Source organism: Alligator mississippiensis, chromosome 14 (assembly GCF_030867095.1).
Source record: "Alligator mississippiensis isolate rAllMis1 chromosome 14, rAllMis1, whole genome shotgun sequence".
Taxonomy (NCBI): Eukaryota; Metazoa; Chordata; order Crocodylia; family Alligatoridae; genus Alligator; species Alligator mississippiensis.
In genome coordinates, this window is record NC_081837.1 from 24713559 (window position 1) to 24785436 (window position 71878).

At 47.4% G+C, this 71878-nt stretch overlaps 1 protein-coding gene and 1 long non-coding RNA gene across 2 annotated transcripts; both read right to left on the bottom strand.

Annotated features, from left to right (window-relative positions):
• Window positions 1-4101: 4101 nt before the first annotated feature.
• LOC102575294 (C-C motif chemokine 4) lies at window positions 4102-6684 on the bottom strand. Its single transcript, XM_006264137.4, has 3 exons — window positions 6520-6684; window positions 6060-6174; window positions 4102-4487 (listed from the first exon to the last, which is right to left on the bottom strand). Exons 1-3 carry the CDS (start codon window positions 6587-6589, stop codon window positions 4400-4402), a joined length of 273 nt encoding a protein of 90 aa, XP_006264199.1. The 5' UTR covers window positions 6590-6684; the 3' UTR covers window positions 4102-4399.
• An 11000-nt stretch (window positions 6685-17684) lies between these two features.
• Window positions 17685-24894, bottom strand: LOC109284487 (uncharacterized). The gene is made up of 3 exons (XR_002091965.2): window positions 24628-24894; window positions 22284-22398; window positions 17685-17957 (listed from the first exon to the last, which is right to left on the bottom strand). It is a non-coding gene; the product is annotated as an uncharacterized LOC109284487 (long non-coding RNA).
• Between the last annotated feature and the right edge of the window lie 46984 nt (window positions 24895-71878).

Below are 71878 nucleotides of genomic sequence, written 5' to 3' on the forward strand. Positions count from 1 at the left end.
AGAGAACTTTGAGCACGCTGCAGAGTGCTTCTGAAGAGATCTGATTCATGGCTGAGCTGATCGATAGACTGATCACCTATCGATCCTTCTCCCTGTCGCCGAACGCAATCCCAGACATATCCTTTTCCCTGCCGGCCTGATTTGTGGACGGACGTGCTGGCCTGAGCCCTGCCAGCTGGAAAAACTAACGTACTTGTTCAGACGACTGGACCATTTTCGTCGCAACCACAAGCAACGTAAGTAAAGTTTTACAACCATAAAGCTTTCTCGGCCTCTCTATTCACCAGCCTGCTCAATGAACGAGCAATTATTAAATCACCTCGAGTCGGCTTTGGCTGTCCGAGACAGAGATCTCCTCCAGCATCGAACTGATTAACTCCATTTGGTTGAGGATGCTTCGGAGCCTTGACACCTCCTCCTGCAGCTCTCTTTCCTGTTGCCTGGGAGACACCATCAGGAGGCATCGTTCACACTACAGGCACTCCCTGACCTAGCCATCAGTGGAAGGAACCTGCAAGCTGCAGTTCCTACAGCACTGAAACTGGACCTGGGTGGAATCCTTGATGGTGAGCAGTTCTGCTGGGACAGAAACCTCACAGGTGCAAGCAGAGGAATTGGCAGTGGCTCTGGTATTACAAAGTCCTCCAGCCATTTCCCTGGGTCTCTTAACCTGCCTCTTCTCTCTTACTGCTCTTCTTTTAAGCACATCTTTCCTAGTGAACTTGCCTGGAAGCTGGTCTATGTACTGCTCCTTGGCCCCAAAGGATTCCTTTTTCTCTGCTTCCTCCCACCAAGCTGAGAGGCTCTGCCCTCAAAGTGCAGGAGGGGCAGCAAACTGACTTGTGAACTGCTTGCAAACTGCTTACCCTGTTCATTGGCTCCCTTGTCACCTGGGGAGTCTCCTTTTATACTCTCCTGGACCTGAACTGGCTCTACCCTCTCTTTAGGGCTTCTGTCAGGAACAGGCAGCAATCATTCAGCAATCACTCAGTTAGCAACACCCCTAGCTTCTCAGAGCACATGCCCCAAACACACACAGCCCATTAGACAAACACTCAGCAAGGCAAAGTGACAGGCATCTCTGGATCATTTACCTTCCCCAGGTAGGATCTGGTGCCTGGCTTCTCTTCCCTTTCCTCCTCTTGCTCCCAGCAAACTGCCTGCAAGCTGCTTACCCTTGTTGCTGCCTCTGTTCTCTGGCTCCCAGATTGCCTGGGGAGTCTCGTTTTATACCCTGGTGGGCCTGAACTGGCTCCACCCCCTCTTTAGGGCTTCTCTCAGGCACTCACCCTGTTATCAAGAAAGCCTAGATTGTGAGTTTCCTGTGATGGAGTTTCCTGTCTATCAGGACCAGACAGCCCCCACAACAGTCAACAGAATCTGTCTGCCTACTTTATCTAATCACTGCCCCCACAGTCTATTTAATATAAAACTCTATGGGTGACATTTTATTCTTTCCTGGTCATCTAAGTGGCCATTTTTCATGATCTACAGGTAATTTTCTGTACTTAAATGTCCAGAGGAATTCTGTCCTGGGTGTGTAGTCCTGCATGTATGGAAAACTTCAAGGTCAAGCAAATTAGGTGCACACAATAGGGTATGGATCCCATATATATGTCCGTGGTGGACACACAGAGATCATAGATGCCTGAAAATGGAGTTGGCTGGAAACTGTCAAGAAGCAAAATGACCCCACCAGATTATTGTATCGAAGTGTTAAGTGACGCAACCATTGTAAATAGTGATGCGGTGGCGGAGTGTATCAGCAATTTGACCCAACATGCGAGCGATGCATGATCAGGGCGTGATCACCTGTGGTCTAGCCAATCAAAGACCACCTAATGGGCACGGCTGGCTGGCCAGCATGTCCATGGGTTCCAGAATGTACCATCAGGGGAGCTTCCTGATTGGCCAAAAAAGTTATATAGGGACACCGCACGCCTCAGTGCGTGGTCCCCAGGCTCTGACTCTCAGGACGGATTGATCACCCATCTCGCAGCCTGTTCAGACCCCTAGGTCTATAGCAGAAGCTGCTCCGGTCGCTCCGAGCATTATAGTTTACTGCATCGCCAAATCCGGAATGCATTGTACTTTGTCCCAACCAGACATCGTACTCGTATACTGCAGTCTCCACCCGTCACCCACCGCTTATCCCTTGCTGCTGTATATAGTTCATCGCCTCCAAGTTATATCACCCTTCAAGTTGTGTCGACAGTTCTGTAAGTAAATATCAAATTTTATTTCAAACCCCATTGTCTGTGGAGCTTATCTCATCTCCCTCTCGCTCTTGGCATCCCCGAGCGTGTCTGGGTTGGTGTCACCACCCGGTGCCCCACTCGACACGCAACTGCAGCCATTTCCCAAGGACCATCCGGGAATTGAGGCCCACAGAAACCATGATGTGGCCTTAGGAACAGGGTGTGACAGAGGTAGTAGGGCAAGTGGCTGCAAGCCTAGTGGTCACTTGCTGCAATGTGGGTGGGGCAAACATCAGTGGCAGCTGGTCAGGCAGCCACAGGGTGAATGGTGGCATGCCAAGCAGTGGTGGCTCCAATCAACACAGCACTTGCCCACCTGCGGGCTGCGGTGCCTGTGTGCAATGGTACCCCAGAAACACAGATTCCATGGAAAGCCCCATACCCTGATAGCTCCACCCTCAAATCCTCTGGCTGGCCAGTATCCAGGTAGGCTAGATGAAGCAACTCTGCAGGCTGGATCCAACTCACAGTCTGTATTCTGACACCCCAGCCCTAGGTATGTAAGTTCCTAAAATGCCCTGTAGATGACCAAAAAATGGCCACTTAGATGACTGAGAATGAATCAAATGTCATTTTTCCTGGTCTGCAGCTGAGCAAAGTAGGTGTGCTTTAAAAACTGATGATTGTTTAAGTCAAAACTGTCTGCAGGAATACAGAGGCAAGGTTTGAGAATAATCATAGAACCACAGAATTATTGAAAATTACGGTTGGAAGGGACCTCAGGAGGTCATCTAGTCCAATGTCCCACTCAAGGCAGTGCCATCCCAATAAGATCAGCACTGCAAGTCTTAGTCTAACTAAGTACCAAATCAATGCACAGTAACTGGTGCTACTGTGCAGTAGCGCCGGCACACAGCTTTTTAGTGATGCTAACTGCACAGTAGCCTAATACTACTGTGCAGCAGCATAGTAGAATGGGTTTTGCCCTTCATGATACTGCACAGTATAATTAGGCTACTGTGCAGTTAGCGTCTCATGTAGACACACCGTTTGAGCCCAAATCTCCATCCGGTTTTCTATCCACCTTACAGTCTATTCATCCAACCCATACTTCCTTAGCTTGCTTGAGAGTTCTGAATGGTAGTTATATTCAAAAGCAGACCAAATCCTGCTCAATAGAGAATCCAATGGTTTGGGGGCTCTCTAGGTAAGTAGAAAACAGGGTTGTGTCCCCATTCTGTTTGCTCCAGAGCAGTTTATTTGTATGCTAGTCCCACATTTCTTAATTAGTAGGGAATTCTCACTTTCCCTTTTTCAAAGGGATCTATTTCGTATCAAGGCATGTGAACTTTGACTTATCATATTCATAGTGAATATCCATGCAACTGGGCTATCAGCTAGTTTGGGCTGTGTTTATCCTAGGACAGAATAGGAAAGAACTTCCTGCCCAACTCCACCTAAAAGTGCTCTCTGCCACTGGATGTACAACCCTTTCAGGGTCAAGAATAACCACCTGGAACCTGGCTCTCAGGGCAAGGTGTGAAGGGCTTGTACATCTCAGTATACTAAGTGGAAGGTTGTAGGTTGGTTCAAGATAAGTGAGAGAAGGCCTGATACAGAAAAGGCCAAGAACCACAACACTCCCCATCTCACATTTCTGAGGAGAGCCACATCAGCTGAGGCCAAGCATGGTGTCCACAAATGACCTCCCCCATAAATAAATCAACCCTTGTTTTTGCCGAATACTTTTTTTTTTCCTTTCAAGTTGAGCCATTTCACTGCCTAGTGCAAAGAACTGTTTTAAATTGGGGTTACAATAGCCAGTGATATATTCTTGAGGAAACCACACATGCCTCTGCAAACTAGGACTCAGAATAGCACAAGCTGTAGAGAGAGTCAAAGGTGTTTATGAGCCAACATCTTTATTAGCAATACATTAGTGTACATGACCACGAAGCATCAAGCTTTGTGCTCAGATGCATTTGTATATTTTTGTTTAAAAATAAATCATCTTAATTTATCTCAAACAATTTAAATACGATAAACTGTTCTGCTTAACAAAACCATCTTTAAATATAATGTTAAAATACCTAGGAAGAATTAAATATGATTCAATGGTTTCTCTGAAAGGAAGGATGGCTGCTGTCAAAATCCCAAAGCATTAAGGATGGCTGTCATTAACTGTTGTAGTGAGGGTCTGGTCAGTTTTGCTTTAGGTCTTTCATGTAGTCCTGGACCCATTGTGCTTTGGGATCGGCACAGATTTCCCGGCCTCTCTTAGTGGTGAAGCTGCAGAGAGAACAAACTTAGTACAGGCAACCCCTGCTTAATGTGGTTTCACTTAGCGCTGTTTCGCTATAGCGCTCATTTAAAGTTCATACCTGATTCCACTTAGCACTGACCCAGTTTCGTTATAGCGCTCAGTGAAGTGGTGGTGAGAAACAGTGAGTAGCAGCGAGAGGGTGGATGGGCATGTGTGTGGGGTCCACACCGGTGCCGCAGGGTAGGGGTTGGCAGGGGCCCAGGGTGGAGTGGCAGGAGCACAGGGCCCAGGCTGGCACATGGTGCCAGAGCAACTGGTGGGCAGGGGGATGGGAAGAAGTGACGACAGTGAGAAGCAGTGAGTGGCAGGGCAGGCATGATTGCCGGGCCCCCCCACTGCCTGAGGCAGAGGCCCAGGGCAGGGTGGCAGGAGCGCAGGGCATAGGCTGGCACATGGGGCCAGAGCAACGGGTGGGGGGGGGTGTGGGGAGAGGCAGCAGTGAGAAGCTGTGGCAAGAAGTGGTGGTAACCAATTATCTCTATTTACATTCATTCCTATGAGGAAATGGGTTTCTCTTAACATGGTTCCACTTAATGCTTGGTTTTTCTGGAACCAATTAAGAGCATTAAGCGGAGGTTGCCTGTACAGATTCTACACAGTGGGCAGAAAGAAAATAGATCCCCTACCCCCACAAGCTATAGCAGTTGTTTGTGCATGACCAGACAGAATCAGTGTTGCCAACACTTCTGACAGCTCTGTGAGTGTTATTTGATGATATAGAAATCCAGTAGGAACCTAGCTTCTTTCTACTGTAGAGAAGGTGTTCTTTGCTGGGCTCAAAAACACTAGGTCTGACCCTGGTGAAATGTGTGGAAGCAGCCCTCATCATTCCTACCTCGTATACCCACTGGGAAGTCATCTCATTGCTGCAGGCTCTCCTCTTCCTCATCCTAAGTCTTCCCCATAGGAATGAGGGCTGGTTATTCTCATCTGCAGTACGATGCAATATGGATTTCTCAGGTTGCATCCCCAGCAGATGTAGCTATGCCAGGTGGCACCAGTTGTGGATCCAGGCCCAGGTGTCCCTAGCAGACTTCTCAAGATATCCTTGCTTTTCTCCCTCGGCTTTTTTGTCCTCTGGGGCCTGACTTCAAGGGAACTGTGGGATATTTCTTCCCAAGCCAGCACTATTCCTTCATGAGAGCTCTAATTGCCCAGAAGACTGAAAGCAATGTGGATGCAAGAAGAGTATCCCTCAAGTAAGAGAGAGTCCTCAAGTAAGGCTCTTCTACATGGGAATTCAAAGCATCAGCAGTCATCTGCAGCTGCCTAAGCTTTGTATTGCTGAAATAACAAGGGCCGCAGGGAAACTTGGAAAAATATTGAATAAGTCTTAAAAAAAAAAAAAAAAGTGTTCTGTTTAAGGGGCTAAAGATACAGATGTCATCTGTATTACAGGTTATTCACATGCACATCCTATGGATATTTCTCTGGCTTTCCTGTGGATATTTCTCTACATGGTTGTACAGTTTGCCTTTACATGGTTTTACCATTTCTCTGCATGGTTGTACAGTTTGCCTCTGAAAACGCATACTCACATCACTGCTGGCTGGGAGCACATGCTGCTAGGGACCTTGTAGGAAAGTAAATGGACCTGTGGGATCTTCTTGGATGCATAAGAGAAGCAGCAGAGGGTTGGAGTGTTAGGTCCATCTGGAAGGGAAGGAAACAAGAAAATCCAGTGATTCTTCCCTCCAACCAAGAATTGAAGGTGGCTAAGGGGATCAGAACACCCCTCCCAGCTTCAAACGGAACCTCTTTGTGTCCTTCCATGGTTTTTGAGAGTTCAGTTACAAAGATGGAATGTGGCTGTTTGGGGGCCATATTGCAGCTTCACCTTTCACCCTCAGCAACCACACTGAGATACTGTAACCGGAAATGACAGAAGAGAGATTTTCTTTTCATGCACCTTAATATCTCTGAGAGGAACCCTGAACTATCACACTAGAGAAAGAGAGGTCAGATGTGTGTGAACTAGAGAAGAAAAAAAGGACTTACACTGAGCCTGGATGTAGGAGCAGCAGGAAGCAAGGAGGAGCACAGTGAGGGCAGCCACAGCAGCCTTCATGTTTCTGCTGGGTAGGGAGGAGCTGCAGGAGCAAGGCAAAAGCAGGGAGCCTTTCAGGCAGACTGGTGCTGAATCCCATCCCTTCCACTGCTTTTATATAGTCGTTGTTGGGTAGGCTTTGTGTTTCAAAGGAAAAAGGAGGCTTGCATCATCCCAGGGAAGTGATGACATAGTCACCTAAATTATGCTGAACTGAGCAATCAGCAGAAGCAGCAAGGGGAAGTTGGAAAGCTGTGATCTGTGACTTTCAGATTGCACTTCTTTTCTCAGACTGGGGCAGCAGGACATAAGAACATAAGAAGTTCCATATTGTGCCAGACCAGTAATCTATCTAGCTCAGTATTGTCTCCAACAGTCATTCTCTACTGCACCATGACAACAAGGTGGGGGATACAAAATGGGTCCATTTCTGCACAGTCCATCACCACCAGCTTGATACTCTCATGCTCAGAACAGTACATCATTCTGTCCTCACATCCTGTCCGTGCCCTATTTGAAGGTGAGGGTCTGTAGTGTACAAGCCAGTATTCTACTCTGATCCCATAAGCCACTGGGAACCAGGTTGCAGCCCCTTGACTTCCACCTCAAGGATCTGTTTCTGAGGTTCTGGCTGCACTATGCCCCACACTTCATTGTTTATGCACTCACCATTCATGGCTCCACCAAGTCCTGGGACCTCCTTATTAAACTCCTGGACCTTGCAAAGTTGGCCATATACTTGACCAGGAAGGAAGCTCTATCCATTAAGACCCCAGTGACTGTGGGGCCATCTTCCTGTTCCTCATTCATTCACATCTCCAGGCAGAGTTTCACTGGGATGCATCCACTGATTCCTTGGATTTTGTCATGGGAGAGCATTGGCTAGTGTGCTTCTCTTGGTGCCCCGTCTTGGCACACTTATGATGAAAATATGTCCCCGACTCCTTTCTCTGTTTTTGTTTTTGTTTTTTGTTTGTTTTTCATTAGTTGCCCCAGTGAATCAATTGTTATGCATTTGGTTGCCTCAGTGGGCTTAGGCTCACTGTTACCCTACTGCATAACAGATATGCTGCCTCCAACAGTGGCAGAAATGGATGATCCAGAGGGAAAGCATTGTACTGGATATACCTAGAGTGATCTGTCCTCTGTTCATTCCTTTTCATTGCATCTACCCTCACTGGTTTAGAATTACCTAAGGAAACATCTCCAACCTTTATGTTCAACAGCTATTAATAGATCTGTCATCCATGATGATAGTTACTAGTAACTCCTAGCCAGTAATTCCTAGCCAGTAACTCCTACTGCAGGAGGGTTCCACAGGAAATATTGGATTTTGACAAAAGAGGGAATAGGAGGGAGCAGCAATAATTAACCTGGATCCTCTGGTCCCAGGTGAAGAATTTTCTCCAAGAAACTGCAAAAATGTTGACAGATAAGGTCCACCTCTTCCCCTTCATCCTTGTATGGGACATGGAGACTCCAGTGATATTCAGAGCCAGTACAAAGGGAGGAGGCCAGACACCATTAATGGAACATCTTCCATCTGTAATATGTCCCCAGGGTGATTGTAAAATGGGGACCAAATGGGGAGTCAGGAGCCTCTGAAGGAGAGGCAGTGCTTTCACAGTGTTCACAGTGTGGTCACAGTGTTCATTACAGTATAAACAATTCCACACACCTCTAACAGAGGCATCTTGAGACCCCAGTTAACTTATAGAAGGGACCATGCTGAGACTCAAATGAACATATAGTGCAGCAGCATCCCTGCCCCAACCCCAAGCCCTCTAATGAGACAGAGTGCAAAGGAGGTTGAGCCTCTGCTTATGCTTGGGGATCTGAGGCTGGGCGGGAGTAAGTTTCTTGCTCAAGGTCACCCATGGTGTCAGTGGCAGAGCCAAGGGTAGATCTAAGTTACCCAAATCCTTAGTCTGTGCTCTGACCCCAATACCACCCTTCTTCTCATCACAGTGCAGCACAGGACCCCAACTGGGACAGGCTCAAGCACACTCAGAGAAGGAGCTACACTGAACATTCCTTATTCCACAGTTCTTCTGAAATGAACCAAGAAGTCCTAAAGCCAAAAGAAGAAGGTAAGGGGGAACTGCATCTAGAACAGAAATTAAGTGAACATGCCACTGAGTAGCCATGTTAGCTGCTCTTTTAGCACCAGGAGCAGGCTGGGAGGGGAAAGCCATGATTGCTGAGCTTGGAAATGGTGGTTCAGGATCTCCCATGACAAGCCAGAACAGTGTGCAGTTCTGGGCTGGGGTGGAAGGTATACATTTGTCATGTGCCAGTATTAAACATGACTGGACTAGCTATGAGGAGGGGTGTCAGATAGATACGTAGTGGTCGTATCCCTGGAGGCTCACTTGTTACACATTCACCCACTTGTGTGCTTCTCTTTTCAGGGTGCTGTGAGATCCCATCTTCCCCTTTCCCTGAGGCTATGCAACACAGCCAGCTGCAGGTGGAAGGGACTGCTCTTGGGAACTCAGCCTGGCCCCATACTCTCACCCTTGATCTGGGAGCTGTCCCTGGAGATGGCTGAGAAAGGCAGCAGATTACCCTTTCCCTCCCCTACAGAGTGTGGGTTGTGCCACTGGGCTGACTCAGATGCTGACATCTATGGGCAGAAGTGCCAGAAGGGCAGACTGTGTATGCATGAGAACTGCCTGGTGAGTAAACTCCTCTGCCCTAGTTTCAGCAGCTCTTGCAAAGGACAGGGTTGATCTGTCTGCTTTAAAATGCCCTGCTGAGGGACTCCCTATCACCCTGCTGTGAGTGCACTGTCAAGTGAAATATGGCCTCAATTGGCATCAAAAGCAAAGCTCCCTGAGCACCAGGATATCACCCTTTGTCAAGTTTGATGTTCTAAGAACCCATCAATAAACCTTGGTGTTTTCAGCATTTAGATGCTCACAGACATCAAAATCCCTGTCTGAGCATCACTCAGCTTAGCTAGATAGGTCCCACCCTTTCTATCCTGTCCAAATGAATCTAGCTGTCCCCTTGAGTGATTTTGGTTGCTGTTCTCTGGTATATCCAAGTTTGTCTAATAGCTCCAGCCATTGTGGCTAGATTTCCAGACCTGAATGCTCCATACATCTTTAGCTTTAGCATGAGTTCTGCAGAGGAGTGGATATCTTATTTTCAATTTGTCCCTTTGTAGCTTTTGTATCTCCCAGCCCTGTGAACTCTGCCTTGTATATACAGACCAAAATCATCGTGGCTTTTTGTGTTGTAGACTCATGCACATCAAATCTGTTGTTCACTGCAGTCCTGGGCCGCCTCTGGCATTATCAGTTGTCATCATCAGTGGCACTGTGCATGAGCCCTTCTCACGAGTGTCTAGTTGCAGTTATGTGTTTTTGGAAATATGCAATAGTAACAAACCTGTCATACTTCATGGTTAATAGCTGTAATTTAGAGGAACCTGATCTGTTCCTGTCCCTTCTGATCTCCTGGATTTTTTACTCATTCATTCTGTTGCCCATTCCCCTTATTCTTTGCCTGCAGTAATTCAGCCAATTTTTTGCATCCAAGCCAAACTGAATGCATTTTTTTTTTTTTAGTGGTTAGGTACTAAACCAAAGGTCTTGTGGCAATCAGTTAGCCATCACATTCCATGCCTTCCCTTTCTATACCAAAAGCAGATAACCATAGTGATTCACTCTTTAGAGACAGTCTCTGCTAATTGCTTGTGATTGCACAATTATCCTTAAGATGTTTCTGTTTCATGTTTGTCCTCTTGCATAGCAAGAATGAGATTTAACACTATGTTAACTGTCAATTTCACTCTTGTTCCCCTTTTCTATGAAGATCAGAACAACATTTGTTCTTATGGGAACATCAGATAAAGCCAGCTGGGCAGAACTATTCATAATTAATGATTAAGTGGCTCCCAGTTCATCAGTGAATCCCATGGAATGCATTGTCCCCAGACCTGCCCACTTTCATAATCAGAAATTCTCCAAGGTTTCTTCTCTGGCATTATTGCATTGATAAGTATCATTATAATTTACTTATCATTGTCATAACTAATCCCTTCTTGACTCTCCAAACCACTACCCTTTGTGCTGCTTGTCAAGTACAGTGATGGGATTTTCAAGGAGTCTAACTTCATTGGGAATTAAGTGCCTAACACATTGAGTTAATTTGAGCCCCAAGAGCTCAGTTATTTTGGGATATTAATCTCTTCCTCCTTAAGGATGAAGAGGTGAGATTATGGCAGCCTTGTGAACACACTGACACTTGTATATTGTAGTATCGTGCCAATGGGATGGTCCAGAGAGGGATGGATGATGAGGGATTTTATGGATTCCTCAGATATGAGTTAGAGAGAGCTGCTCAGAAGGTGGGGCTCTGAGGTGCTGTATTGTTGTTATTAGTATATTATAACACAACCTTGTAGCAAAAAGGAACTGGATAACCACAGAGCTCTGTACTGAAATAATGTAGTAAAGGATCCCTGTAAGAGACAAGGAATGGCAGGGAGAGATGCTATACACCAAATGCATGAGCCATGCAAGGGTAGCACAACTGTTGGAGGGTTATGCTGGGAGATAAGCTAAAGAGTGGGACATGGGAAGAGTAGGAAGGAAGAGGAGGAGTGGGAAAGGTAAGCAGGATGGCTAAAGGAAGGAATCTGGAGGGGGTTGTAGCAAACAGCCAAACACCACAAGAGAAGAAGTGACAGTAGAGCTGAAAGAAAAATATCCTATACATATTTTTTTTTCCATTGGAAAATACCAGTGTGATAACACTAATATTGTGGGAATAGACCAATTATGTGACTCAATAATCACACATTTTGTGGGAATATGCTGTGTCACAACGGAGTCCTCTAGGAGGGCCATGATCTCCTCGAGGTCCCTCGTTCCGTGTCAAGGCCGGCCCAAGGCACCCTTTTATTCTCGCCCACCACGTCTTGCTGGTAAATATAAGGTTGGGAGGCTGCCTACGATTCCCTGGGCACGGCTACTCATGTGTTCCTGGACTCCTGGGGTCTCCCGGTATGACGGGTGCCCCCCCCCCAGGCACCCTAGCCTTATGGGCTGTGCGTGACTCTTACCACCCCTAATACCACCACGCCCCAAGCCTCGCTGATGGGAAAGACGTTGTCCTGTCACAATGCACCTACGCCCACTCTTGGGCCTTCTCTACAATACGCTTATCCCCTCTGGGATGTCCCCTCGAGCCACCGGTCTTTTGGGCCCACCGTACCACTACCCTCTCTGGTATGGGCTCCCCGCACTGCTATCCCCTTTTGCCAGGGACAACCGCAGCACCTTGCCCTTCTCCTGAGGCGCTATGCCACTAACTCCTTCCGTCGGGGTCCACCGCAGCACCCTGCCCCGGGTTTTCCATGGTGCTAGCCTGTTACTGGGCTCGCTACTCCTGTCCTGGGTTCCTCAATCGGGCCCCTCAATATCGCCCCGCTCTAGGGCTCCTAATATGGCACTCCCCCTCTTCGGGGCTCGCCGTGCCCATGCTAGGGCTTCTCAATAGTCCGGTATGGCGCTCCCCCTCCTTGGGGCTTGCTGTGCCCACCTTGGGCTTCTCAATTCTGCCCCGCTCTGGAGGCTGGGGTCTACATACCCCACACACAACCCGGGGTCTCTGTTCCCCGCCCACAACCTACTGGTTGTGCTCCTCATTGCCAGTTGCACCTTCACTGGCGCACAAGCCGCGCCTTCCCTGGCGCTGGAGTCCCCATACCACTGGGGTACCTATAAGAATAATGCGCCCTCTTGGTGCTAGACTGAGCCCTCACTGGCTCTAGGGCACCCCACCCCTATGGGGTTCCTATGAGGCCTCCTCCAACCCCTACAGCCTCACCCAAGCTTCCAGTTGTAATACACACACTAACCCAACAAAACACAAGCCTCCTGGCTGTAACTTAGCTTAAGGCCGCCTGGCTGCAACAACATAGCTCCTGCGCTACAGAGCCACCATCCCTCAGCCTGCTCGAGCAGAACTCGCATCTTAGCCCCATGAGTTCCTGCCTCTCTGGCTGCTGGCAGGGAACTACCAGCCTAGCCTCAGCCCTGGGCTTTATAAGGGCCAGGCCCTGCCCCCTACAGGCAGCTGGCTCCCCTTAGTTGCTCCGGCAACCCGCAGCTGCGCTTGTTACCCGGGCAACCCTCAACTGGGCTCGTTATGTCAGGCCAGGGCTGGCTCACTCTCTCCCTGGCAGTTTCTCCTCTCTAGGAGCAGGGGCACCGGGGTGCCCTATGACAGCTGAAGTTTGAAAGGGAAATGAATTAATCATTTATGTTTAACTCTGTTGTTTTAACATATGATAGGTCACAAAATGACATGGTCTGATATGATATGACATATTTACAGACTGTTTCATTTCACAAGCAATTTAATTGTCAGATTTGGATTCTTTGTCTCCATTCGAGGCAAAATGAAAAGTTGGTACCTATAGCTCCTTGTGGAAGGAAGTTTCCGTCTGGTGCCCTGTGTGATGTTCCAATTCTAACATGCTCTATGCCACAGAGGATCCTCTTACCTAGTGGAAGGTTTTGACAGTAAGACAGCGTTGTCTCAATGGCCATGGATGATGTAGGGAACATTCCCATGGCTTTCAGGGAGCTCCAAGTCAGTCCTGCAGAGCTCCCACCATGGCTTTTGGTCACCATCATTATATTGTTTGCAGAGCTGCTGTGCTTGTGGTTGCAAAGAGGCCTCTATTACCAGCAAAAGAAGGAAATTCACCCAGAACTTCCACTTCCCCTGGGTCTCAGAGAAAGGCTGCATCTAACAATTATTTGGGGAGCTTAAGTAAGTGCTTTTGTGATGCCCCTGACAAGTCTGCTATCAGAAGTTTGCCTAGCATTCCCCTGTGAAGAGCACTGAGTTCTTACATGGGAACCAGTGCAGCAGGCAGTGAGAAACACCACTGGCATGGAGGGGTCTTGTGAAAAAAAAAAATTGTGAGAGCATACCCCTCAGAGTACTGGGCCTCTTTTGTATGTTTCACGTTGGTCCCATGTGAGTTCAGAGCCCTTTTCCCAGGCTCATAAGGGCAAACGTGAGAAAGGCCCCAGCAGCACCAAGAAATGCCAACATCAGCCTTCAAAGATGGCACCCATCTCAGAGATGATAGCAGTTCCAGTGGTGAGCAGGTTGCTCATTTGTACTTTGCATAGAAGGAAGGAGCCCCCGGGTAGAAGAAGCAAGGGAGCTGTTGATTTCTGGAAGACAGAAGACTGCAGATTAGGCCTGTGCGAACAGGGAAGTATTGGATTCAGATTTGGCTGATTCAGATGACAGTGATATGATTCAGAGATTTGGATCACTGTTCTGAATTAACTCGGATGAATCAGCTTTGGAAGATTCAGTGCTGATTGAGAGAGATTCGGTGATTTGCATTGGATGGGGAGAGGCAGGCACAGCCAGGCAGCTGCAGGTTTTCCCATGGCTCCTTCAGCTGTGCCTGCCTCTCCTCGGGTTGGAGGAGCCACAGGAGAAGTCCCCATGAAAGCCAGGCCCAGCCCCAGCCCCCACCTGACCAGCCCCAGCCTAGTCCTAGTGAGTGCAGGGCTTTTTTATTTTATTTTATTTTTATTTTTTTAAGAAAAAAAGCAAAAAACAAAAGTCCTGCAGTCACCGGCTGCAGTAGCAGTCATTGGGGCCTCTGGGCACTTGTGCCAGAACCCCTTTGTGCAGTGTGGGGCAGTGAGGATTGCCCCCCTCACTTGGCACCCACGAGGCAGGTGCCCCATGACGCAGGTGTAGTGTGGTTTGGCAGGGTGCCCTGCACTGTCTGGGACCTGGGGCCAGTGGGGCTGAGCTGTGCTCCAGCTCACTGCTGGAGCCGCCCCAGCTCTCAGACAGCGCATGGCACCCTGCTGAGCTGTGCTGCACCCATGCGATATGACAGTTGCTGCACGGGTACCAGGTTGGGGGGACAATCCCCACTGCCCCCCGCTGCATGGGGGAGCTCTTCCACAAGTGTCCAGGTGCCCTAAACACTGCTCCTGCAGCCGGTGACTGCAGAGCTTTAAAAAAAAAAAAAAAGCCCCATATTCACTGGCACCAGGAGCAGCAATTGGGCCCTCTGGGTGCTTGTGGCAGAGCTCCCACCACAGAAATCAACCCATTTTTAAAACACCAGCCCAGACAACCCTATTTTAGACACTGTTTTCAATGAACAATGTCAATTTTGGGGCAAAAAACAAAAAACTCCCTTGGATTTTTTTTTTTTTTTAATGGTAATTCCATTGTGAATAGTTTTTTGGGGATTTTTTTTAATTATAAAATTTTGTCCAAATCAAAGCCATTGAGACATAAGACTTTGATTTAGATGAAACCCTAGAAGGAATGCACCTTGACAATGTTGACAATTCCCTCATCCTCATCTTCCCCTCTCTGCTGCTGCTGCTGAGGGAGCAAAAATTCCTCTGCTATGACCCAAGGTCAAATTTGTTCAACAGCCTCAGAATACATGTTTTGGGAATTCTTAGGTCAGCTTGTTGAGGCAGTTAGGTCAAGGGATGTGGTCATCATGGGTGACCTAAATTACCCAGACATCTGCTGGGAGGAGCAATCAGTCAAGTCTGACCGTTCACATAGGTTCCTACCTGAGATACAGGAGCTCCAGCTAACCCAGGAGGTGCACAGTCCCACCAGGGGAAATGCCTTGTTAGACCTGGTCCTGGCCACAGGTGATGACCTGGTGAGGAGACTGCAGGTTCTCAACCACCTGGGTGATAGCGATCATCGCCTACTGGAATTCACTATCCAGCGCAGGGTGTCAAAGGCCTGCAGAAAGGCAGCAGCCTTTGACTTCAGGAGGGCCAATTTCAATGAGTTAAGGAGATTAGTGGGGGAGGCACTCCAGAGGGTACGGGAGTTGGGAGTCCAAGCCGAGTAGTCATTCCTTAAGGAAACAATCCTCTGAGGCCAAAGGGTGACAGTCCCAATGCGAGTCAAAGGGGGCAAGAGTGCTCAAAAGCCCCTATGGCTCATAAAAGGCATTCAGGAACATCTGAAAGCTAAAAAGGAGGTGTACACCCAATGGAAGGGAGGGGCCACCACCAAGGAGGATTATACCTCCATTGCTCGAGACTGTAGGGGGCTGTTAGGAAGGCTAAGGTGGAGACGGAACTAGGACTAGTGACCAGGATCAAAGACAACAACAAGTCCTTTTTTTAAATATGTAGGGAGTAAAAAGAAAGCACTGGGTAATGTGGGGCCCCTGCAGGACACACTTGGCAATCTGGTGGTTGCACCAGATGATGAAGCTGACCTCTTTAACAAATTCTTTGCCTCCATTTTTCTGAGGAGGGACCAGGACATCCCCCCCCCACACACACACACACACACACTGGGATTCCAGACAGACTCAGGAGAGGGACCCCCAGGCCCAGGGTCAGTGAGGACCTAGTTAGGGAACTTCTGGTGGGGCTGGATGTGTTCAAGTCACCAGGTCCAGAGGATCTCCACCCTAGGGCTCTGAAGGAATTGGCAGAGGTCATTGTGGGACCCATGTCATGGCTTTATGAGCACTTGTGGTGCTCTGGCCAGGTGACAGAGGACTGGAAAAGGGCCATTGAGTTCCCCAGTTTCAAAACAGGGAGGAAGGAGGACCCAGGTAACTATAGGCCTGCTAATCTTACCTCGGTCCTGGGGAAGGTCTTTGAGAAAATTATCCAGGAGCACATCTGCGAGGGACCAGTGGGGGAGATTATGCTTAGTGGCAACCAACATGGGTTCATTAGGGACAGGTCCTGTCAGACCGATCTGGGTTCCTTCCATGACCAGGTCACAAAATACTTAGATGCAGGTGTCACGGAGGATGTAGTCTTCCTGGAATTTAGGAAGGCCTTTGACACTGTCTCTCACCCCATTCTCATTAAAAAGTTAGGTGACTGTGGCATCAATGCCTACACAGTCAGATGGGTCACAAATTAGCTGGAGGGCCACACCCAGAGAGTGGTGGTGCACAGGTGATTTTCTACCTGGAGGGACGTGGGCAGTGGGGTCCCTCAGGGCTCAGTCCTCGAGCCCTCGCTGTATAACATCTTCATCAGTGACTTGGACGAGGGGGTGAAAAGCACCTTATTCAAATTCACAGATGACACTAAGATGTGGGGACACGTGGGCACAGTAGAAGGGAGGGACAGGCTACAACTAGATCTGGACAGGTTACGTGGTGTGCAGATGAGAATAGGATGGGATTCAACACTGACAAGTGCAAGGTACTGCACATAGGGAGGAAGAACCAGCAGCATACCTATAGGCTGGGGAACTCCCTTTTCATCAGCACAGAGGCAGAAAAGGAATTTGGAGTCATTATTGATTCCAAGCTGAACATGGGCCGCCAATGTGAGGACATGGTCAGTAAGGCTAACTGCACCTTGTCATGCATCCACAGATGCATCACAAGCAGGTCCAAGGAGGTGATCCTCCCCCTCTATGCTACATTGGTCAGGCCACAGATGGAGTACTGCATCCAGTTCTGGGTGCCACACTTCAAGAGGGATGTGGACAGCATTGAGAGGGTCCAGAGGAAGGCCACTCGCATGGTCAGGGGGCAGTAGGGCAGGCCGTACAAGGAGAGGCTACAGGACCTGAACCTGTTCAACCTCCACAAGAGAAGGCTGAGAGGGGATCTGGTGGCCATCTATAAACTTACCAGGGAGGACCAGCAGGGAACAGGAGAGTCCCTGGTCCCCTGAGCACTACCAGGAGTAACTAGAAGTAATGGCCACAAGTTGATAAGTTGCAGGTTCAGGCTAAACATCAGGAAGCACTACTTCATAGTCAGGGAGGCTAGGATCTGGAACCAACTTCCAAGGGAAGTGGTGCTTGCTCCTACCCTGGGGTTCTTCAAAAGGAGGCTAAATACTTACCTAGCTTGGGTCATTTGATCCCAGCATTCTTTCCTGCCCATGGCAGGGGATCAGACTTGATGATCTGCTCAGGTCCCTTCTGACTCTACCAACTATGAAACTATGAAACTATGAGGTACATAGTGATGATACAGACAGTCTTATTCAGAAACAGGGAAGGAACTGCCTTATGAATGATAGCACTATGACTTGTTAGAATACACAATGTTTTATTATGACTTTACAAAACAAATTAGTATTGGCATAGGCTAACTTCTCTATGACATAGTGACTAGGGTCAGAGGATACATAAGTGGGGCGGGGGGAGAGAAGGTGTGTTTTATAAACTAATCTGCTCTAAAAACTAGCCATCAAGCTAAAATATAAATAACAGTCATATAAAGAACATGTAGGATTGTGTTCAGTTGCTGCTGACAGCCTATGCGCCACTAGAAGATTGTTTTTTCTTCATTTGTTCATAATTCTGAAACCATTTCTCAGAGGGATCAACACAGATTTCCTTCCCTTTCCGAAGCTCCACACTGTGAACAGAATAAGAAAGAGCATTGAGGCAGAGTTCCTTAATCACAGGGGAATAAAGAAACAGAGCAGTGGTGCACCATCTGTTTCTTGCACGGGCTAGATGAGTGGCTTGGGCCTGGTCTGCGAGCTAGACTGGGCCCCATGAGCCAGCATTGGGTTCCTTGTCACATCCTGGAGCCCTGCCCTGCTTTTCTCAGACCTGTGTTGCATCATGTAGATCTGTGGCACCTCCCAGAGTCCCATGCTGCTTCCTGCGGCCCTACCGTGCCTCCAAGGCCCCACACCAACTCCAGCAGCTCCACACCATTTCCAGGGACTGGCCTCATGTCCCCAGGTTGGGCCCAGGGCCACCTCCACACATGGATCCAGCATGTTATCTGGACTGTTGTGCTCCCCACAGGTCCAGAATTTTGACAGCAGGGAAGCATCTGTTTCTACTACCACTCCCCCACCACCAAATTTTTGGACTCCTGCGGCCCCCAGTGGTCTGGTTGATATGGCTCTGCAGGCTGAATCTGGCCTATAAACCAGGGGTCGAGCACCTCTAAAATAATTATCCACAAACTTACACCAAAGCTCTTGCAGCCCTGAGCTAAGGCAATGACTGTGATAGTGCTGGGAAATAAAGCCCTTTGCAATGAAATGTTCATCTTTTTGTAGTGAAATTGACTTCCTTGGGCTACAAAAAGGCATCATTATTTATCCCAGAATTAACCACTTTATCTTGGGACAAAGTGCAGTTGTTTATTTGTCCATGTGTGTTTTCCCAAGATAAATCCTAAAATGGTTCATGGGATAAGGAGTATTAAAAGATTATCCTGGAACATTGCAAAGTGCATTATCCTGGGATGGCATCATTGAATCTATGGTAGAAAAGAGATGTTGCATTCAGCTGCTCACGTTATAAACCCTGATTAGAAGGGTGATATGTATATGTACCAATCCCAGGATATTTCTGTTTGTGGACAAACACAAAATAGTAAAATAGTAGGACCAGAATAGTAGCATACAATAGTAGAATAGTAGGGCCAGAAGGGAGCTATAAGATCACCAAGTTCAGTCCCCTGCCATATGTGGGAGGCTCAAACAAGTTCAATGAGGTGCTTGTCCAATCTCCTCCTGAACACCTATTTAATCATTTCTTTGTCTCCATTTTTCTGAGCAGAGACTGGGTTACCCCTCTCCCCCACTGGGACCCCAGTAGGTCCCAGAGGAGGTGCACCCAGGCCTAAGGTCAGTGAGGACCTAGTCAGGGAACTTCTGGAGGGACTGGACATATTTAAATCAGCAGGTCCTGACCATCTCCACCCCAGAGTGCTGAGGGAATTAGCAGAGGTCATAGCAGGGGTTATGAGCACTCATGGTGCTCTGGTGTGGTGCCAGAGGACTGGAAAAGGGCCAACGTGGTTCTCATTTTCAAAAAAGGGAGGAAGGAGGACCCAGGAAACTATAAGCCAGTTAGTCTTACCTCGATCCTGGGTAAGATTTTTGAGAGAATTATCCTGGCACATGTCTGCAAGGGGCCAGCAGGGGAAATTATGCTTAGGGGCAACCAACATGGGTTCATTAGAGGCAGGTCCTGTCAGACCAACCTGGTGGCCTTCTATAACCAGGTCACAAAATCCTTAGATGTAGCTGTACCAGTGGATGTAGTCTTTCTGTACTTTAGGAAGGCCTGTGACACTGTCTCTCAACCCCATTCTCATTAAAAAAAATAAATAAAAAACTAGGGGACTGTGGTGTTGACACCTACACAGTCAAATGGGTCACTAGTTGGCTGGAGGGCCACATCCAGAGAGTGGTGGTGGATGGGTCATTTTTGACCTAGAGGGATGTGGACAGTGGGGTTCCACAGGGCTTGGTCCTGGGCCCCGCACTGTTCAACATCTTCATCAGCGACTTTGACGAGGGGGTAAAAAGCACCCTGTTCAAATTCACAGATGACACTAAGATGTGGGGAGAAGTGGGCATGCCAGAAGGGAGGAATAGCCTGCAATCAGACCTAGACAGGTTACAGGGGTGGGTGGATGAGAACAGGATGGGTTTCAACACTGACAAGTGCAGGGTGCTGCACCTGGGGAGGAAGAACCAGCAGCATACCTACAGGCTGGGGAACTCCCTTCTCATCAGTGCAGAGCCAGAAAAGGATCTTGGAGTCATTATTGATGCCAAAATGAAAATGGGACGACAGTGTAGGGACACTGTCAGGAAGGTCAACCGTAACTTGTCATGCATCCACAGATGCATCTCAAGCAAGTCCAAGGAGGTGATCCTCCCCCTCTATGTGACACTGGTCAGGCCGCAGTTGGAGTACTGCATCCAGTTCTGGGTGCCGCACTTCAGGAGGGATGTGGACAACATGGAGAGGGTCCAGAGGAGGGCCACCCGCATGATCAGGAGTCAGCAGGGCAGGCCCTACGAGGAGAGGTTAAGGGACCTGAACCTGTTCAGCCTCCAAAAGAGAAGGCTTAGGGGGGATCTAGTGTTCATTTACAAACTGGTCAGAGGGGACCAGCAGGCATTGGGACAGTCCCTGTCCCCCCAAGCACTTCCGGGAGTGACAAGAAATAACGGTCACAAGCGGGCAGAGGGTAGATTTAGGCTAGATATCAGGAGGCGCTACTTCACTGTCAGGGTGGCTAGGATCTGGAAGCAACTTCCAAGAGAAGTGGTGCTGGCTGTTACCCTGGGGTTCTTTAAGAGGAGGCTGGATGAACATCTTGCTGGGGTCATTTGACCCCAGTACTCTTTCCTGCCATGGCAGGGGGTCAGACTTGATGATCCGCTCAGGTCCCTTCCAACCCTACCCTGCCAACTATGAAACCTCTGCTGGGAGTGTGTTCCAGATTCTAGATACCTGTATGAAAAATAAGTTTTTCCTTATGCCCAACCTAATTTTTCCTCAACTAGCTTGTGCCCATTGGACCTTTTTTGTGAAGGGGTGGCTTTCTGAAGAGTTGCTCCCTGCAAAGCTTGTCCACTGAGAAAGGTGATGTCTGTTTCTACTCTTACAGAGAAGGGCTTGTCAATGCTGGATGGACCCAAGCACAGAGTTCTAGGTGTAGCTTCTTTACCAACATACCTCAGTGCTGACCTGCAGCTTCCTTCCCTAGTGTAGTCTGAAGACCTCAAACACAGACTAGTCCACACACCATGAACTCTACCGGCAGCCAGTGGCATAGCAGTGTGGTTCTGCACCAGGGGCACTTGAAGTTCCTGCTGGGACCAGTGCAGCTGGTTTTGGTCCCTTGCCTCTGGGATTGCTATCCCAGTTGCCCCCACTCGGTTATGCCTATAGCTCACCCAGGTATTCCTATATAGCCTCAACCTGCTGTGCCAGTGCACTTCTATCCTAGTTTGGTGTGATCCCTATCAGTCCCACTTTGGATGCTCCACAGCTCTCTTGATGTCCTTAAGGCCTCTCCTGGTTACCTCTACTCTGTGCCCCTCATCACTGTGCCAAAATACTTTTACCCTGCCCTGGACTCCCACCTGACTGGACCTGGGGGGAAACAGGACTACTGGCACCCCCAATGGGCTGGATCATATGGCTCTGAAGGCCGAATCTGGCCTGTAAGCCAGGGGTTGAGCACTTTAAATTCATATCTAAATACTGCAGCACTCAAGCTGATTTAGGACAGATGCAGCCAATGTCACCACCTACTGCCCCTTTTGTAACTCAGGTTAATCTATTCCTGATGTACTGTGTTCTTTATTTCCTAAAATTTCTGTTCACCAATGAGGTAGAAATAGAAGGCCAACCCTTGGATAAAAGCACTTTTTTTTCTCCTTACATTTACATTTGTGATCTGGTTTTCATCTCTGATGAAAATTTACTGTAACGGAAGATTTATGGCAGGCTTTTACAAATAAAGTACAGGAAAAGTTGTAGCTAAATAACTGATTTAGTTACTTCAGAGTTAATGGTGGTGTGAATGCTCTTATTGTCATGTAAAGAGGTCATATTTCAGGTTTCTTGGGAACCAGTTTCAGCTGAAACTGAAATGAACAGGTCCCCATATCCTGTAGCAGTAGATTAACTAAGATGTATTTTTTGTTATAAAAGTGGCAGAATTTTGCATGGGAATGAAACCTAACACAATCCCAGCAGCAAGAGACCTAATCATAACAACTTTTATTAACCATTTGCTGAAAAGGAGCTTGGTTGTTGGAAGCTGATGATTAGGGATGGGAGTTCCTAGCAAAATCACTTGGACGGGGAAACTCTTGGAAAGGCAATTTCATTTTCTGAAATGGACAACATTGCAGATGCAAAAGAAAATAGGAACATCCAGGTTATGTGTCTGACACCTGGGGATACTCACAGCACAGCCTGATGGGAGCAAGTGGAACTTGTATTTCGGTAACCCCGGATGAGGAATGAAGGAACTGGCCTTTTCACAAAATTGCTTCCATAACAGCATTTAGGTTTCCTATCATCTGAGAAGAAGAAGAGAAATGGGTGAATTCTCCTGCCCCACATTATAATAGGAAAAGACTGCAGAAGTTTAGTCATGGCTAATAGTTAAAACTTGTGCTGGTTAGTAGCCAAAACCCTTTTTCTGGTGTCAGGCTAGTACCTTCTTATGATCATGCTCTTCACTCCCTCAGATTGGATCGGCTGTTTTTTCACATTGCTTTCCTGCTGCCCCTGGCAGGAAATATGACAATAATATTCCTAGCTGCTCAGTTGCCTTATGATCTTGATCAAGTCTCTTCCCTTTTCTATGCCCCAGTCACCCTGTTAGCATCACAGGCAATAACAACCCTCATGCTGGGGATATCTTGAGTGTTATTTAATTTGGTTGAAGCTTGTGTAGGTGGAACCTTCATGAAGTTTGGAGGAGGAGACATGGTTACCTGAGGCTGGGGTGTGAGGGAGACAGGGGCAACTTCTCTGTAAACATTTCTCTTAATTAAGCATCCCTTTAGTCTGAGATTTTAGTCTGGCAAGAGCTGGAGTTCAGATCAGAGCATGAGACCCTGACCACAAGTTCCCCAGACTCTACAGCATCAAGGCTCATGAACTTTCCAGTAGGTGTAGTTAGAGCAAGGCCAAGATGTTCATGATGGAACAGGAGAGGCACCATGGGCCACCAGGAGGGGGAGGCAGGTCAATGGAATTGAACCCTTAGCAGCCTGGGGAATGGAAACCCTTTGGGTAGATGTACCATATCACTCTGAGGCTAAAGACCCTTCAACCCATTTTGGTTCCATTCTTATTCTCAAAGATGGTTCAGCAATTTTTTATCATTGATTTATTTAATGCCTGTAAGAAATGTTGCCAAAAATACTTTCATTGAAATTCTTGGTCAAAATGTTGAGGTTTTCATAAGGAAACTGAAAACAAAAACAAAAACAAAACAAAACAAAAAAACAACTATGTGTGGGTTTGGTTTTGTTTTAATTAAAACTTTTTTTTTTTTTTAAGTCAACAACAGGCATTGGTTTGCAGATATTTCCTTTTAGAGAAAAGCTATTTCCCATCCAAAGGCTTTGGCAGGAAGGTCTCTGCCAATCACATGTGCAACCAACATGTGATAAAAGTAACAATACAATACAATAAGGGTCCTAGTATCAGGATCCCCTGTTCCCATCTTCCCACCAGCTGGCTCATCTCTTTACAGCTCAGTAACAGGATCCCAGTAACTGGAAACCTGAGTCCTTAGCCTGCCTTATGGTTATTATCATTTTTATTGCAGCCATAAACAGTCAGTGAGGATGGCTAGAAGGACCAATGGGACCAAATGGCAAGACAACAAATACATACAACAGTGTGATCAGAAACCTACAGCCTGCTGACCAGGTTACAAACCTTTCTTTTAAATTTTATTTTCAGTTCCATACACAGATGCACCATCTGGAAAGCCACCAGTGTTGCAGACAGACTTCTACACCCCATCCAAACAAACTCTTCTTGGAAATAGTAGTAGCATTTACAACAGATTCTGAGATCTGTCAGAAAATTCAACCACTCCTGAACTCTAATTACTCATAAAGGAGAAGAGATACACTTGGGACAATTAAGTTAGTGGAGAGTATGCTGTGTTAAGTCTGTTCCAGGCAGCTGGAGCAATGCACAAAAGAGTCCAGTCACAAGAATACCTCTGCCAGAGGTAAGATTTTTGGGCCAAAACCAGGAAGTGGATGTGCAAAGAGCATCCCGGGACAACAAGGACAGTATTCCTGTGGAGGTACCCAGCACAACCTCTAATGTTATGGAAAAGACCCAGACCCAGATTCAGTTGTGCTACAGCCCTCAGACAGAGTGTTGGGAGTTTCAGAGGCCCTCAGAGCCTTATCATGCAAATAGATGAGGAAAAGGACAATCATGATGTCTGGTTAGACAGGGACCTCTCTCAAGGAGCTGTTTAGGCTGAGAATTTCAAGGCTGCCAAAAGACTCTGATGCTCACTATACTCCACCCTCAATGAAATGAGCAAAGGCAAAAGACTCCATAGCACAGGCAGGCAATAAAGCCTGTTGCTCAAGTCAACCCCAGTGTTTCAAGCACAAAAAGACCTATCCTTTGCTCTATCTAGTCCCCTCAAAAAACTCCATACCTCTACTGCTGGCTGCTGGGAACATCTTGATATTCATGACAGCCATTAGAAGAAAGCAAGCATGAAGGCTGTGTAAAACAAAAACATGGGCTGAGCTTATACTTACAGAAAAAGCAATGAGCTTCAGTGCATAGAGCTACAAGGAGTAGAGATGTCAGGGTTAATGTGGTGGCCTTCATTTCCAGGTTGGTTCTGCGATGGCCAGCTCAAGCGGCAGGCAGGGTCCTGCAGGGCTACGTGGTCAAAAGGTGTTTGACTTCCCCCAGTCCTTCTCTCCACTTTATAGCCCCCAAGAGGGATTTCCATGAGAGCTCTGGAATGTCCATGGGGGCAGAGGTGGAAGATCATGGAGATGAATGGTTATTAAGAGAGAAGTGAGTGAATGGAAACTATTTCTGTGCCCAACTCCTCTCTAGTTACCTCTGGTCATATCCTTGATGCTTCTGGAGAGAGGGGGAGGTGGGGAGAAAACTACCGTTACTGAAAGATCTCTGACTGATCAAGAGATAAGGACCCAGCCCCACACATGCTCAGGGCACAGGAAGTGGGGGGAGTCAACTATTTTGAGTTGAGGTTTAGTTGCTTGCAAACCACACAGGATGACGCTCAGTTTCTTGCTTGGGTGTTTCAACTGGCTCCTCTTGAGGGTTACAAAGACAGTCAGTGATACTGTCCACAGGCCCTTGGCCTTGGTCTGAGATGGGCAGATCTTGAGAAGGGGCAGTAATCGGTTAACTCTCAAGGGAGTTTGCTCTCACCCCAGTACATTGTAGAACAGTATCATGGATGGGGTTCCTTTCTTTTTATGCTATCAGCCTCTGCATACTCATGGCACCCTGAGAGTTCAGACACTGCAAGCTGATGCAGTGGGCAGTTGGGCAGTTGTGGTGTGATAGTTGCTGCTTTGTCAGGGATCCTCATATCTAAAAGCAGGAGCTAAATAGAGGATGGGAATTGCTACAGCCACACCCTATGTATCTGATCCTGTCTTTCAGAGTTTGCTCTGCAATGTGAGCAAAAAGACCCCTGAGCTCAGAAATGAAGGGCTATGACTTTGTGATTAGTTTGAAGTAGACCCTAACCCACTGTTGTGGAACACAACAAGGCTGCTGTGAATGAAAACTGTAAATCTGCCTCTTACAGAGATACAACAGCTGCTTGGAGATAGAAGACCCTTCCCAGGGTTCAGGAGACTTCAAGGATTCCTTGATTCCTTGATGTTAATGCACTGGGGTAACTTGTTATATCAATTAAATTTCTGTATAAATGACAGGCCTAGACCTGTTTGGCCACTTTAGGTGGATGCATCTGAAAGGTCAGGTAGACAAGGTTCCTTGGGTGAATCTGATATCTTTTATTAGACCAACCCAAATAGTTGGAAAATAATTAGTAAGCAAGCTTTCGGGTTCAGAAACCCTTCATCAGGCTAAGGAAGTTTCAGCAGTTGGTATGTGCTACACAACCTACACCTCTGAAAGGTCAGGATTCAGTCCATTCATGTCCACTTCAGGTATCCATGGCAACTAATGGATGGCCATCCTCCACTCCGCTTTTGCTTTTGATGGGGAACTCACCCTAGTTTCCTATGTTCCAAAGAAGTCCAAAGTTGTGCTGTTACTGTCAAGCATGTACCATGACCTGTCAGTGGGTGGAGAGCAAAGAAAGCTGGATATCATCCATGTCTACGATAAAAACAAGGGTGGAACGGATAACCTTGACCACTTAGTCCATATGACCATCTGCCAATGGAAAATCTACAGGTGGCCAATGACACTTTTTTTTCAATATGCTGGATGTGGCTACCATTGCCAGCCTCATCATTTGGCTAGGCCACAACAGAAACTGGAAGCAAAGATTACATTTAAGAACACGGCCCTTTTTTTGTGGGAGCTTGGAGAACAGTAGATCAACGGACAAATAAAACAAAGAATGATGGATACACATAATCTGTTTAAGTCCATGAAATCTGGTATGAATGTCCTAAATTACAAATTGCCACAATGCACCCCAGTAGAACCTTCTGCAACCATGAGTGGATGTTGTGCTTTTTCTCCAAGGACAAATGACCACAAAACCTGGGAATGATAAGAAGACTGTAAGCAATTTGCTTGTGTGCACCACAGTATATCACTGCTATTTTGAGAGGAATACAATATTTAGTTAAAACAGTTAGGAAAAAGTTTTGGAAGTAATTGTCAGTTTGAAAACAGTGTGAACTGCAGACTTAGCAAATTGTTCATTCATGTTTTGAAACTCTAAAAGAAGTTTAAATTTTGTTCAAAGTTCGAGTTAAATAATATCTTGGGTTCAAATCATCATAAATTCTTTGTATTATCATCATAAATTCTTTCATCTATTCTTTGTAGGTCTTCCTTTCGAAGACACAGGAGGTCCACTAGTTCCCTGGAGAGCCAAGGGGGCTGCTGTGCCCTTTTGCTGCCTTTCCTCTGAGATGGGATACACTTTGCTTGCACATCCAGGATTTGATCCCTTGAGGAGCAACCACTCATCCTGAACTCCCCTCCCCTTGGGGTTGTGGCCCCTTAGGGCCTCACTGACAAGCCTCCTTAGCTTGTCAAAGTCAGCTTTCCTGAAGTTGAGGACGTCTGTATTGCTGACTGACTTGCCAACTTTTCAGCAGATGGTGAAGGTGATCAGCTCATGGTCACTGTCATCCAGCTTCCCCTCAATCATTAGGTCACTGATTAGGTCATCCCCAGTTGCCAGTACCAGGTCGAGCAGCGCTTTACCTCTCATCAGCCTGTAGACTTCCTGCATCACATAGAGTTCATCCATGCATGAGAGAAAGCTCTGTGACTGCTCAGATTTGGTTGAGCGCTCTTCCCACGTGATGTCTGGATAGCTGAAGTCTCCCATGACAACCATGCACTGGGAACGTGCAGCCTCAGCCAATTCTCTCGTGAACTCCTGGTCAAGCTCTTGATTTTAGGTGGGAGGTCTGTAGTAGATTCCAACCATTGTGTCCCCTGTAACGTGTTCCCCACAGTTTTTAACCCACAGGGTCTCTAGTCGTCCACCCTGGGTGCCAATGTAGGCTTGCAGGGAGTCGTAGCTTTCCTAAACATAGAGAGCTACATCCCTGCCCCTTTTGTCCACTCAATCTCTTCTGAACAGGGTATAGTCATCTATACCCATGGCCCAGTCATGGGTGGAGTCCCACCAGCTCTCCGTTATCCCTATGACATCATAATTATTTGTGTTAAGCAGGAGGACAAGTTTGTCCTTCTTATTCCCCAAGCTCCTGGCATTTGTGTATAGGCATGCAAAGACCTTTGGGGGCCCTTGCCTTGCCTACAGTTCTTTCCAGGGCTGGGGCAGGGTTGGGCTCCCTTAAGGGCCTCAGCCTGCTGGCTCTGCAAGGGTTGCTCAGTGAGCCAGCAGTGGCAGTAGTGCCTCCATTCTCCGGTGGGCTTAGTTTAAAGCCCGATGGAGCAAGTCAGTCAGTCTGGCTGATAAGAGCCTCCTCCCCAGCGGAGAGAGGTGGAGGCCATCCTTTCCCAGTAGCTCAATGCCTCTCTCACCAAAGAGCGGACTGTGGTCATGGGAGCCGAAGCGTTCCTGATGACACCAGCGCCGCAGTCTTTGGTTCGCTACCTTGATCCTCCTCTCCCTCCTCAGCCCATAGCCCAAGACTGGGAGGATCGATTAGAACACCACCTGCACCCCCAGCCCCTTAAACCCCTCTCCCAAATCCCTGTAGTGCTCCGAGCCATATCATTTGTGCCCACATGGATAAGCCCCCAGGCTGAACATACATGTGCATCTCTACAAGCAAGAAGATACAGTCCTCAGCAGATGGTCTTTCCCTTATTATGTCAGAATAGACATAAGAACTTCAGGAATAGGAGTCCCGAGTGATAACCAAGAGGGGCTAATGCCTACCATCTTCCCCATAAGTGGGGTCATAGTTCAGCTCCCAGTTTTCAATACACAGATTTGTGTTGCCCCAGTGGCCATATGGACCAGCCTGAGAACCCTATGGCAACACCACTGTGACATGGATCCCCCTGGCTGTCTGTAGAGACACTACGTGGAAATGGAAAACTCTTGGGTCCCCATAGTGACAACACAGTCATATGGACAAACCTGTGTCTACAGAAAGGGAAGCTCCATCAATAAAAGTCCTGAGACATGTTTAAATATACAGTGTTTTATTTGGTCAACAAGATAAATCGCATTAGCTTTGGCAGTGATTCATTACCAATAACACATCCATTGTGGAAAAAAAAAAAAGGACACAGAAGGAAGAGAAAAGGGATGCAGCTTGTTCTTTAAATTAATTCAGTGGCAAAAAAAAAAAAAAAAAAAAAAAAAAAAGAGCTTATCAAAACCACACATTGACACTCGAGAGTTCACACAAATAAAAAGCAGCAATGGTCGGGTTCAGCATCTTTTTTAAATGGGCAGGTATTCCTGAACCCAGCATTCTTGGGATCAGCACAGATGGGTTTCTTTTTAAGCTCCAGTCTGTAAACAGAAATAAAAGGAACCATGAGGCAGTGAGGAAATATGTCACCCATACACCCTGGTCACAGTTCCTGTGCCCATAGAGCCAGGGCAGTTACTGACTGACAGTGCTGGGAGATGAAGCCCTTTGCACTGAAATGCTATTTGCCTTATCATGAAACTACCTCTAGTAGTTCATGACAAGGCATGAACATGAAACTACCTCTATGGAGGCAAGAGATTGACTGAGGTGGCTGGACTCAGCCACAGCACTCTAGGAACTGCTGCTCGGCTCTTGCTGCCTAATTAATCAACACACCTCAGTTCTGGCCTGCAGCCTTCTACCCTACGGCTGGCTTGTGTCCTTCACAGCTCTGCCTTGCAGGCCTTCTGGCTTGCCAAACACTGAGTGAGCACACACCGTACCCTTGGCATATCTCTGACTGCTTCTGCTCCTGAATCTGAGCTGCCAGACATGGAGATTCACCAGCAGCGCCACCTTACTGAGCTTGCACCATATAACAGAGACCTGAATTTATTGCTCATTTTCAGTTTCCATTTCTAGTTTGGTAATTCAGGGTAATGACTATCACATCCCATTGTTGGAGCAATTTGAAAAATCATCAGTTCAAACATTTGGTAAAAATAGACAGGACAAGACATAACCTATGAGTATTTATAACACTTGATCAAAATACTATGGGGTCATTGGCACTTAAATCTGAGCATGACAAGATAGCCCCTGACAAGTAGCTCTTTGCTGCAAAGTTCAAGGGTAGGAGAGACCACAGACTGTGTGTCAAACCTATTAAGTTTTTGGATAAAGGGCAGAGATGTGGTTGTGGCATGTCTTTTACTCAGCCAGAGTAATAGGCGCAGAAGGAAAGAGAAATGTCAAATCCATACTTAACATCACACTGTCATGGGAGCAGGTTACAGGTGTATCTCTCTAACATTTGACAAGTTTTAAGTGATTTTTTTTTTTTTAACAAGATTGTTGGAATAGCAGCAAGTGCCTTTGTAGTTGTTCACTGGAGGGAAGAAAATGTGATTAGGTCCCATTTCCCTGCTTCCAGGGTGAATAGTTCACCATGTTGAATGTCTTATGGAAAAGTTAGTTCTGTGTTTGCTGGAGGCCAGACCCTGACACAGAGTGCCTGTTTGATTTTGGCCTGGTCTTTTGCCCAGAGGCATAACAGGGCAGGACTATGCCATGAGCAGCTGTGGCGCATGGAGCAAGGAAGGCTGACATGAAGCCTATGTCACTAGCTATTATTTTGTTGCCCCAACTTAGTTATGCTACTGCTGTGAACAACAGCTATTTTTTACACACACCCCTCCCCCCACAAAGGCAGTGCCTGGGGCTGCTGTCCTGGTTTCTGTCCCCCTCCAGTTACACTGCTGCCTTTGCCCCTTTGTACTTCACTTGCTGAGTTGGCAGCAGGGTGATAAGTGTGCTTATCCTTCCCTCACAGGGTGGTGAGACTTCCAGATGTAAAATCATGCAATTCAGTCCCCCTAACATGGTTCTGGAGCACTGCTAATGGGACCCAAGGCTCAAGCAAACACAGGTTCAGGATATGGTGGTAGTTGTCTAAGGCATGCCAGTAGCCATGTTCATTCACTTTTATGGAGGTTAGATAGCTGGATCCTGCAGGCTGCTCTGAACATCCTGGTCTCAGTGACCCAATATGACAGAGCCAGAACTGGGGATCTCTCACCCTGGCATATTTTCTCAAATATATCTCTTCAAATCCAGAGGTGTTAGGCTGCTCTGTGCTCTAAGAGAATGAAAGGGGCTGAGTGGGTATTTGTTCTCATTGCAGTCGGCTTCAGTCCACAGAGCTACAAGAAGCAGGGCTGCCAGGGACATGGTGGTAACCTTCATTTCCAGGCTGGAAATGTGACCACTGGGTCTGGCAGGAGGTAGGTTGGGCGGTCAAGAGGTATTTGGTATCTCCCTGGTCTTTCCCTGCCTTTTATAGCCTCAAGCAGGGATTTTCCATGACTGCTCTGGAGTGTCCATGGAGGTGGAAAGGAAGGGGATGGAGGCAAATGGTTATTAATAAAAAGAAAAGGTGAACAAATGGAAACTATTTCTCTACCCAGCTCCTCTGCGGCCATTTCTGACCACAGTCATCAGAGCCCTGTCACTAGAACGCCTCTGTCTGATCAAGAGATAAGGAACCAGCCCTGCAAATGCTCAGGGAGGAGAGAAGGGGCTGGGCAGTTATTTTGGGTTCAGGTTCAGTTGTTTGCAAACCACACAGGACGACACTTGTTTCCCTGCTAATGTGTTTGTTATGGCTGCTCTCTGATGGCTGCAAATCCAGCCAATGATGCTGGGCAACAGGCCTTGCGCATAGTCTGAGAATGAATAGATTCTGGGCAAGTAGATCGGATCCAGGAGAATTTTGCTCCTATCTCAGCACAATGCAGAGCAGAAGCCTATAAATGACCTCAAGGGCCCTTCTTCCCATGCTGCCTGTGTGCCTCCATGTATGAAAGAACATCATATTTGTGGCACCTGGGGGTTAGGATGCTGCATCCTGACAATGCAGGCAGGCTGCTCCGGTGCAGCATTTGCAGTTCAGCTATCACAGGCTTTAAGGCAGTTAAAAGGTGGTCAGGGGTGACCACCAGTATCTGGGGGAACGTTTATTCACCAGAGCGCCCCAAGGGATGACGAGGTCGAATGGTCACAAACTACTACAAGATCGTTTCAGGCTGGACATAAGGAAGAATTTCTTTACTGTCCGAGCCCCCAAGGTCTGGAACAGCCTGCCACCGGAGGTTGTTCAAGCGCCTTCATTGAACACCTTCAAGATGAAACTGGATGCTTATCTTGCTGGGATCCTATGACCCCAGCTGACTTCCTGCCCTTTGGGCGGGGGGCTGGACTCGATGATCTTCCAAAGTCCCTTCCAGCCCTAATGTCTATGAAATCTATGAAAAGCACCCGGAACCTCCAGAGTCAAAACCATGAGCTAAAGGGGAACAGACCTATAAGATGTGGCTCTTCCCATGAGGCCACCTGAAACACAACTTCAACAGTGGGTTACAGAGGCAGAGTGGAGGTTAGGTGACTCACCAGAGATTACCCAGAAACTGCACAGTGTCTGTAGCTGAATGCCTATTGCTATGGTCCTTACCTACTTCATCCCCTCCTAACTCACTGAGAGAAGGCCCTGACATGAGGCCTCATGCCCTAACAGCACAAGTTCCTAGGAAAGAGCTTGAACCCATTGGTGGCAATGGTGGCATGTTCTCTTCTTTGCACCCCATCTCAAGGAGGCTGGGGCTTCCCATCCTCATGGTTGCCTTTTCAACTCTGAGCAACATTATGGAAGTGGTTGTGATCTCATAGATATCTAGGGGGGAAATTTGGCTTTCAGTCCCATGGGGTAAACAGATGAGTGCTGCGGACTCAGTAGCATGATTCCAGGTTGACACAAGGAGGAAGAGCAGACCTGACTGCTGTGTCCACCTGGCCACTGGGATCTCAGACATCTGAGTGCTCTGAACAGCAGGTGCAAACAATGGAGGACCTGCCCCTTGTGATGTTGGTGAAAAAGCCACCATGTCTGCTTCCTAACCCTCTCCTGTCGGTGATGAGAACTGCAGGCTCCATATGAGACTTCCAGGGCCAGTACTAGGGTCACTCTTGTTTGGATCCCGTGCCAGGGACTCTGCTTTAGATGCTGTAGGCTCCACACTTCCTTCCTGCTCACATGGTGGAGCCAGTAATGCTGGCACAGATAATGGTGCCTGGTACTTTTCATTATAAGATCCTCATTTCTCTTGCTTCAAGTACTGCCAGACTGGAAGACAATGGACCACAATCCCATGCAGATACTTAGGGGTCTTTTTGGAGGCAGTGCTTGAAGGTGCTGGCAATCAGCGGTGACCTTAATCCTTCCTAACCCTCTCCTGTCAGTGATGAGAACTGCAGGCTCCATATGAGACTTCCAGGGCCAGTACTAGGGTCACTCTTGTTTGGCTCCCATGCTAGGGACTCTGCTTTAGATGCTGTAGGCTCCACACTTCCTTCCTGCTCACATGGTGGAGCCAGTAATCCTGGCACAGATAATGGAACCTGGTACATTTCATTTTAAGAACCTGATTTCATTTGCTACAAGCACTGGGAAGCTCAAAGCCAATGGACTAGAATCCTGCTACAGCCCTTCCCTGGCAGAGTCCGGGCCACTTGCCCTGTTGCTGGGCACTGACAGATCTGCTCATGCTCAGGGAGGTTTTATGCTGCTGTAATCACACTGACTTCAATGGAGTCACTTCAGAATTATGCCAGGTGTAACTGAGCGGTGGACTGAGTCTCCAGGGTAAATTGAATACACATAGCCTAAAGTGTATGTATTGTGGCTCAAGAGTAGGACAGGGTTTCCTCAGAGCCCACTGCAGCCAACAGGAAATGCCCCTTTGTGTAAAGGCGCAGTGGCTAGCAGTGGCTAGTACCCTACAAGCTGGATGTTCAGCGCTGTCCCATTCCCTGCTCAGAGCATCCATTTCAGCAATGTCCAGATATCCTTGGTCAGCCCTGTTTTGAGCCAGGGCTTCTCTTTGACAGACACAGCACCATCTTGCCCCACCAACATCCATGTTATGCTTGTTTGCTGTTTGTTTGCCAGGAGCCCCCATGGACCCACACAAAATTAGAGCCCTGCTATGCATGGCATTAGACACACCCAGTCAGGAGCTCCAGGTACAATGTGCAGCTCTAGATCTGACATATCACTTTATTTCTTACATACACAAATCATATCACTTTGCTTTCTATATAGCTATAGTTCAATGTGGGTACAAGAAAGCGGCTGACAATATATCCAGGTCTTTCAGGACTCAAATGCATATGACAGACTGTCTGGCACACATGATTATAGGCTGAGTATGTTTCCTGTTACAGGCATAAGAGTCAAGCTAGAAGGACCCCTGCATGCCCAGGGAACAGGTGTAGTGCAGCATATGAGTTATAGCAGGAGGGGGTCTCCAACCTGCTCTCCTGATGGTGTATTTAGCTGGGAGTATAAAGGGACCTTATCTTGGGGCATTTCAGGTATCTTTTTACACACAAAGCATTAGCTTCAGCACAGATTTCGTGGCCCCTTTTAGTCTGGAATCTGTATGGAGAAGAATAAGACAAGTTATCAGAAGCCTTTTGGAAAGATCGTCATTGGAGACCATCCAATGGTATGGCACCATGCTGGAGAAGAGTTAAGTGGTGAGGATGGAGAACTGGGGGGAGGGGTGGTTCACAAGCACCTGAGGTGTAAATCAACAGGGATTGGTTTTACTCACAGCCCAGGGCACATTATGGGTTGTCTTGGAAGGCTGGCCTTACTGTGGGTGCTGAGTCTTTGGCAACCTGACCCTAATTAGTGTTTAGGTAAATATGGATGCACATCACCTTATCTGTTCATATCAGCAAAGATCATGATTTTCTGTCCCAGATAAAAGGTTAGTCCTGTATAACTGAAAGTGATGTGGCTCCTCCTGGTTCATGCCAAGTCAGCTAGAACCAAGGCTCAGATACTGAACTATCTGGAGACAGAATCTCTCCCACAAAAGCTCCCATCTTCAGTTCTACTGAAACTGCTTGCAATAGCATTGGTCCTGGTGCTCGGGGCTGTGCAGGGTTTTTGTGGCTCTAAAACCCACAGACAGACTATGGCAGGGCACTGTTGGTGCCTGCCACTTTAAGGGCTAAGCTAAGCAATCAGCAGGCGATTGATTGTGGCACCCATTTTGAGATGCTGGCTGCCTATATAAACAGAGCAGATTGCTGCTGGCAGGTCAGGCAGAAATATCACTTGGCTGAACTGCTGTATGGGGTATCTAGCAGATAGGAGGCTCTTGGTCCTAGGTATGACCTAAAACTGCACCCTGGTGGGAATGGGTGGTCTGGTGGGGCTCCCAGTGGTGTGGGAGCCCCCAGGAAATGCCAGACCAGTTTCCACCATGGTGGAAGGCAGGTTATGGCACTTCAATGTCCCCTAGCCCACACAATACCATGGGTATATGTTGGGGCCAGGTGTAGCTATGGCCACCTGAGCCTCCACTGGGGAGGGAAACCCCATAGCCCCAGTTAGGGGATAGAAGTGTAGAGCCCCAGTGAGGGAGGAGCCAGAGGGCTGGGATCCTGGTGTGTGTGTGTGTGTTTAAGTTTGTGTAAAGTTGCCCCAGGAAGGGCCAGGGCAAGCTTGACCCAGGTTGGAAAATTGCCTGACCACTAGCAATAGCTTCAGTGAGGGTCACGGGAGAGGCCCAAAAGATGGTATATCTGTCACCCAAGGCGTGAGTTAAAGAAAGCCTATGGGAGCTTCTCTGAGAGGGAGCAGGGTGAAACAAGTTGTGGATGTATGAAAGAGACCCTGTGAGAGGGGATGGAGTATGAGAGGCCTTAGTGAGAGGACGGTGGTATGAATATGTGTGTGTGTGTGAAAGAGCCCTGACAATGAGGGCTAAGTTGGCTCTGACTGTAGGCTGGGACCATTCAGTCATGTGACTGTCACCTGTGAGGCATGAGCTGTGGTGTAGGGGAGGTACAGAGCTGCAGATAGTGGCCCCTGGCATCGGGGCAGGAAATGGGCAGCCTCCTGCCTAATTAGAACTTTATTATTAAACAACAAGAGGTGGCAGGTAAGTGAGGCGGGCGATTAGCCCAGGAACAGGTGGGCGGGCCAATGTCAGACCAGCCCCAGAAAGGCCCCCTGTTATACAGACTATTCACAGACCCATCCTGGGACCAGGATTCTCAGCACCCTGGAGACTCTTTTGGGAAGCACCTCAGAGCTGGCTGCTGGTCAGAGACCCATTGGGGCAGTTGCTGTCATGACACCAGGTGATCCTCACTGCCTGGTGAGCAGAGAGAATCTGAGGTTTCTCTGAGCAGTTCTGAGGTAGGTGGTCTGGGGCCTCCCAAAGACCCTGCTCCAGGTAATGCCAAACTGCACTAACATCCTTCCCATGCTAGAAGGTCCCAGACTCTCACTCTATCTCCTTCCCAAACCTTCTCCCCAGCAGCTGTGCCCTGTCTTGGAGAATACGCACATCATGGCTTGGTGAGGGCACTCAGGGCTTGTAGGGTAACAGGTTATTACGTTGGCTTTCTTGATCTTTGTTTTCTGAAAGTTGAAGCAGCACTTGTCTGGCACAGCAGGACCTCCTAGTGGGACAGGAAACAGCTCATTTCAGGCTGCCCTTGGCATGAGGGGACACCCAGGACTCCTTTGTGTCCTCCTGTTAGCTTGGGAATAGTGGATTTATGAGGGGCTGGAATACAGCAGAATCACCTCCCTGGATGTCTTGTAGCATCTCCCCTCAGATTGGAGGGTTATACCGACAGTGGTTGCAGACACTGAGACATCCCTCCCTACAGTGTGCATCAGAGAGAGGATCTAGACCTACAATTCTCAAGGGAAAATATGGGTCTAGGCCCAAACTATTGATTTAACACTCAGGAGCTCCGGTTTAAGTATGGGTGGGGGCAGCCTTTGGGATGAGCCCAGGCAGAAACTGATACCTGGGCTGGTGGCAGAATGAATCAGTGGCTACTGCTCCTGGAGGCATGAGTTCAGAGTAGCCTTGTTTAAATCAATGGGGCCATGTATGCTTATATCAGGAAGAGGCCTGGCCCCACTGACTTCAGGGAAGGAGTCTTGAGCATCATCAACATGGGGGTGGATGCTAAGGCACCCGGGCTCAGCTGTCACAAGTTCAAGGGCATGGCAGAAGTGCTCATGGCACGGCCTGTCAAATTCCAAATAAATCTGTGATTTCTGTGACATACCTTGTTATAACAACATGGGAAAGCAAAGGAAAGTCTATGTGACTGGACTGTTACCCCCACTGCCTTTATTGACCAAAAGCAGCTATTGCTAGTAGACAATCACCAGGAGACTCCAAGTCCAGATTGCTCCATGGTGGTTAGGGCATTCTCTCTGGAGGTAGGTTGTGGACCCTGAAATCTCCCCAGGCAGTCATTATACAAGTCATTAGAGGGTTGGACACCCTAACCAGTTGGTTACTGGGAGCTAGGGGAGAAAAGAGTAATCACTTCAATTTAATTCAAGCCCATTTTTTTATTACCACTATTATTGTTATTTCTATTGTTGTTATTTTAATTTTTGATTGCAATCACTGAGCCAAATACACACTGGTTCTCACTTCCCTAAATCTACCCCAGCCATTGACCAACCAGCCCTGTTCTCAAGGCAAGAGCCCTGGTCCTGGTGATACTGTCAGAGGCAGCTGCATTTGCCTAAAATGGGCAGTCTGGACAGAGACCTACAGCTCTGCAATGTCATGGACACACAGTCCCTCAGCTAGCTGGAGTCTCACTGTTCAGAGCAGTGCTGGCACAGACAGCAAGCAGACAATGTAACCATCTGCTGAGTTGAAACATTTAAATACTCAGAGTGTAACATCCACCCCAAAATGGACCCAGTACATTAAAATGATAACCCTTCATCCGTGGTATTTTATCAGTGACTCCTGCACCCTTCCCCCACATCCTAGTGGCATATATCTTATCTACCCTACACCCAAATCCTTCTCCTCCGAGGAAGGGAAGGGAAGGCGAGGCGAGGCGAGGCAAGAGTAGCGGATGTTATGTACTCTGTGCCAGACTCTGGAGGCAGAAGGTGACCATCAGAAGTATGAACACAAGCCCAGTTGCCTTTGCCATGGTAAGATGGAGGAAGGTCATGATGAGCCTGCTGAGGAGGATTTAGCTGCAGAGAACTCTTCTGGCTGGAGCTGTTTTCCTCTCTGGTTTTATTGGATGCCATCAGTGCTGGTTTTCTGTGAGTGGATGGAAGGGACCTGGCTCCAGGATGCATGCATGGAGGTAAGGGAACTGCCTAAGACCATTTACCAATCTGCAGGGAGTATGGAAATTTACCTTCTTCCTCAAAAATCCTCAGTGGGAATAACATTTCCTCCTGGCCTATAGCCATGCAGACTCCCATGCTGGAGACACTCCAAAGAGTTCCCACTACTGTGTTTGCTTCATTTTCCTTAATTTAACAATAAATGTTACTTCTTCCTTGAGTTTGATTGTTTTTCATTTTTTCCCCCTGCATAACCAATCCATGCTTCCACCTGGTTTCTGAAACTCATGAGATGCCCATCCCCATTTGTACTTGTGAGTTGGTCCCTCTGGTCTGGCAGGTAGGGAGAGTTCACATAATGGCTCTGCATCTTCACTTTGAAAACAGCATAGAAAGGCTTTTCCTGGAAATTGTATGTGGGAATAAAACACATTTTTGGTCATCTGCCATGGTCCTTTTTCCTACCTCATGGAACTCCAGGGAACAAATGTCCTCTGTATCCACATATGGAGATATCTTTCTGAATGGAAAAGTTACAAAAAGTTAAAAGTTACAAAAACAGCTTAGTGGTCTCTAAGTGATGGTCTTCACAAACCTTTATCAGCACCTCCAGTCCGGACATGTTGAATCATTTCCTTGACTTTGTGTTTCAGTTTATTTTGCTGATGATGTGCAAGTATCTATTGGGAAATTAAGGTGGTTGTTTATCACTTTCCACATATTCCATTTCCATAAGCAACTTGGCAAGGCCCAACTTAATGTGACATCTCCAACCACAGGAAATATGTAATGATCGAGTTATCTCCTAAGGGTTAATGCCAGAAACATGCAAAGCTCCTGCCTGGCTAAGGACATAGTCTGGGAACAACTTTAGCACTCTGGCATCACCATACAAGCTCCTGGCATGAGATTTTTTTTTTTCCTACACCCACATAGCACAAGATACCCTGTGGAATTGCTCCTCTTCTTGTTGGCCAGATCAAGCTGTTGGTATATATGGGGTTAGAGACATTTGGGGCAATAGATCACTTTGCACCAGCTTTGCCATTTCACCTGTGGCAAGGGGGATCTGGTATTAGAAAGTGATCTCTTGTGTGATCACATGCTCTTTGAATGACTCTGTGCATGTCTATACAAGATGCTATGGCACCGTAGTGAAGCACTATGGCACTGTAGTGTCCATTGGAAAAAAAAAAAAAAACATGATGACACACCTATGTCACCATAGCAATGCACTCCCTCATTATAGTGCATTGCTATGGTGACATAGCAACCAAAAGCAACCATGCGCAGCCAGGATGGTGCAGTACAGGTTGTTACTGCATTGTCTTTTAGTACTTCGAAGAGGAAGTACAGGTTTCCCTCGATTTATGTGGTACATGTGTTCCTGGAAAACAGTACATAAATCAAATTGGCATAAAAGGAACCAGTTTATAAAGTAACAAATAGGGATACATTCCCATGGCAGTGAGGGAGGGAGGTAGTAAGGCTGGGACTAGAGAAGGAGTGGGGGAGAGGCGTAGCACAGCCCATTGGCTGCTTCCAGGGCTGCAGCAGGGAGCAAAGCAGAGGAAACTGTGAATAGGTGTGGGGTAGGGGGACATGGCTCTTGCTGCTATGCACACCCCAGGAGGGCTGAGAGCTGGGGGGAAGCACCAGGTCCTTTCCATGGGGTGCATACCCCCAGATCTGCATGTGGGAGATCAGGATGCTGCTGCAGGATGGGGCTGGTGACGCAACAGGCTCTTCCTGGCACTAGGAGCAGGATGCAGTGATGGGAGTGGGGCTTACATTTGCCATATCTCCTCCCACAACCTGCCCTCCCAGTGCCACCACCAAGCCCTGAGAAGAGCCTGGTGCTGCTGCCAGCCACAGCGGCAGCCTGTTCTCCTCCCATGTGAAAATCTGGGGGCACATGCTCCCTAGGAAGAGCCTGGCACATCCCCCCAGCCCACAGCCCTCCTGAGGTGCATGTAGCAGCAAGAGCTGTGGCCAATCCCCACTCATAGTTTCCTGTGCTTTGCTCCCTGCTGCAGCTCTGGGAGTGGCCAATGGGCTGTGCTATGCTCCTTCCCCCACCCCTTCCCCTACAGACTTACCTTGCTATGCTCCAGGCCTTCACTTTTACCCACTCACCCCAGCAGCCGCTGCCTCTTGGTCCCAGCTTCTATTGTGGGGTGCCTGTCTCAATACTACCACTGATACTTGTCCCCACCACCTCAGAGAAATCTTTGTAGCATTACTGATTTTTATTGAGATGAATCTGAGACATTAAGATCCATGTCAGGGAAGGACTCAGTGTTTTTTTTTATATTTTCCTTCTTTACTAGGGAAAGAAAGTGCCATAGAGAGCCCTGACTGGGTCCTTCCTACAAGGGTGCGACACGCCTGGATTGAGGCTCTCTCCTCTCCCTTACACTACCTTTTAACTCTCCCATGGCCCCTTTTTAAACAGTTCATGTCTGCAAGTCTGCAGTAGAAAGTCTGTCTGATACCTGCTTCAGGGTATTACATGTTAATCTCCAGGTGTTCGCACCTCCATTGCTTTTCAGAAGAATACAATCTTGCTGAGAATCCTGAGATAACCTCTAAACTCTTCACCAGAAAGTCATAGCATCACAGAGAAAATCTGCTTCTAACAGGAGCAACACAATACTTATCACCTAGACAAGGGGGAAGAGATCAACGTTATACACTTCAACTTAAAAAAAAAACAAAAAACACGTTTGATCTGGTATCCCACAATCACCTCTAGGCTAAACTGGCTAATTGCAGCCCTGATGTCACCATGATCCACTGGCTGAGGAACTGGCTCCGTGGTAGGACCCAGAGGGTGATGGTCAATGGGAGCCAATCGTCTTGGTGCGCTGTGACCATTGGGTCCCACAGGGCTCTGTCCTAGGACCTATACTATTTAACATCTTTATCAATGATGTGGACATTAGTGTCAGAAGCGGACTGGTCAATTTCACTGACAACACCAAACTCTGGGATAAAGCATCCACAACTGAGGACAGGAGGGTGATCCAGGCAGACCTTGACAGGCTCAGGAAATGTGCGGATGAAAACCTAATGGTGTTTGTGCCCGCTTCCGCTTGACCAGGCGCTCCCAGGCTGCTCTAGCATGGGTGGCCGTTCTCACTGGCCACGAGCTCACGAGAGGGCCCTGGGAGGTGCCTCGGGTGGTGACAGGAGGCCCCCTAACCTCGCCTGCCATGACTTTGAATGTAATCTCAGTGGTGGGGGTCTCCGTTAATGCTGCCTCCAGGGGTCGTTGTGCCTTCGGCGGGCACTCACGGGGCTCCGACCTCCCCTAAACCCCGGCCAATTGCCACCTGCTGCTGCTGGTCTTTTAGTGGCCTTCCTCAGGTGGCCCCGGCGTGTCTCTGGTCCTGTGCCTCCTGGTGGTCCCCACTCCAGAGAACCAAGCTTCCCAGGCTGGAATCCGCCTTGAGGGTTTCACACCCCCCTGATTCCCTGCTGCCCCTAGCCTATACTGACCCGAGGCCACCGCAACACAAAATGAGAGAGCCTAAAGGAAAGCGAACAACAAAACAGAAAGTCGAGCCATTCTATCACGCCTAGCCCAGGATCTGACCTGGGTGCCTAAGCCCCGATCTACGGGTTGTCCTGGCTCAGAGTCCGTCGGGTGGCTTAAGGTCACCGACTCCCCCGGGAGTCTACTCTCCAGGACCATGGCTCCAGCTCTCTGGGAGCCTCGTATCCGGCGTTCACTCCCTCGCCGGTCCCGCTGCTGGTTCCTCCGCCGGCCCGTCTGTCAGCTCTCTCGCCTGGTCCGCTGCCGGTTTCCTCACCGGCTACGCTGCCCGCTCCTTTACCGGATCCGTAGCTGGTTTCTTCTCTAGTCCTGCTGCCGACGTTGTCTCCACCTTCTCCGTCGGCTCCTTTAAGAATGCAGCTCTCGCTGCTGTAGCTGCAGGTTTCTTCGCCAGCTCCTTTAAGAACGCAGCTCTCACTGCTGTAGCTGCAGCTTTCCTCGCCGGCTCCTTTAATGGCGCGGCTCTCGCTGTTGCAGCTGCTGTTGCCAACACCGCTGTCGCTGTCATTGCCGTTGCCGTTGCCGTTGCCGTTGCCATGACTTTCCCCGTCGGGCTGGGTACACGGGCCCCACGGGCGCGGGTCCCCCTCTCAGGGTTCCCTGCGAGCTTTCCCCACTTCCCGCCTGGCCCCGCTTCCGGGGTCGCCTTTTATCTCTGCCGGGCGGCGTCTCCCGCTGGCGTCGCCCGGCCCCAGCTGTATATAAGCGCGGCTTACAAACTGCACTGGCGGTTTCGTCGCGCACGTGTCCCTGCCTGTCCCGGCCTCTGCGTGGGGTAAGTAAATGGTTACTTCCCCCCTGGTTTGGCCCCGAGGTACTCTTCTAACCCCGGCATCCCTGGGACAGTGTTCAACACCTAAAAATGCAAGGTTCTCCACCTTGGGAGAAAAAAAAACCTGCAGCATGCTTATAGGCTCTGTAGTGCTACACTGGTTAGCACTACAGATAAAAGGGACTCGGGGATCATGACTGACCAGAAGATGAACATGAGCCTTCAGTGTGATGCTGAGGCTAGTAAAGCAAGTAAAACGCTGGGTTGCATCCATAGATGCTTCTCAAACAAATCCCAGGATGTCATTCTCCCACTGTACTCAGCCTTGGTAAGGCTGCAGCTGGAGTACTGGGTCCAGTTTTGGGCTCCACAATTAAAAAAGGATGTGGAGAAGCTTGAGAGGGTGCAGAGGAGAACCATGCACATAATCAGAGGTCAGGAAAAGAGACCTTATGATGAGAGGCTGAGAGCCATGGGGCTATTCAGCCTGGAAAAGCACAGGCTCAAGGGTGATCTGGTGGCCACCTATAAGTTTATCAGCGGTGCTCATCAGGATCTGGGGGAACATCTGATCACCAGAGCCCCCCAAGGGATGACAAGATCGAATGGTCACAAACTCCACTGTGACCGATTCAGACTGGACATAAGAAAGAATTTCTTTACTGTTTGAGCCCCCAAGGTTGGGAATAGACTGCCACTGGAGGCAGTCCAAGCACCCACTTGAACACCTTCAAGACACAGTTGGATGGTTATCTTGCTGGGATCCTATGATCCCTGCTGACTTCCTGCCCCTGGGGCAGGGGGCTGGACTCGATGAACATCTGGGGTCCCTTCCAGCCCAAATGTGTATGAAATCTATGAAACACAGGCTTGTTCCTGCTCTGCTTTGCCCCCCTGCAGCAGGCAGGGGGCATGAGAGCCGGTCATGATAAACACAAGGCTGGGAGATCTCTTCAGCTCTAGCTGCAAGTGTCTCTTGGTTCCATGCATATCAGGAGGGGTCCTGATGTGGACAGAGTTGGAAGACCACTGCTGCAGCAGCCAGCAGAGCTTTTCTGGCCTTGTGCATATCAGGACACAGCTGCCAGGGATCCCCATGCCCAGCAGGGCTTTCTTGCCCAGCAGGGGGTTGGTTGGGAACTTTCCTATGAATCCCCACCTAGCAGGAGGCTCATTGGCAGCTGCCCAAGCAGCAGGACAACTCTAGGCCATCCCCCTGCTGGGCAGAGAATCCCTGCCTTGCAGGGGGATCACAAGCAGGAGCCCCATAACTTGTACAGCTGCTGGCAAGCTCCCAACTGAGTAGTGAAGCCAAGAGATCCCTGTTCCTGGCACTGCATGGCTCCTGCCTCCCCAAAGGACATGTGCAGGGGGTGAGAGCAAGCCTGTCCTGGTGCTGAATGACTCCCAGCTCCTGGAAGAAGCCATAACCTGAGCAGCATCAGAACCAGAGCAGAGAACTCCCCTGTCCCCTGTTGCCCCCTGCTGGCCTGGCTGATCAGGAGCAAATTTGCTCCCAGTCAGCATCTGTACAAGTGCTACTGTGCAGTAACTACTATGTAATTAGTCTAGTACCTGTATTTACAGGTACCAGCTAAATGTGCAGTAGACTAATTACTGTGCACTAAATGCCAAACACATGTAGACAGTGACCCTTTACTAAGTAGTAGATTAGTCTATTGCCCATTAAACATCTTATGTAGACATGCCCACCATAATCTAAACTCTGCAAAGTGTTTGTCGTGGGAGACTTCATCCTGAGGGGGACTGAGGGGACAATCTGCCACCCTGACCCCTTAGCCCAGGAAGTCTGCTGCTTCCTAGGGCTATCAGACACATCAGATACATATCAGAGACATTGTGGAGAAGATCCCTGAACTCCTCCAGGCCACTGACCACTACCCTATGCTCCTTATCCACGTGGGCATGAATTACATGGTTCAGAGTGCTCCCAGCTGGGTCATGAAGCACTACAGGGATTTGGGAGGAGGGCTAAAGGGGTTCGGGGTGCAGGTGATGTTCTCTTTGATCCTCCCAATCTTGGTCTACGGGCGTAGGATGGAGAGGAGGATCAAGGTAGTGAAACAAAGACTGTGGCACTGGTGTCACTGAGATGGTTTTAGCTTCCATGACCACAACCCACTCTTTGGAGATAGAGGCAGTGAGCTACTGGGAAGGGATGGCCTTCACCTCTCTCCACTGGGTAGGAGGCTTTTCTCAACCAGACTGGCTGACCTGACCATTGGGCTTTCAACTAAGCCCACTGGGGGATGGGTGGACTACTGCCAATGCTGGCCCACTGAGCAACCCTTGCAGAGCCAGCAGTCTAAGGCACTCAAGGGATCCCACACCTTCCCCAGCCTTGGAATGAACTGTAGGCAAGGCCAGGGCCCCCAAAGGGACACTTGCATGCCTATACACAAATGCCAGGAGCTTAGGGAACAAGCAAGATGAACTTGTTCTCCTGCTAAACTCAAATAATTATGGTGTGATAGGGATAATGGAGATCTGGTGGGACTCCACCCATGACTGGGCCACGGGTATAGATGTCTATACCCTGTACAGGAGAGAGAGAGGGGACAAAAGGGGCGGGGGTGTAGCTCTCTACAATAAGGAAAGATATGCATCCCTGCAAGCCAACATTGGTGCCCAGGGTGGACAACTTGAGACTCTCTGGGTGAAAATCCATGGGGAACATGGCACAGGGGACACTATGGTGGGAGTCTACTACAGACCCCCTACCCAGGATCAAGACCTTGACCAGGAGTTCGCCAGAGAGTTGGCTGAGGCCACATGTTCTCATTGCATGGTTGTCATGGGAGACTTCAACTACCCAGACATTGTGTGGGAAGAACTCTCAGTCAAATCCGAGTGGTCACAAAGCCTTCTCTCAAGCGTGGATGAGCTCTACCTGATGCAGGAAATCTATGGGCCGATGAGAGGTAAAGCACTGCTCGACCTGGTACTTGCAACCGGGGATGACCTAATCAGCAACTTAACAATCGAAATGAAGCTAGCTGACAGTGACCATGAGCTGATCACCTTCACCATCCACTGTAAAGCTAGCAAGTCAGTCAGTAATACAGAAGTCCTTGACTTCAGAAAAGCTGACTGCAACAAGCTAAGGAGGCTTGTCAGTGAAGACCTGAAGAGCCACAACCCAAAGGGGTGGGGAGTGTAGGATGAGTGGTTGCTCCTTAAGGTAGCAATCCTGAATACACAAGCAAAGACACCCATCTCAGAGGAAAGGCAGCAAAAGGCCACAGAAGCCCCCTTGATTCTCTAGGGAACTAGCAGACTTCCTGCAGCTAAAAAGAAAGACCTACAAAGAATGGAGGACTGGATCCACCACCAAGGAGGAATACTCTGCACTGGTCCGGACCTGCAGAGACCAAAAAAGGAAAGCTAAGGCTGCAACGGAACTCCAACTAACTACAAATATCAAGGACAATAAAAAGCCCTTTGTTAGATATGTGGGGAGCCGGAGAAAAAGCAAGGGCAACATTGGATCCTTGCTAAACTAGATGGAAAAACTGACAACTGACACCCATGAAAAAGCAAACTTGCTAAATGGGTACTTTGCATCAGTTTTTCACCAGTCCCATGGAACTCCCCTGCCCACTACGGGACAGGGAGGTCTGGGTGAAGGAGATTCCTTACCCTCCATCAAAGCTGACCTTGTGAAGGAACACCTTGAGAGGCTGGATACCTTCAAGTCAGCTGGCCCTGACAGTTTACACCCCAGGGTACTCAAGGAGCTGGCTAGAACCATAGCTCAGACTCTGGCTCAGATCTTTGAGAACTCCTGGTGCTCTGGTGAAGTGCCTGAAGATTGGACGAAGGCCAATGTGGTGCCTATCTTCAAGGAAGGGAGGAAATAGGATCTGGCAAACTACAGGCCCTTCAGCCTGGCCTCTATCCCAGGGAAGATCCTAGAAAAGATTATCAAAGAGGCCAACCTTAACAGACTGGCTGACAGCAACATCCTGAGGGATAGCCAGCACAGGTTTGTTGCAGGTTGGTGAAGCAAGACCTATCTCATTTCCTTTTATGACCAGGTGACCTATCACCTGGACAAGGGAGAAGAGATTGATGTCATATATCTTTAAAGAAGCCTCCAATCTGGTATCCTACGACCACCTCTTGGCAAAACTGGCTAACTGTGGCCTTGGCCTCACCACAATCTGCTCGCTGGGGAATTGGCTTCATGGTAGGACCCAGAGGGTGGTGGTTGATGGGAGTCAATCATTGTGGTATGCTGTGACCAGTGGGGTCCCTCAAGGTTCTGTCCTAGGACCTATATTGTTTAACATTTTCTTTAATGATGTAGATATTAGTGTCAGAAATGGACTGGCCAAGTTCGCCAATGACACCAAACTCTGGGATAAAGCATCCACACCTGAGGACAGGAGGGTGATCCAGGCAGACCTTGACAGGTTCAGGTATTGGGTGGATGAGAACCTGATGGTGTTTAACACTGAAAAATGTAAGGTTCACCAACTTGGGAGGAAAAACCCACAGCATGCTTATAGGCTTGGCAGTGCTATGCTGGTTAGCACTACGGAGAAAAGGGACTTGTGGGTCATGATTGACCACAAGAAGAACATGAGCCTTCAATGTGATGCTGCTGCTAGTAAAGTGAGCACAACACTGGCCTGCATCCATAGATGCTTCTCAAATAAATACCAGGATGTCATTCTCCCATTGTACTTGGCCTTGGTGAGGCTGCAGCTAGAGTACTGTGTCCAGTTTTGGGCTCCATAATTCAAAAAGGATGTGGAGAAGTCTGAGAAAGTGCAGAGGAGAGCCACACACATGATGAGAGGCCAGGATAAGAGGCCTTATAAAGAGAGGCTGAAAACCATGGGACCCTTCAGACTGGAAAAGTGCAGGCTTGGGGGTGATGTGGTGGCCACCTATAAGTTTATCAGGGTTGCTCACCAGGATCTTTAGGAAGGTCTGTTCACCAGGGTTCCCCAAGGGATGACAAGGTCGAATGGTCACAAACTCCTCCATGACCATTTCAGGCTGGACATAAGGAAGAACTTCTTTACTGTCCGACCCCCCAAGGTTTGGAACAGACTGCTGCCAGAGGTGGTTCAAGTGCCTACCTTGAACACCTTCAAGAGACATTTGGATATTTATCTTGCTGGAATCCTATGATCCCTGCTGACTTCCTGCCCCTGGGGCAGGGGGCTGGACTCGATGATCTTGTGAGGTCCCTTCCAGCCCTAGTGTCTATGAATCTATGAATCTATGTTACCCAGCAGCCACTCTTCAGGAACATGTGATTGACTGTGGCCCAGGAGTAGAGGAAGCTCACATCACAACTCAGTGGAGGCACATCCCTGATGAGGTAACAGACAACTATACTGTCTCTCTTAAGCCTCTTCATCTATAACTTGAAACAGCCCTTGGGCCATTATAGGAGCTCCTAATGGCAAAGGAAAGCAGCAAGGGTTAGGGTAAGTGATGAATAGGGACACCTGTCACCTCTCTGGGGACCACCCAATCCAGAACAAAAAGGGAGTGCATCTGGGGGGGGGGGGGGGAGGGTGCTTAAGTAGAGGATCCATGATGCCATAAACTTTTGTCCCTCACACACACACTAGGAGCTTATGACTCTGCAGTGTTGGATTCATGAAAGCAGGAAGCCTCCTGATGCACCCTACCATGAGTACAAGAGTCCCTTCTCCCTCCCTGTGGGCAGTCAATGCTATAGTGCAGGAGCAGACAATTATTTTGTGTGTAGAGCCACTTACTGAGTTTTGGCAAGCCATCAAGGGCCGCATGACAGGCAGCTGGGGCAGATAAATATTAATTTTCTAATTTTTTTAGGGGCCCTGTGGGCCAGATACAGTGGACCGGCAGGTTGCATGTGGCCCACAGGCTGCATTTTGCCCACCTCTGCTATAGTGGAGCCATGGCCTTAGAGCCGCCTCATGTCTCCTGGTTTTTACATAGGCACACAGTTCAGGGGAGGCTTCTTGTGTCCTCTCTTCCACTTTGCACACCTGTGTAATGGCCTGGCACAGTTGGGCTCTTTCGGGACATTTTATTGCAGAACAACACCTGGATTGTCCCCATTTCTCTGTCTGATTCCACGAGCCACTGAGGACCTCAGCTGGTGGGTCCTCCATGGAGCCATCACCAGTTTTCACTCATACAGTTCTTTTTACTATGCATCTAGGTCACTGGCTGATCGGCTTTTGTCACCCCTCCCTGGGCCCATCTTCCCAGATGACTCAACACAGATATAAGTCCACCAGGGTTCATCCAAACCTGTTTCTCTCCCCTCACCAAGACACCCAAGGCCCACCTTCTTCGGGAAGATTCTATTTATGCTCTCTCAGTCAACACATAGGCTCTACCAGTATGTACCTTCCCAAATTATCTTATTAGCAGTTAAGCAAACGATGGATCAATTTGGCCAGCTATCTGCTTTGGGGATTTGGGGCAGGGGTGTGTCTTATGAATGAGATAGCAGCGTAGATCAGTGGTGCTCAACTTTTTGTCTCTATAGGCCAGAACAGTAGTGCAGAATCACTCCACGGGCCAAATTCTGTGCAGGATGTGTATGTGGGGTTTGCCCATGTGCCCAGTTCAGCCACATGCCAGACTGATCCTGAACCATTCAGATCCATCTTCCTGCTGCCCAATCTGGCAGTGCACTGGATCTGGGCATGTGCCACCTGATACAGACCCACGTACTACCAAATCTGGCCCATGTATTGCATCTGGCTATGCACAGGATCTGGGCCCATGCTGCTCAGTCTGTCCCCATGCTGATCTATGCCACCTGATTCAGACCCATGTCAGATCTATCTGTATGCTAGTCTGATCTAGCATGCAGGGCCACATTATCCCCATAGGTCCAGAAATTTGGCAGTAAGAGGTGGCAATTAATAGTACCATTGCTCCTTTCCCCAAAATGTCTAGAACCTTGGGAAGCCTCAAAGGCCAGATGACAGCTCCATGGGGTGGATGCAGCCTACAGGCTGGTGGTTAAGCACCTAGGTCACTGGCACAGCATTGCCATGGATTCTGAGGCCAAGTCTTCAGTTCCCTTCTGTAAATACTGGAAGAACCTTTCTCCCATTATACCACCTTTGGGTCTCTTGTCTAATTAATGTTATCACTTTGGGGCAGAGTCCCTGAGAATGTCTCTACCCAGGGAAGTTTTACAAGTTATACCAGTGTAATTAAACTCCTTGCAAAACAATAAGGTAACTAGAGACTTCACTTATCTATGCACAGTGCCTAAAACAATAGACTTCCCATCTCAAGGCCTTGTTACATGGTAATTTTGGGTGGCTCCTGGACTGCCCACACATTAACAACTGGAAACTTGTTTTAAATACCCTTTATGTGGCTCAACATTAAACAGTAATTTCATCATTAACTCAGGATGTTCCCGTCTTTCCTCTTCCCTAATAGATATATCTGAAAATGATGTTGATATGCAAGATTTAACATCACTGTGGGAAACCCCAAAGATGTGATTTCATCCCAAAAGCAATTGGAGTAAGACTTTTTTCAAGTTAGACAACTGCATACTTCTCTGGGTTATTCTAATAGGCAAGGTTAATCTGATGATAAAAATCCCCCAAACTTTGTTTACAAGTACTCATGACCCTGGATAATAATTTAGTTATGAGCATAATGATTGTTTTCTCCCTGTGAGCAAATCAAATTCCAAAAGTTGATTAGAAGCTTCTGATGTAAATCAGATGGTGCTGGAGGTTTCACACTTCTCCTTTCCCTCCTACTGAACGTGCAGCCAGACTGACACATTTCAGGTTAGCTCCAGCCAATTACTGATCATTCTGGCTCTCATTCACCAAAACACCAATGCACATTTTATCTCTTTGAATTCAAGAGAACTATTTGCATGCTAATATTTAAACATATATTAGGCAATTGTGTGGATTAGGTGCAGAGGACTGAAAGAAAGTAAATATATTTCATGAGTACAAGTCAATATATTTAATGAATTATTTAGGTTTTGTTTTTGTTTTTTTTAATTTCCATGAAATAATTTTTTCAGTGATTTTTTTTTCTCCATATTTATTCCCCGATTCCCATTTCATTTCATTTTGATGAGAAACAATACCATACCTTTTCTTGTTCCTCAGCATCTTTCCAGGGGGAATATAGTTAAAAATGGAGAATGTGGTTCCTGTTCTACTGACATTAAGAAACATTTCAAAAAATTTAGAAACTTTGAAAAAAAGATTTCACTCCATAAGACTACAACTCATAAAAATAACAGCCCTTCTCTAAAAAGTAGGGAAATTAATAACATCTAAATGAACAAAACAAAAGCAAAAACGGAATATTGACGTTGAAAAGGGAAAAATGCCAGAACGCCCATGAAATCTGCTATCAACTTCATTATTCCCATTGGTTTTATGTGGAAGAATATTGGATTCTATAGTGATAGGGAGCAGGATAAAACCAAAGGCAGAGAAAAAAAAAAAACTCCTAAAAACTTTTTTAAAAATTCAAAAAGTCTTTTGGGGGTCACAATGGTAATTTTTAAAGGATGCTTCTGGCAATAGCTCTCGCCAGAGGTTCAGGGTTCAGTTTCCTTTAGTTCGTGAGACAATGGTGCTAGTAATACTGCTTAACTTCACACAGGGATCACAAGGACAGACCTCTAATTACTATAGTAATGGTAAGGAACTAACGCAAACAAACCAGCCTCATCAGGATTAGTCTCATCTCCTGTTTCAGGAAGGTCCATGAAGCAGGCTTATCCCTCCCTGTACAGACATCCAGTTAAGTTCTTGATGGCTGAAAATTCTCAATGGGCCATGCATCAAAGCACTTCTCAGTTGTTTCCTGACTAACTCTACCAGTCCAGGTACAAGCCCAGGAGACACAGCTGACCAGCTGCACACAACAAAACAGTCATAAAAGATACATAGATGGAAACAGGATTTAACAGACTAGGAACCAAAACTTCCCACATAATGAAAATAGTTGCAGACAGTGGCAGTGAGTCATCAGCAATAAAAAAAATAAATAAATAAATAAATAAAAAAAAACCTAATCACACAGTGAGTGCTATTGACTAGGAGTGCATTGGCCAGCTTGATCACCCAGGGATGAGATTCAGAGACTCAACAAAAGGTTTATGGTTAACTTTAAGCTCAGGCAGCTCTGAGGTGAGTGCAGGCCTTCGCAGAATGATGAATTGTAGCCAGAGTGGCCCTTGATAGGACAGCCTGTTACACAGGATCACAGGAAAGTAGGGCTGAAAGGGATCTCACAAAGTCATTGTAACAGCACTGAAGGCTCCTGAAACTTTAAGTGTGAAGGAGCAGACAGGGATAGCCCCAGGTTGGGGAAGACTGCCAGGGAGAAGCTGCAGAAGAGCTGGCCCAGGGACAGTGCCGAAGCACCAAAGTTTGGCACCTGGGGCAAAGCCCACAGCGGCAGCCTGCCCTTGCCCCATGCACAGATCCAGGGGGGAAGGGTGGGCACATGCCCCTCCATGCTTGCCAGGAGTGTGTACAGCAGCAGGAGCCACACTTATTTCATCCCTGTGCCCCCTATACGAGCCACTTGCAGGTCCATCCTGTGTCTCGACCTGGCTGGGCAACACCTGTTGGTGCCCCCTTTGCTTCGGCGCCCGGGGTGGTCGCCCTGCTTGTCCTCCCCTTGGTATGGCACTGCCCAGGGAAGCAGGAACTAGGAGTGCTTACTGAAAAGATAGTTGCTCTGCAGTAGCACAATAGGATAATGCCTGCATGAGCACAGGAAGCCTATTGCCATGTTGTTGGTCCACAATAGGACGGTAGGCTGGAGCCCTGCAGGGGAGACCAAGCACTGCTACAGGTGGGCTGCTCTGGAGACCAGGTAGTGAACCTAAATAGAGGGCACCTGCAGCCAACCTTGTGGAGCCACCTGACAAGAAAGGGGCAGAGCCTGGGAGAATTCTAAGTCAGGGCCAGAGCCAGTGACTCAGTCTGGCCCTGGAGGCTGAAGAAGAAGGAGCCATCCAGTATGCTGCTTGCTTAGGAAAGTCTGCTATAGATCCTGAAGAAAGGTCAATAATGAGCTGAGGGCTGGAAGGGAATGAGACTCAGTATGGATGGGGGATTTCAGATATAGCCAGTGTGATAGAGAATTAAGATGTAACCAAAGTCCTGATGTTTTGGGTTGTATTTTACCTGGTAGTTTGGGTTTGGGACTATTAAGGACTAGCAGAGGTCCCAATTCTGCCTGAGCAGCACATGATGGAATTGATCTGGGCCAGAGGTTGGTCTCAGGTTATAGGCTTGGGCCAGAAGGCACAGAGCCTGTAGCCAGGTGAAGACAGGGCAAGAGGCCCAGAAAGCATGAACCCAGGGAGGCTCAATGACCACAGAGGGGCAGAAACAGGGCCAGAGGGCCCAGGACAAAGGTGATCAATAAGGGCTGGTGCCAAGAAATCAAATCCAATACAGTGGACCCAGACTTTTTAAAAGGCCTAGCTAGAAAAAAAGGGTGGAAGCTGAGAAGGCAAAAGCCCCAACCAGGGACTGATGGTACAGCTACATCTGTGAGGCATGGATGTGTTGTAGAGGGGAAGATGGTACCACATAACTAGCTCTTAAGGCATAATTGGTTCCCTGGAAGAACCATCTGGCACCTAGAGGAATTGGGTTTTGCCCTGGGACATAGCAGGCAGACTCCCTTCCAACCAAGTAATTACATCTAAGGCATGGCAGAAAAGTGAGAAGGGATGCCCCAGGGCTAGAGAAGTGGAAAGGGTCCTGGGACCCTCAGGGGGTGTACTGGCCACCCTTGGAGCACAAGACCAGTTACAGTCATCTAGTCCAGCCCCTGCTCAATGTAGTATCAGCTCTGATTAAACCGTCCCAGCCAAGTGCCTCACCAAAGTGCTCTCAAAAACTTCCTAGGATGGAGGTTCCACAATTTCTCTAGCCAGCCTGTTCCAGTGCTTGACCACATTCACAGTCAGAAAGTTTCTCCTAATCTAAATTTCCACTGCTGCATCTTGAGACCATTGCTCCTAATTCTGTCCCTTACAGTCAAAGAGAAAAGTCCATCTCCATCCACTCTATAATCACCCTTCAGGTATTTGAAGACTATTATCAAATCCCCCCTGAGACAGGAGGAAGAATGTCTTAGATTTCAAAACCCTGTCTAGCTTTATCCCAACTACATAACTGGTCCAATGAAAGATATCACCCTAAGAAATCATAGCTTCTCTTATAATTTTTGAGCCACCATGGCTACAACATCATTCTTGCACTTACAAGCTCCCCCAACCCTCCTGAGTCTTTGCTTCTCCACACTAAATACTAGGCCTGTATGAGTAGGCAGCTATTCAATCTGGCTTCAGATATGGCTGCTTCAGATCCCAGGGATCTGATCCAGAGCTCCAGACCAGGTTTCTGCTTCGATCTGGCTGAAGTGGCTCTGAAGCTTCGGAGCTGCCTTGGAGATCCTGCCATAATGTATAATGGGGAATCAATGAAATATCTATAACTTTGTTGTTTTGTGTCTGATTTGGGTTAAACTTACCAGGCTGGTAGCTCCCATTAAGGACACAAAGCCTGCCAAGTTTCCATAAGATACATGCTGAGGTTTAGGGAGAACTGCATCCCAAATTCTTGAAAGTAAAATTCATGTCATGTGTATGTGTTAAGCCACAGTGGGGTGAAAACTGCAGAGATGGTAGCCCCTGCTGAGGCCACAAAGTCTGCTGAGTTTCAAGAAGATTCAGGGGTTTTGGGGGGAAACCACAAGCTGCTGACTGGCAAAACTCATGACATAGATGACCCTATGTGTGTTAAGGCACAGCAGGGTGAAAACTGCAGGGGTGGTGGCCCCTGCTCAGGCCACAAAGCCTGACAAGTTTCAAGGAGATAAGTGCAGGGGTTTGAGGGAAACTGCATCTCAAGCTGCTGACAAGCAAAACTCATGACATGGGTCACACTGTGACACACTCTGTGTGTTAAGGCTCAGCGAGATGAAAGCTTCAGGGGTGATGGCTCCTGCTGTGGCCATGAAGCCTGCCATCTGTCAAGGAAATGGGTGCAGGGCTTCTGGGTTCTGAGGCCCTGCACCTCTAGCTGCTGACAGACAAAACTCCCAACATGGATGCTTGTGCAACTGACTGTGTCTGTCTTTGCTTTCAAGAATTTAGGTTGCAGTTTCCTCCTAACCCCTGCACCAGTCTTCTTGAAACTTAGCTTCATGCTCTCAGCAGAAGCTACAACCCCTGCAAATTTCATCCAAATCAGACAAAAAACAACAAAGTTATAGATATTTCATTGTTTCCCCATTTTACCTCATGGCCAATCTCTGGAGCAGCTCCAGAGCTTTTCTGAAGCGCTTTGGAAGCTCCGAACCACTTCAGAAAGCCTAAAAAGCCAGCACTTTGATCCGGACATGCTGCTTCAGATGCCAAAGCATCTGAAGCTTCTCCGGATCCAAGGCACGGTCCGAAGCCTCGCACAGCCCTTACAAAAGTCATGCTTCCCAAGACCCTGAACATTTTTGTTGCTCTATGCTGGACTCTCTCCAATTTTTCCACATCCTTCTTGAAGTTGGGGCCCAAAACTGGACTCCACATCAAGCCTCATCAGTGATAAAAAGAGGGGAAGAATCACTTCTCTTGATTTGCAAGTCACACTCCTTTCAACACAACTCAGGTTTCTATTGGCTTTTTTTTTTTTTTTTTTTTTTTTTTGTGGCAACAAGAGCACACTGTTGGATCATATTCAGCTTATGATCCATTGCAATACTCAGATCCTTCTCTGCAATATTGCACTCTCACTAGTCATTCCCCAGCCTGAATTTGTGTGTGCAGTTATTCTTTTCCAAGTGCAGGACTTTGCATTTGTCCTTGTGGATTCTCCTGTTACAGACAATTTCCACAGTCTAACCAGCTGATTTTGGATCCTAATCCTGCCTTCCAGATCCTCGGCAACACCACTCAACTTGGTGTCATCTGCAAATAGTCTAAGCATTCTAAACCATCCCATCATCCAAATCAATAATGATTTACAATTCAGCTCTTTATTAACAGACAAAAGTGTCTTATTTTAAATGTGTAAAATTCCAAAAGGGACAGCTCATAATCTCAGACAAAACACCCATTGTTCCATTATATCAGGTGTTTCAAAAGTCCTAACATTTAGATCAAAGGTAGTTAAAACCTTCTTACATGGGGACACATACCAAACTCAGCCTGGAACTAGCAGTGTGAGGTTTGACCTAGAAACTACTATGCAAAACCTAAGCAAAAGTGAATGTTATGTGACAAATGCCCATCTGCAATGATAAGGAGCAGACAGTCTTAGATAGAGGAGGCTTGAAAACAAAAACAGAATCAATGTACTGGGACAAAGAGCTCATTATAATACTAAAAATCACACCCCTAGGTGGGGAAGAAATATGCTAATGAAACTTATATGTATGTTAATGAGATACATAGCTAAAACACAGGTATAGAGACATGCTCAGTAAAGAACTCCTTGCGTCACTCCTTTATAGCCAATTAGCAAACAAGGATGCTTATGAAGGTTCAAACCCCTGTATATAAGGGGCTTAGTATTGAATATCTGGTGTGCTTGTTCTGTGAAATTATTCCGCTTGCACCTTTTATTGCTAGCAATAAATCTTTTTTATACTTTCACCCCTGGTATCTTTATTAGCCTTTGCATACCAGGCACGAACCCAGACTTGAGCTGGGGCCTAACAGTTTTTGGCACCCCAGATGGGACTGCCGTAGATAAGCTTTGCCCGGACTAGCTGACGACCAGCTGATTTGCTCTTCCTTATCAAATGTCAGGCACGCCCCGGGATTTCTTTTCCCAGTGAGACTTTTGCTTCAGGAGGAGCTGGATCGCTGAGGCGGCAGTAGCCTAATGGTGCAACGCCACAGAGTGAAAGTATCAGTAACAGGCACCTGGGTGAGAGGGTAGAAAGGGCATAAGGCCTACCGTCAGTACGTCTGCCTGGGATTATTTCTGTAAGTATTCTGTCTGGCCCGAGTCCAAGATCAGTGATTTTTCCCCTGTGAGGATGAGGACTAAGAACAGATCCCTGGATCCCAGGTAAGTCGGACGGTCAGAACCGGGAAGGCAGCCCTGAGATGGGTACTATTAACAGTAAGGTTAGGAAATGTACCCCCCTCTCTTGTGTATTGGGACATTGGGCAGAGTTTGGTGGGGATCCTATGACTAAGAAGAAAGCTAAATTCTTCTGTGAAACTGCGTGGCCACGCTATCAGCTAGATGATCAAGAATATTGGCCTCGGGAGGGAAGTGTTAATTATAATACCATCTTGCAATTGATTTTGTTCTGCCGGCAGAATGGTAAATGGGAGGAATTGATGTATGCGCAAGCGCTTATGTCTCTTTGTAGAGATAAGAGGATATTGGAGGAATGTGGATTGGGGGAGGGGGTTGGGATCTGTGAGATGGCTGTAGCTCGACCAACTGCAAATCCTGTCCTGGACTGTCCGGAGCCGGAGGCTCCCCCCCCCTCTGCTGCCTTTACCTTATTCTCTTCCTCTTCCCCCTCCTCCTCCTGATTCATCTGATTCCTCGTTGGCATCTGCTCTTCCTGCTTCTTCCCCCCCCCCCCCAAGGCAGAAGTTGGGAATACTCCCCGACCCAGGGATCTGGAACAGCGCCAACCATGGCCGTCAGGTGCTTGGCAATCTCCAGACTCCCTGACTTCTCCTGATATAAGCCCGGGAGGTGGGTGGAGAGTACAGTTAGGAGCAGACTCCGGGGTTAAGGAAAAACATCACAGGGAATCTGATCCTGGCCATGGGAAGGGAAATGGGGTATTTCCCCTAAGAGAACAAGTGGTACCCGGGCCTCTCGAAGATGACGGTGAGCCAACCTACCGTCGAACCTTTGTGCACGTTCCTTTCAATACATCAGATTTGTATAATTGGAAGAACAATAACCCCAGCTTGAGAGAGAATCCTGAAAAGGTACAAAACCAGTTTAAAATGATTTTCAAAACCCATAACCCAACCAGGGCAGAAGTTCAGTCTCTTTTAGATATCCTGTTGATACCAGAGGAAAGGAGAATGGTAGTGAACAAAGCTCGTGAGTATGTGGAAAAGGAAATTACTGCAGGGAACCTGCAAGGAAATAGAGACGATCATGTCCCCATCCAGGAGCCAGATTGGAAACCAGACCAAGATATGACCTCCATCCGTGCCTATTGAGAATATATCCTCCAAGGATTGAGAGATGCTGTGAAAAAACCTCAAAATCTCAGTAAGGTGTATGAGGTTCAACAGGAGACTAATGAGACCCCAAGTGCTTTTTTGGAAAGAATTTACACTACTTTCAGGCAATACACTCGTGAGGATCCGGAGGATGCATCGAACGCTTGCATGGTAAATATGATCTTTATAGGTCAGAGTGCACCAGACATTAGAAAGAAATTGCAGAAGGCAGACGGAGCAACAGGTATGCCTATTTCCCAACTAGTAGACATTGCTTACCAAGTATTTACTAACTGAGAAAGTGTTCAGGAAAAGAAACAGGACAAGAAAGAGGAGAGAAAGATGAAAATGCAGGCAGCCCTAGTGGCAGCTGCAATCACGGGAAAACCTAGAGATGAGGGATCCTGGAGACAGCCGCAGAGACGGGGTCCATTAGAGAAAGATCAATGTGCCTTTTGCAAACAAAAAGGACATTGGAAGCGGGAATGCCCTTATCGGAAAGTTGGGGAAGGTGAAAAGAAAAAAGAGGAGAGCAGTGGATTGTTCGCTTTTGGAAGGGATTCAGATTGAAGAGGCCTGGAGGCCCGGGAGGGAAAGATAACCCAGATTCCGGTGTCCCCTGACGAGCCTCTGCTTAAAATGCAACTAGGGGACAGAGATGAATTGGTAGATTTTCTCATCGATACAGGTGCTGCCCATTCTGTCTTAACTCAAAAACTGAAACCTTTAAGTAAAAAGACTGTGCCGGTGGTAGGGGTTACAGGGAAGGCAGTAACATGACCCTTCCTACAGCCAATGACATGTAATCTTGGGCAGGCCAAAGTTATCCATCAATTCTTGGACATGCCAGACTGCCCTGTTCCCCTTTTAGGGAGAGACCTCCTTTGTAAACTGCAAGCTACGTTGTCGTTCCAGGATGGGCAAATGTTTTTAACAGTGCCTCCTGAAAAGGGGTGGCATTTGCAGGCTTGCCTTCTCGGCCTTCTCCGCAAGGAAAGTACACCAGATATTCCTCAAACCCTGCTTGATGCTGTTGTTCCATGGGTATGGGCAGGTCACTGACCCGGGAAGGCTAAAAATGCTGACCCTGTGAAGATTCAACTTTTGCCAGGGGCCCAGCCTCCATGTGTGAAACAATATCCAATGCGGATGGAAGCCAGGAAAGGACTGAAGCCGTTAGTTGAACGGTTCCTGGAGTATGGCCTTCTCCGTGAATGTACATCAGCTTTTAACACACCCATCTTGCCTGTGAAGAAGCCTAAGAGGAATGAATATCGTTTTGTCCAAGACTTGAGAACTGTAAATAAAGTGGTTGTGAGTATATACCCAGTAGTGCCTAATCCATACACCTTGCTATCTGCTTTGAACCCAGATCATAACTGGTTTACGGTTATTGATTTAAAAGATGCTTTCTTCTGCATACCGGTAGAGAGGGGATCTCAGGAAATATTTGCATTTGAATGGGAAGACCCAGATACTAGCATTAAGACTCAGTTGTGCTGGACTGTTTTACCCCAAGGATTTAAAAACAGCCCAACCCTATTCGGCAATGCATTAAGCAAGGATTTACGCAGGCTAAAACTGCCATTGTCCTGTGCTCTTTTGCAATATGTGGATGACTTGCTTTTAACAGCCACCACTGAAGCAAGCTGCCTGGAAGGAACAATTTGCCTCCTTAATTTTCTGGGTCAACAAGGATACCGGGTATCCAGAAATAAAATGCAGCCCATATCCCAGAAAGTAACATACTTGGGATTTGAATTACAACCTGGTCAGAGAGCCCTGTTGCCTGAAAGAAAAGAAGCTATATGCCGGCTGGCACCCCCAATAACAAAGAAACAACTACGAGGATTTTTAGGTACAGTAGGTTTTTGCAGGATTTGGATTCCAAATTTTGGGGTTATTGCAAAACCTCTGTATGAAGCAACACACAGAGATGAAAAGGTGCTCAAATGGACTGAAGAGTGTGAGCAAGCATTCTGCCAGTTAAAGCAGGCTCTCATTGAAGCACCCGCCTTAGGACTACCGGACATGAATAAGCCTTTTTCCCTTTTTGTGCATGACCGAGGTGGGGTAGCCGTGGGAGTCTTAACACAGAAATTGGGTAGCTGGCAACAACCAGTGGCATATTTTTTTAAAAAAATTAGACTTTGTGTCATGTGGATGGCCTGCTTGTCTCCAGGCTGTTGCTGCTACCTGTCTGCTAATACAAGAAGCTGAAAAGTTAACCCTAGGCCATGAAATGACTGTATATGTGCCTCACGCAGTACTTACAGTCCTGGAACAGAAAGGAGGGAACTGGTTAACTCCAGGACGAATGGCTCGATATCAGGCCATCCTCCTAGATAAGACTGAAATAAAATTGGCCATTTCTCGCACTGTAAATCCAACTACACTGTTGCCATCTATGGGTGACACACCAGATCTTGTGCATGATTGTTTGCAAACATTGGAAACTGTTTATTCTTCAAGACCAAATTTGAGAGACAGACCTCTTGAAAAAGCTGACCTGGAGTTCTACACTGATGGCAGCTCGAGTATAGAGAATGGAATTCAAAAATCCGGATACACTATCATGTCTACACAGAATGTGATAGAAGCAGGACCTTTAAACCCATCTGTTTCAGCTCAAAAGGCTGAACTCATTGCTGTGACTCAGGCTTTGCAATTGGCGGCCAACAAAACTGTCAATATTTATACTGACTCTAAATATGTTTTCCTTGTTTTACATGCTCACGGAGCGCTATGGAGAGAGCGAGGTCTACTTGATTCAAAAGGAACAGGCATTAAGCATAGCAAGCAGATAAAAGCCCTCCTCAAGGCAGTCTGGGAACCAAAAGAGGTAGCGGTAATGCACTGCAAAGCACATCAAAAAGAAAATAATCCCTCCACAAAAGGTAATCGATTTGCTGACGCTACAGCAAAGAAAGCAGCTAAAAGACCTCAGACAGACTTGCTGCCCGAAGTAAGTAATCTGTTACCTCTCCTCCCAGACTTATACCAGCCTGTGACACCACAGTACGGGGAAAGAGACAAACAATTGATAAGAGAGTTTCAAGCAAAGGAGGGGGAGCACGGGTGGCTAGTAGCAAAGGATGGCCGCATTATCATCCCAGCTGCCTGGGTTCATGTGGTAGTGAAGAGAGCTCATCATGGCACCCACTATGGACCCAGGGCCCTGGTAAGGTGGATCAGTCACTATGTAACTGGAGTGGGATTAAGAGAGGCTGCCAAGAAGGTATCAGAGACATGTGAGGTCTGCCAGAGAAATAACCCAAAAGGAGGGAGAAAAGAAACTTCAGGACATTAGAGAATAGGCAATGGGCCAGGAGAAGAATGGCAGGAGGATTTTACTGAGTTACCCCAGCAACAGGGGATGAGATATCTCCTTGTCTTTGTGGACACTTTCTCTAATTGGGTTGAGTGCTTCCCATGTCGGACTGCCCAAGCCCGAGAGGTGGTCAAGGCACTCCTACGAGAAATCATACCTTGCTTCGGACTTCCAAAAGGAATAGGGTCAGACAATGGCCCACATTTCATTGCACAAATTACTCAAAAGGTTTCTGAGTTCCTGGGAATCAGCTGGCATTTACACACCCCTTGGAGACCCCAGTCCAGTGGAAAGGTGGAACGTATGAATCAGACCTTAAAAAGACACCTTGCAAAGATTTGCCAAGAAGCTCGACTCAAATGGCCAGAGGCCCTACCCTTGGCCCTGTTACAAGTAAGGGTCGCACCACATTCTAAATTGGGATTAAGCCCATTTGAGATAATGTATGGTAAGCCTTACCCTCTGAGTCTGCCCATGGGTACTGAACAACAGTTACATGTTTTAGGGGAGGGAATGATTAGAGAATATGTATGGTCTTTGGTTTCTGTTTTGTCTTCCATCCATCAGCAGGTACGGGACGTGCTGCAGACACAGGACCAGTCTCCTGCCCCAGAAAATCGATTATTACCTGGGAGTTACGCTCTTGTGAAAGATTGGAATGAGGAACCACTTTGAGCCAGATGGAAGGGCCCATATAGAGTACTTTTAACGACCCCGACGGCAGCAAAGCTCGAAGGAATCAAGACTTGGATACATTCCAGTCGCCTAAAGCCGGTGGCTGAACCAGAACAAGAAGAAACTCCTGCAAACTCCGGGACCGGAGGCAGAGAACAGTGGAAGGTGGAGCCAATAAGAGACTTAAAATTCCTATTCAAAAGAAAGGAACTTTGAATAATTTGTCAATCTTTGATCAAGTTTTACAAGCCTTATGATGAAATTGTTCAAGGTTTTAGTGTGGGGCACCCTGATCTGTGCACTCCTACTTATAGGAGGGGAAAATCTTTTACAACAAGAATTTGACCCTCAGGAAAATGTCTGGATTTATCTGGCCCGGGAAATATTAAATAGAACGGACTTCTGCTTAGCAGGAGGGACCAATGCTCATCTGGTTTTTACCTCATGCTTAATTGCAGTACCTACCCCTTTGAAAATTTTACAAAATTATACTATGCTGAAAGATGTAGAGAAGGAAAATACATATCAGGATATATATAAGTGGGGGACTATTGTAAAAGAGAAAAGCAGAGACACGTTTTCTGTACGGGTTCAGGCAACAGCTAATGCTTCTGAATGTTTCCTAATAGTTAATTGTACCAATAATTGCTTTGAATTGAACCAAGGTAGAAAAATCTTCTGTAATAAGACCAGTCAAATATCCTATGTATACACACATACCATCCTTCCTCGAGGATGGTTTCTGGCCTATGGGAGAATGATATATTCATACCTTCCAGCGAATGCTACTGGGGGACCATGCACCATTGCCCGGGTAACTGCAGCTCTTCCAAGGAAATCTGACCTAATGCACATTGAACAAACCCCTCTTGGTGGGAGGTTTAAATGAGCATATACTACTCTCACTGCTGATTGTGATGAGAATGATTCCCCTGGACTATTATCTAAGGCAGAATACATAGCATTAGCTGCATCTATGGTGGGGGTTCCGGGTCTTGCTGTAAGTAATAGCAGAAATCTTAATGCAGTGGCCTGTGTTTTAGCAAAAGGACTAAATGCTACATCTCGAGTGCTCTCAGCCCTGAATGCTGAACAAAAACAACTAAGGGATGCTGTCTTAGAGAATAGAGCCGCTATTGATTATCTCTTGTTACGACACAATCTGGGGTGTGGAACCTTAAAAGGAATGTGCTGCTTCAACCTCACTGATAATTCTGTGCTAATTGAAGACAAAATTGATGCCTTACAACGATTGACACAGACGTTGAAAGAATCATCTGGTTTAGACTTTTCCTGGTTAACTTCCTGGCTTCCCAATTTTGGATGGTTGAAACGTTATTTTGTATGGTTGTTCTGTTTTGTTTTATAGGGATTATGGTTTGTTTCTGTATCCAATGTATACCTGTTTGTATCGCATCTATCTTCAGGCCTAAGGTAAATCAAATGATTTTGCAAACAAAGAAAGCTGAGAATACTAGATTTGTGTTAAGTCAAATTGAATGAAGCAATCATAATTAATAATAATTAAAAATGCTCCGGAGGAGGGAATGTGAGGTTTGACCTAGAAACTACTATGCAAAGCCTAAGCAAAAGTGAATGTTATGTGACAAATGCCCATCTGCAATGATAAGGAGCAGACAGTCTTAGATAGAGGAGGCTTGAAAACAAAAACAGAATCAGTGTACTGGGACAAAGAGCTCATTATAATACTAAAAATCACACCCCTAGGTGGGGAAGAAATATGCTAATGAAACGTATATGTATGTTAATGAGATACATAGCTAAAACACAGGTATAGAGACATGCTCAGTAAAGAACTCCTTGTGTCACTCCTTTATAGCCAATTAGCAAACAATGATGCTTATGAAGGTTCAAACCCCTGTATATAAGGGGCTTAGTATTGAATATCTGGTGTGCTTGTTCTGTGAAATTATTCCACTTGCACCTTTTATTGCTAGCAATAAATCTTTTTTATACTTTCACCCCTGGTATCTTTATTGGCCTTTGCATACCGGGCACGAACCCAGACTTGAGCTGGGGCCTAACAGCAGGAGAAAAAAAGACTTCTTCTAGGCAGATCACTCCATAGCTGATCATTCAGGTTCTACGTGCTCTCCTTGATAGTATCTTGTACTGGACACTGTCAAACAGAGAGGCTTGAACTAGATGGGATGTTGATCTGATCCAGTTCTATGTTCTCTTTTCTAGGCAGGAAGCAAGGGGATGGACAATGACAAAATAAAATCACTCAAGGACAAATGATTAATTCATTCAATGGCTATTTCTATATAGTACGGAGTCAGTCTGGGACCTTCAACAATCTGTTGTTTCATCTTGTTTGGGTAAGATTTTAGCACACCTTGGAGCAGGCTAGGGATAAACTGTAACTTGGAAGAATCTCTCAATATATAGAAAGGCATCTTGGAATCATCTGCCTTTCTAGTGTGTCAGATTCCTCCTCCTTCCCAAAAATACGGTCATGTTATTAACTCTGCAAAGGACACCCCTCCTCAACTAAACTATTGCCAAGCCCCCACTCCCTCCCCTCCCCTCCCCTCCCCTCCCCATCCCACCCAGAAGACTCTTGCAATTCAAACATGTATTACACAGGTGCAATTAAGTCTTACTGCTCTAAGAGGAGAGAGGGGAATACATGTTTCAAGAAGAAAGAAGCAACATGGTTCAAGAAACACCTGGTTGCATAGAAAAAAAATAATTAAATGACACCAGCTCACAGTCTGTAACAGTATGTCTGGTCAATAAGTCTGGTCAACAACATCTGAACAATATGTCTTCTCAAATGTTATGTTAGTACATGTATGCAACATATTATACTTAGTCAAATACACACTGCCTTTCTCCCTGGTCAGTAAAATACAGCACACCATGAGAACTGTGAGAGGACTCGCAACTGTTTAAAGCGTGGACACAATATACAACAAACATCTTTCAACATGGCACGTGTCCTAAATGCTGCAATTGTATGACCCACCTCTGAGATCTATTATGTAGGGCTTCGGTTTGCTTTCAGGATAACCTTGCAAACACTGGTAGGCACCTTATGCTTAACCCCTTGAGGGTCACAGGTGTGAGTGTTGTGCTTGTCACTAAGCATGTGTAGAAACAGGACCTTGGTTGTCACAGAGTGAATCATGAGACACAAAACATATGTCCTGATCTAGTCTTGACTGGGCCTATCAGGTATTCTTTGCGGCTAATGGAGGCATAAACCTGCTCCTCTTACACACCACCTCAGAGCCCCAGGGCAGCTGAGCTGAATTTGTGCAGAAGTCTGAGGTCTGCTTCTGCTAAGGCCACCTCTACTGACTGATTCAGGGAATTAGTTGTGGCCTCACTTCATCTTTGCCCACTGTGCCAACACTAGCTAGGCTGAGGTCTACCACTCCCAGCAGTAAAAGGACCAGTTTTCCAGCAGAAGGAATTATTTGTCGAGAACATGGGACCAGCAGGGTATGGAGAAACAGCTAGTGCACCCATGGTCTTATCTAATTCAGACAGATCAAGGGGGCATGCTTCAATGTAATCAATGAGACCTGCTCATGCTTCCACTTAGCTCTTGAACATCTTCAGGAGATATGGACTTGGATCAGTCTCAGTTAACTGTTCTTATTCCTCCTCCACATCATCATCCTCAGAAGGTGAAGATACTAATGATCCAAAAGTGCCCCCAAAACCCCAATGAGGAGCAGATACTCCGGAGATCCAGGAGAAAGGGGAAACAGCCAGAAAGGCTCACAGAGATCTGTGAATAAGTTAAAGGGACCTGAAGAATAGGAAAGTGAGTGGTAATGAGTCACTCCAGCATAAAGTGCTGGTAACCTCTCCTCTGTAGGTTATGGATTTTTGTTGTCGTGGTTGTTTTGTTTTGCATTGTTATTGTATTTGTTGTGTTGTTGTTGTTATATAAGGATGCTTATTTATATGAGAAGAGGTAGTGATAAGGGTTAGACTTTAGAGATAGTCCTTTACAAAGGAATGTCTTATAACCTGAGGAATTTGAACATGATGGGGGTGGGTGGGGCAGGAAATCAAGATAGAGGAAACTGTGCTGTGGTATCATTAAAGGTCTGTTCTCTTCCTGATTCATAGTTGCTATTGTTTACTGTGGGACCTACACTATTACAGTAGGTATCCTAAATGCCATTACTGTACGACTCACTTCCAAGAGACCTGTCATGTATGCCTTGGGTCCGCCTTCAGGATAACCTTGAAAACACTGGTAGGTACCTTATGCTTAACACCTTTGTGGGTCACCACTGTGAGTGCTGTGCTTGGCACTAAGCATGTGTAGAAACAGGCTCTTGCTTGTCACAGGGTGAATCGTGAGACACAACAGTTATTTCCTGGTCTAGTCTTGGCTGGACCTATTAGGTATTCTCTGTTGTTATGAGGAAGCATAAAGTTTCTCCTCTCACACACCACCTCAGAGCCCCAGGGCAGCTGAGCTGGAATGTGCAGAAGTCTGAGGTCATCTTCTGCTAAGGCCACCTCTACTTTATTCTTGCCCACTGGTCCAACACTAGCTAGAATAAGGTCTGCCACTCCCAGCAGCAGAAGGACTGTAGTTTTCCAGCACAATCTGCTTTAGTGAACAGAGCTTCCCTGGAACTTCTCAACACAACTATTGGGCACATCCTGGTTCTCTACATCTTTCCAAGCCAGCTTCTGTGTGTCTTGCATTTGCCAAGCACCAAATGGCATCATACAAATAGTGGAAGGGACAGGCCTCTCCCTGTCTCTTTCCCGCCATTATTCCTGCAATGCTCTCTTTTTCTGTTGCCTCTGATCAGACAGTGCCCAGGGGCCTCAGACCCTGGCTCAGTAGTGAAACTAGGGTGTGGTGACAGGGGCAGCAGTCCCAGTCACTGACTTAAGGGGAGGCAGAAAAAATAACAGCTGCTGCTGCAGTCATACCATCATGCTGGTGGTACAGTGGCAGCTGGTAATTGTCACTACCCCAGTGTAACTGTCTGCTCCAGGCGCATGACTGTCTCATTATACCTCTTTCCCTGGCTACTTTGGAAGGACTACCATGGCAATCTTGCTATTTCTCTGGCCACTCTCAGAGCAGTAAGCAACATCGCCAAAAAGGTGATTGAACAGATTTTGACTGGAGCTTTGACATAGACTACAAAATGAAAATTCAGTTGGCTGTTTGTGTCACTGAAACTGGAAACAAGAGATCCAGGGATGTAGGTGAGCTTTACAGAGCAGAAATAAATGAGTGTGCTGCACAATCACTCTGAGCTAGGATGAGAAGTCTGAGCACATCTCTCCCCCCAGTGCTGTTACTCATATCTTGAGGGCCTCTACACTGCCCTTTCTTCCTGTGGTCCCTCCTTAGACAGCAAGCTGGGGGCCTGAGGCCCTCCTGGCCGTCAATCTATGTGCAGTCTCCACCCACAGTGCTTTGAGTAGGCACAGTAACAGCCTTGAATAATGTCAGAACAAGTTAAGGCTTAGAGAAACTAGATGCTTTCAAGTTGGCAGAGCCAGGAGGATACTTCCTAGAGTCCTGAAGGATTTGGCTGAAGTCGTTTTAGAGCAATTAGCTCTAAAATTACGTCTTTAAGAACTCATGGAGTTTGGGTAAGATCCTGGATGACTGGAAAAATGCAAATATAATTCTCATCTTTAAGAAAGGGAAGAAAGAGAATCTATAGATTTACAGACCAGTCAGTCTGACATTGATACCCAGAGTCACAGAGAAATTGGGGTGGAAGGAACCTCTAGAGGTTGTTTAGTCAAATTCCCTGATCATCTCTATCCAAACCATCCTATACAAATCCATTTTCTAACCTCCTAGCAAAACTACACAGCCAACCCTGACCCAACACAAGACATGGCACCCTTCTCTGTCACAGGTAAAGCAGGGGGACCAGAACGACCAACATCCTGCTATTGTGAAGTTTGTTAACATATGATCAAGAGATCCCAGGAAGAGGGGCATGTTCCCTGCTAGAGAGAAAAGGAACACCCCCCCCCCCCCGCCCCCCACACACACACTCCATAGCAATCTGACTATGGAGTGAAAGTCCTCCCTGACAACAAATATGATGATCAGTCTGGCTCTAAGCAGAGGGCAAGTCCCTTTCATCAGGAACTTCCATGTTTCAGTCCCAGGAGGAGCATTGGCACACCCCAGTCAAAATCCCTGGCCTTGGTTGCAGCCATCACCCAATGTTTCTGAAGAAAATGTAGCAGCTAGAAGGGGAGAAACATTTCCATTTGCACACCTGGAAATTGTCATTACCAGAGTCAGTTTTTGGACCAACCAAATGTTGAAAAGTGTAACAGGCCATGGGCCCTGTTACAGTTTGGAATGTCTCCCCAGACCCAGACTCACCAGAATATTTACCAGAGTTTGCAGTGCAGATAGCATGGCTGAGGGACCTGTGCCGATGGTATCCGGGATGAACATGTTGTCCTACCCACCTGGCATCGGGTGAAGCAAGGCCAGAGGACTCCAGAGCTGGCTCCTGTTGGCCATCAGGAGTCTGGTCAGAAGTTGAAGTGGTGCTGGCTGAAAGGAAGTTTCCCCAGAGAGGGGGAGCATAATCATGACAGAGCTTGTGTGAGCCAAGCAAAGGTGTGATATTGCAAAAGAGAAGCTGGACCAATGGAACTGGGGACTGAATATAGGGTAGCAGAATGCCAAAAGGCTGAAAATCTGCCACTGGCAAGGTGACCCCTAATATCTTGGTGAAGGGAAAGAGCTGCCTGGACTGGTAAGGTAGAAATTTAAAGAAGCTTACGCCTGGGGTATGGGATTTTGCTGAGGGATAAGGGGCCAAAGAGTAAGGAGCCTTGTCATATAGGCTTGAATAACAGGTTGCCTCTCACTGGGTTTAATCAACTGAGGAGAGAAATTAATTAACTGTGGCTGGAAAGCTAATTACTAAGCCCAGCTATTCGGGAACTGATCAATAGAATGTTGTTTTAATGAACTGAATGCAGCCGGAAGACCAGCTAATTGATTAGACTGTTGAGAAATTGATTGCTGGAATGCTGACAGATTATAACTGATCATTCAAGGGATGGATAGAATAGAAAATAATTGATGAGCCTAATGCAAGACTCTAGGCCTTGGACATAATTCAAGGATGGGATATTAGTTGATGGATATGGCTCCAGTGTGAATTAATGAAGTGATGGTAGGCGCCAACATATGGTGAAGTTTCCCACACAATTGAAGTAAGGATAAAGTCAGGTAATTACTTTGAGGATGACTAGCCACTTACTAGGCTGAAATACACTTCCAGCAGGATGGATGAGACCCTAAGGTGGGTCACCAATCAGTGCTGCATAGGTATGGTAAGGGCAGGATGTAGGGGAGGCAAAGCCCTGTGAAAAAAGATCTCAATTAACCCCAACCACTAACAATAACAAACAACTTACCTTCCCTTATTCTCCTTTTTTTCACTTTGAACATCAAGGTGTGGTGAGTGAGCATTAAGGGAGACCACCCAGAGTGAAGGGGAGAAGCAGAGAATCGGTCACCATCAAGGCATAACACTCCCATGAAGAGAAATGTGATTTTTAGCATTTTATTTCTTTTTATGGTTTGCTTTTGGTAAAAACAATTCATTTAAATCATCAAAAGCCTTGAAATATTTGAACTGATTCAAGTCTGCCAGAAAAAAAAAAATAAAAATTTGGCTTAAATATTTCCACAGCTTCTCTCACAACAGCTATTGAATTTTCTCCCTTCTAAGGCTGGATAGTGTGAGTGGACCCATTCTACAGGGGAAAACAAAGATACTGAATGTCTTGCCTATCTGGCACACAGCCCTCTGTTGAGGTGACGACCAGCCCAGAGCATGTAAACAGTAATCCAGCACCTTCATCAGAAGCTTCGGCCTTTTCTTAAACCACATGGGGGAGAGAGGATCTTGCTTCTACAGTGCACTTCTGTTTCTTGTGTTTCCAGCATCAAAGGGAAATTTATATTTCTATTCTGTGGTTATTTGGGGGTTTTATGCTGTTACAAATTTACCACTTCCTGCCTAAGTCATGCTTCTTTCTCCCATCCCCATGAGCGCGCACACACACACGCACACAAACACACACACACCCTAGAACAACTCCCTGGATGCCTGGAAGGTGTGGGGAGGGATATTTCTATCCTGAGTAAGTCTCCCATATTTAGACACTGATTTCTGCCCAACATCAGGAAAAAGTAAAGTCTATGAGTATTGTTCATAGAATATGAAAAGCCAGATGGTTTCAACTTGATAATTATGAACTAATAGAGCCTATGGTTCCTGCCTCTGCCCAAATGGAGCCTGCGGTCCCTGCCCATATCCAGGGAGAATCCATGGCCCCATCCTCCACCCAGACAGAGCCCCTAGCCTCCAGCTGTGGAGGCTGCCTAGCACGGATACAGGCAGCTGAGTTCAGGAGCACTGACACCTCCTCTTGTGGGGTGTGCTCAATGGTGGAGGCCCTGGGGTGCCAGGTTAGGGAGCTCCAGGCACCAGTGTGGAAGTTGCTCACCATTAAGGATGTAGAACAGGAACTGGATGCCTACTACCAGGCACTCCACCAGAAGAACGAAGTGGAAAGACTAAGGATGGCTAGCAGTGCAAGGGTGGAAATGAAAAGCCACCCTGAAGTCCAGACAGGGGTTGCCTGGATGAAGGTAGTCTCTGGCCAAAGGACACACTGCACCAGGGTTACCAATCCCCTGAAGCTGTGCAACCACTTTGAACCCCTTACATCAGCAGAGCCAGCCAAGCCACTGGCTCCAGCATGTGAGGATGAAGGGCCACCAGCAACCACGCCCAGAAGGTGCAGAGTGGTCATGGTGGGTGACTCCCACTTGAGGGGGACAGAGGGAGCAATCTGTTGCCCTGAACCCTTAGCCCATGAGGTCTGCTACCTCCCAGGGGCTCATATCCAGGATGCAGCTGAGAGGACCCCCAAATTCATCCAGCCCTCTGATCACCATCCCATGCTCATCATCCACGTGGGCATGAATGACACAGCTTGGAACAATCCTGGCTGGGTCATGAGTGACTGCAGGGCTCTGGGGGCTGGGTTCAAGGGTCTGGGGCTGCAGGCAATTTTTTCCTCAATCCTGTCAGTCACAGGTCATGGGCATCAGAGGGAAAGGTGCATTGAAGAGCTTAACAAAAGACTTCAGTGATGATGCCATTATGAAGGATTTCACTTCTTTCACCATGATCTTCAGCACTTCAGGGAGGGAGGAAGCTGATTGTTGGGAAGAGATGACCATGTTGGGAAGAGGGGTGGGGGTGTATCTCTTTATGTGAAGGAACAGTACACTTCCCCTCAAACCAAGTTTAACAACCAAGGAGGGAATCTTGAGACCCCCTGGGTTAAAATACAGGGAGAGCATGGGGAAGGCAATATGATTGTAGGAGTTTATTTTACCTCCCAACCAAGAGGAAAAGCTGGATCTTGAATTCAGTAGGGACCTGGCTGAGGCTGCATGCTCCTGATGGCCATCATGGGTGATTTCAACCTCCCTGAAATCTCATGGGAGGAGCACATCATGGGTGATTTCAACCTCCCTGAAATCTCATGGGAGGAGCACATGGTCAAATCTGACTGGTTGCATAGCTTCCTCACCTGCATTGATGAGCTCTACCTAATGCAAGAGGTCTATGGGCCGACTAGGGGAAAGGCACTGCTGGATCCGGTTCTGTCCAAAGAGGATGACTCATAAGCAATTTTAGGATTGAGGGGAACCATGAACTGATCACTTTCTCTGTCCAATGCAGGGTAAGCAAATCTCTCAGTAAAACAGAAATCCTCAACTTTGGGAAGGCTGACTTTCACAAACTCAGGATACTGGTCAGTCAGGCACTAGGAGACCATTGCCCCTTAGAAAGGGGAGTCCATGAGAAATGGTTGTTCCTTAAGGATGCAATTCTTGAAGCATGAGGAAAGTTCATTCTGTCCTGCAAGAAAAGCAGTCAATGGGCGGGGAACCCCCTTGGCTCAATAGGGAACTTTGGACCTCCTAAAAGTAAAAAGAGAAGCCTATACCAGATGGAAAATGGGAATCATCACCAAAGAGGCCTGCAAAGCACTAGCCCGCACCTGTAGAGAGTGGACCAGAAGAGCCAAGGCAGAAACCAAACTCAGGCTAGCCACCAGACTCAAGAACAACAAAAAGTCCTTCTTCAGATATGTAGGGAGCTGGAGAAAGAACAAAGGCAACATTGGACCCCTGCTAAATCACATGGGGCAGCTGATGTCTGACACTCAGGAAAAGGCCAATCTCCTAAATGATTACTTTGAGTTGATCTTCCACCTGCCCAAGGAGGTCAGCCTGTCAGACAGGATGCAAAGCTTCCAGGGTGTGGGAGATGGATTTATGGATGTTGAGCCTCTCGAGGTCTACGTCAATTTTGGGCCCATGGGCCCGGACAGAATAAACCCGAGAGTCCTGAAGGAGCTGGTGGACATCATAGCATGCCCTATGGCATGGAGATATTTGATATCTG

Coding starts and splice junctions, on each gene's coding strand:
- LOC102575294 (XM_006264137.4), bottom strand. CDS start 6,589: ATGAAGGCTGCTGTGGCTGCCCTCACTGTGCTCCTCCTTGCTTCCTGC. Junction 6,175..6,519: donor CTCCTACATCCAGGCTCAGT/GTAAGTCCTTTT, acceptor CTTCCCTTCCAG/ATGGACCTAACACTCCAACC. Junction 4,488..6,059: donor TGCTCCCAGCCAGCAGTGAT/GTGAGTATGCGT, acceptor TTCTCTCTGCAG/CTTCACCACTAAGAGAGGCC.